The sequence below is a fragment of the Mauremys mutica genome, unplaced genomic scaffold, assembly GCF_020497125.1.
Source record: "Mauremys mutica isolate MM-2020 ecotype Southern unplaced genomic scaffold, ASM2049712v1 Super-Scaffold_100248, whole genome shotgun sequence".
In the NCBI taxonomy this organism is placed as follows: domain Eukaryota; kingdom Metazoa; phylum Chordata; order Testudines; family Geoemydidae; genus Mauremys; species Mauremys mutica.
This window is the reverse complement of record NW_025423294.1, coordinates 129764-191195: the sequence shown is the minus strand read 5'-3', so window position 1 is coordinate 191195 and position 61432 is coordinate 129764. Positions and strand designations below refer to the sequence as shown.

Here is a 61432-nt window from a genome sequence, read left to right as displayed (position 1 = left end):
CAAAGCTCTTGGCCTGCCTCATGCCTCGTCAGGAAAGCGCGGCCATGCAGCCCAAGCCTGAGTCACGTCCGCGGCCTGGCCCGCCCCGCCCCGGCTGACAGCGCGCAGAGCCACGCGAGTCAATGGCAGGTCGAGTCGGGAGCCTCGGCTCTTTCCCCTGACAGCCACACACACAGCGCTGCCTAGCACCCCGAGAGCCTCCCTCGTGTTCTCCCGCAGCAGCCGCCTGCCGGTGTGGGTGGGAAAAGGGGACCAGGAAGCACTGCAGCCTCATTCCAGGACAGGAGGCCCTCGCCACGCCCAGGCCTGCCTCTTGCCTTCAGCCCAGGCAGCCAGAGGTGCCGGGGAGCTCCCTGGCAGGCCGCCGCTTCACCTCAGCCACCTCTTGCCTCATGGCCTAGGCTCTTGGGGCTCTGCTGGTCACCGGCTCGCTTGAAGGCCCAGAGGGAAAAGAAACAAGCACACGTGTAGCAGAGGATGGTTTTGATCCATTGACCTCTGGGTTATGGGCCCAGCACGCTCCCGCTGCGCCACTCTGCTGCTTCTTCACACCCTCCCCCTTCCACCTAGCCGCCACTATCCGGATTAGTGCCTTACACGCTCTCGCGCTGGCAGGCAGATGCGCAGGCTGCTAGGCAGCTGCCCTGGTCACAGGATTTTACAGCTTCTACAGGGTAAAAAGGATCTATTTGGGGTTTGGACCCCATTGGGAGCTGGGTAGCTGAGTGCCGGAGACGGGAGCACTTCTTAAACTGTTTTCAGTTACGCTTTCAAGCTTGTGGGGGACGAGGTTCAGCCTTGGATCCGTGTCTGCAGCAGGCAAGCACCTGTGGCTCAATCGCCCCCCCCCCCCCCCGCCGTATTAGCAGACTAAAACGCAGAGTGAACGCACACGTCCTGCAAAGGAACAGGAGCCGGGATCTCAAACAAAAGTCAACATTTTATTAAGATGAGGTTCAAAGAAAAAAAAGTGTACGGTACGGAGTTTCGGCGTACAAGTTTCTGGTGCTCAGGGAACAACATACAGCTTACCCAAGGAGTGCGAAGTTCGGTTTAAAATGGGGTGGCGTAAGAAATACATAATCTGCAATAGCCCGGACTGGGGGTAAAAGGTTAACGTACAGACACTGAGTTAGGAGGGTATGTTGTCCATACGAGGGCTACGTTCGGGTGTGGAGTATAACGAGCGGTTACGACGATGAGGATGGATTGACCCGGGTTAGGTGAGTTTTAACGTTCGGTGTTTTGGAATCTTTGCCACAATCTAGTTGAAGCAGGGTCAGTATGAAGTCTGCCCTGCCATCTGTTGGTGATCTGTCGTCAAGGCCTTTTGGGGCTGATGTCATTTGCATGGTTACACCCACCCCGGATTGCATGATGGGAGTGCTTGTCCAAATGGTCATTTCAGCTGCTGCGGGATCCCCAGTCTCTTTGTTATTGGGGCAGGAGTAATCCAGTTTATTTTCCTGTTGATTTTGGATCAAGGACAGAGTAACTGTACCTGGCATTTGAGTTCTGAGAGCGTCACCCTCGTCTGAAAAGTACTCACCATTAAGGGGTATGGGTTCCTAACGGCAGTGCGTGGAGGGAGGTAGAAGTGGATGTTTGTTGGTCTCTTGCAGGTGCTGCTGATGATGTCCTTTCTGCTGTCCCTGGTGTGGAAAGACAGAGGCGGTTTTGAATCTTTTTAAATTGTTATTAGTGCTGCAGTTGCTCACCCTAAGCTTATGTCGTTAGATCTCTTTTTGGTCCTGAGAGGTAAAAGGTGTGTTGTGAGGGAGTGAGGTAGCAAACGTCAGTTGCAGAGTTGCAGAGGTGGTGCATGTGCCACAGAAGTCGTGTGCTTTCCCCGCCCCCGCCCCCATCCCCATCCCCATCCCCATCCAAGAGTCCAGTATTTGCATAAACCCACCCACTGACCTGTTACTAACAATCTCCCTCTGCTAACTGTTCCAGCAAAACTGTTCTGCCAGGTTCTCATTCCACACTATATTCCTGCAAACTTAAGCTTTTAAGTAGCATCAGATACCACCTGTTTCAGTATAACTGAAATTTTTACTTATCTGTCTATGATTTTAAGTGTATGCTATATCACATTATTTGTAATAGGATAAAAATTAATTCTATTTTTTAACTAAAGAGAGAAGAAAACCATAAATTGTGCATTTAGAGAGTTCAGAAGAATCTCAGGATGTTAAACACAAATATTTATTTTCAATCTCTTTTAAATTGCTATTCTTTGGAACCCATGTCCCTTGTCTAACGATTTTTATGTAGGTTCGGGTGAGTCCTGAAATCATGAACTGCTAAGTACCGTTCTACTGTTTTTGATTCATATGACCAGGATTACTACACTTTATTACTCTTGCCCTATTAAGAAAGAGTTTGGGAATCCCACAGCAGCCAAAATCTCCATTTGGACAAGCACCCCCATCATGCAATGCGGGGTGGGTGTGACCATGCACATCAGCAACAAAAAGTCTTTACAACACATCACCAACAGATGGCAGGGTAGAGTTCATTCTGACCCTGCTTACATCCTCCTCCAGCCAAGAATTGGTGATCCTGATAAATCACACTCCTTATACCAGCTCACTGGTATTGAATGCTGAAGTTATAGCTAGCAAAAGTAGCCACCCATCTCTGCCCTGTAGCATCCAGCTTAGCCCTTGTTAACACACATGTCAGTTGATTGTTCTCTGTCCATACCTGAAACTGAGCACCGGACAAGTAGTCTGGAAATTTCTCAGTGATGGCCCATTTCAAGGCCAAGAACTACAGCTGGTGGATGGGATACCGAGTTTCGCTATCGGACAGTCCTCAGCTGGCAAAGGCCACAGATTTACATTTGCCTTCCACTTCCTGGTAGGAGACTGCTCCTAGACCCTGCAAACTGGCATCAGCATGCAGGATAAACAGTTTGTTGGGTCAGCAGGGACTAGGACTGGCACATGAATCCGGCAAATAATGATTTCCCATAAAGCCCTGTGTAGTGAGGCGGCCTGGCTCCCGACGGCCCCTGAGAGAGAGGAACCAGAACAGCCACCCCAGTGGGCGGAGCTACCGCCACCTGTTCCCGCCCCCCGGAAGTCAAGGGGCAGGGCAGGAAGTATAAAAGCCCGGCCTCAGCCCTCAGTTGGAGCCCAGCGGCCGGAGAGGACGGACGCTCTTGAGCAGGCTCCTGCCGGACCAAGCCTGTTCTGAGCCAGGTACCCTGACATGGACGGACCGAGCCTGCCCCGAGCTAGGTACCTGGATGCGGACCGACCGAGCCTCCCTTGAGCCAGGTACCCTGAGGTGGACTGGCCGAGCCTGCCCTGAGCCCGGTACCCCGAGGAGCGGCCCGAGCGGGCCTCCTGACCCGAGTACGGCGGAGCAGCCTGACCTCGACCGCCTTCAGCATGCCGAGGAGCCCATGGTGTGGGACCCCAGCGGCAAGCAGGTACCGGAGGGGGAAATGGAGTGTAGCCCGGGGGTAGCCGACCCCTGTCCGGCTGAGGGCACTGACGTGCCCATGTCAGTGTGTTGCGGCCAGGATCCCCACTGACTGCAGCGGATCCACGCTGCTGTTAGGGCCCTGGGCTGGGACACAGTGGAGTGGGTGGGCCTGTGTCCCCCCTGCCACCCCACTCACGGGTGGCAGGGGGGACACAGGCCCACCCACCCCCTCCTACCTGCGTTCAGGCAGAGAAGCCTGCCCTTACCTGCTGTGGCTCAGAGCCTGACACAAGGGCCTGAGCCCCGGTATTGTTGTGACTGCTCAGCTCCTGGTACAAGGACCTGAGCCCTGACCTGTCCCTGTTGCTGCTCAGCCCCTGCCTGAGGGCCTGAGCCCCTTGAACTACTGTGGTTACCCCGCCCTGACTAAGGGCCTGGGCTCCCTGAACTAGTGTTGTAGCTCAGCTCCTGAGACAAGGACCTGAGCCCCTGGGACTATTGTTTGTTGCCCCACCCTGACCTAGGGCTGGGGCTTACTGACTATTGTTGCTCAGCTCCTGAGACAAGGACCTGAGCCCTGGACTGATATTACTACTCAGCTCCTGATGCAAGGACCTGAGCCCTGAACTGTTGTTGTTGCTCAGCTCCTGCTGTAAGGAGCTGAGCCTAGAACTGCTGTGTTTGGTGCCCCGCCCTGATTGAGGGCCTGGGCTTAGCTTGTTAACTTTGTTACTGCTCAGCCTGCAGGGGGATCTGAGCTCCCTGGACTCTGGTGTGTTGCCCCGCCCTGAGCTAGGGCTTGGGGCTTACTGACTTTGTAACTGCTCAGCTCCGGCTGCCAGGACCGGAGCTTAGAACTGGTTCGCTGCCCGCCCTGAATGAGGGCCGTGGCTTATTGACTTTATGGGTGCTCAGCCTGCGGAAAGGATCTGAGCCTAGACCTAGTGTCTGCTGTCCCGCCCTGACTGAGGGCTGGGGCTCATTGCATTAACCGTGTGCCTTCTGTTCCGCCCCTGCTTGAGGGGCAGAACCCCACGACCTTCAGAACCCGGAGACTGATTGGGGCCGTGTAGTGAGGTGGCCTGGCTCCCGATGGCCCCTGAGGGGGCACGGCCCCAACCTCGGACTATTACACGCTGTCACATCTCTCATCCCGCCATGTCCCCAATGGAGAGGAGAGGAGCCCCTCCCATGTCCCAGGCCAGGCACACCAGATCTTTGGGGGGAGATGTCCATGGCCCAGCCCAGGTGTGCTGGAGCTGCTGGGGAAAAAAGTTCTTTCCTCAGCTCAAGCCCGCCACTGGTGTTGCAGTGGGGGAGAGGTATCTCTCACCTGGTTTTTAGATGCTTGGATGAGAGGGAGCAGGAGGAAGATTTTTCTTCTCCTTCCATTTCAAACTTTTCACCCCCAACCCAACCACTTTCTACTCTAGTCTGATCTCTCTCTCATGTCTCCAGGGCCGTCCTTAGCCATAGGCAGCCGCCTAGGGCACCACTAGGTCTGGGGGCACGGCTCTGCTGGGAGCCTGGACAGATGGGAAGCAGTGGAGCATGTAAGAGCAGGGCTGCTGGGTCCTAGACAGAGCCGAATGCAGCACAGTCTGAGGGAGGGGATTGTCTGCTGGGGTCTCGGGGAGGGGGAGGGGGGAGGGGTTGGGGAGGGAGCTCACCTGTGAGTGTGACTCTCCCCCCGGCTGAGGTGAGGTGAGGCGAGGCAGGCTCTGCGGCTCTGGAACCAGTATCCTCTGTTGTCCCCCATAACATCCATTCTTCTCCCGCCCTGCCCCATGGAGCACCCCCTCCTTTCTCCCTCCTCCCCAGGAGCATCCCTCTCTCTCCCCTCCCTCAGGGCTGGGTTGGGTGAGGTGCTGGGGGGTAGGTGGGGGGAGGAGGCTGCCTGCTGAGGAATGAAAGTGAAAGTAACTCACTTCCTCGGCCAGGACTGGAATGTCACACGGGGCTGGGCTGGGGTTAGCCAGATGTGTGAAAAATCAGGACGAGGGTTGGGGTAGGGTGAGCAGATATCCCTATTTTATAGGGCCAGTCCCAATTTTGGGGTCTTTTTCTTATATAGGCTCCTTTTACCCCCCCCCTGCTCCCCACCCCCTGTCCTGATTTTTCACACTTGCTGTCTGGTCACCCGAGGTGGGGGTAATTGGTGCCTATATAAGACAAAGCCCCAAATATCGGGACTGGCCCTATAAAATCAGGACATCTGGATCTGGTCACCCTAGCTGGGGAGCGCCTCTCCCCCGGGCTGGCAGCTGCCAGTGATCCATCTCATCCTGGGGGGAGCTGCACAGGGCAGGATGAGCTGCTGTGGCTCCATGGGTGACCTAATCCTGAGATCAGATGCTGGGCTAACTTCACCATGGTCCGTAAGGCTGGTGGTGGTGCTCATGGGCATGTGATTGGACCTGAGGGTTTGCTGCTGCTGTTGCCACTCTGCACCCCAAGAGGTGGATTTTGGGGTCTACTGCAGCTGTTGGACCAGCAGGCTGGGGGGTGAGCCAAGCATGAAAGCAGTGTAGTGTTGCCATTTAGATTGTCATTTAACAACTTTGTTTACCAAAAATTATTGCTAACAATCCTGAATCCAATTTCAATTTTTTTTTAAATCAATATCTTAGCCAAAAACAGAAAATTAAGTTGTTGACAATTATTAATGACAGGTTTGGTTTGAGACAGGGAGTGGGCCAGTTTTCATCAGAGAAACAAAAAATGTTGACTGACTTTCCTATAGCCTGTTACTCCAGATAAGAGCCCTCCAACAACTGTAATATGCTCATCTCCTTACTAGTGTATAGAGCAGGGGTCAGCAACCTACGGCACACATGCCAAAGGTGGCAGGTGAGCTGATTTTTGGTGGTACGCAGCAGCAGGCTAAGCGGCTCAGCCCATCACTGCTCTGGTGTTCCAGCTGCTGCCCTATTGCCAGCTGGGATACCAGATGCCGGCCCCACTCAGCAGCTGCTGCTAGCCTGGGGACCACCAAGGAAGCCCAGGCTGGCAGCGGGCTGAGTAGGCCGCTGAACCACTCAACCTGCTGTCAGCCTGGGGTTCCATTCACTCAGCCAGCAGCGGGCTGATTGGGCTGGTGGCTGGCTGAGCAGGGCCGGTGGGGGGTTGAGTGGCTCAGCCTACTGCTACTCCGGGGTTCCGGCTGCCGGCCCCTTGCCAGTCAGGAGCCCAGCCGCTGGCCCCACTCTGCCTCCTGCCAGCCTGGATGAGGCTGGTATCGGGCTGAGGGGGGTTGGTGGCCTGGATCCTGGCTGGCAGGAGTTGGTGGTCAGAACCCTAGACCAGCAGCGCGCTGAGCAGGCCCTGGGATCCTTGTCTAGGGTTCCAGCTACCAGCCCTGCTCAGCCCGCTGCCAGTCTGGGGTTTCATTTACTCAGCTGGCAGTGGCCTGAGCAGGACCTCAGATAATAACAATAGTTTATTTATATAATATAGACATAGAGAGAGACCTTTTACAAACATTAAAATGTGTTACTGGCACGAGAAACCTTAAATTACAGTGAACTTGGCACACCACTTCTGAAAGGTTGCCAACCCCTGGTATAGACTGATCATATGTTGTACTAAGATTTTCCTGCTTTTTTTTTTCCTGAGTCAGTATAGCTTTTGCCAGCCCAGAAGTTGGGCAGCCAATGTTTTACATTTTCACAATGTTTTCTCCAACTTTCATAAAGTAAATACATAGTTAATATGAGTTAAAAAGGCCAGGGACACTTCCTTGTGAAGAATCTGTGCAGCAGATCATGCTAGAGCTGTGAAAATGTCAGTTTTTGATGGAACTTTAGAGGCAGTGATTTATCATGTATTTTATCATGTGAATGTACTGCTATTGCTAATGTCTTTCCAAACAAAAATAAGGCACACTAGGACTTCTGTAACATTTCTGTGCTACCTTAATCTAGATGAGATGATTCTGTGCTGACTTCATTTTGGTCACTTTGTGCTTTACCTAGCAGTAAAACTAGGGTTATATTTTCCCACTGTTTGGAAACCCAGCTTATTAAACTGATTTTGCAGCCAAAAAAGCCAGAAAGATTGCTTTTAATTAAAAACAAATCTTTGTTTCAATACCTCTTCATATAAATTTCCAATAAAATTTTGACAAATTAAAAAAATTATATTATTTGCCTCATTCTGTCAAATCAGAATTTTTTCTATAGTGCTACTTCTTTAGTGCTAGTGCATCAGCATTACAGTGTGCTTCATTAAGTTAAACTGGTTTTAATAACGTGAATGTGGCAAGTTTTCCAATACTGTATGCTTATGTTTGTGTTGCTAAGAGCAGATCAGGCACAGGGGCACCAGTTTAATAATCTCGCCTAGGGCACCATAAATCTTAAGGACGGCCCTGCATGCCTCAATTCTCTTTTTCCTGGCCTTGTTCCAGAGCCCTCACAGCCCAATTCTCTGCCCTAACGTTGAGTTCTCTGCTGCACCCTGAACCTCTCATTCCAACCCCACACCAAAGCCTGCACCCCCAGAGCCAGTGCTCTCATCCCCCTGCACTCCAACTCTCTGTCCCATGTAGCCTGATTTAGGGTATACTAATAATATTAATTTGGAAAATATGATGAAAATTTAATTTAATAGCTTACATTTTATCTAATTTAATTGAGTTTTAAAGTTACAGTTGCATTACTGCTATTCAAAAGATACATATGGCATTATATGCAACAAAGTTTTGGTTAATGTACTCACACCCTTCCTTAATAACCTGGTGGTAAGAGACACAGGACCAGCCTTGCAGTTCAGGTTTCTCAATTCTTGAGTGAAAGATGCAGTGCTTAGAAAAAGCTAGTGTTACTTTGGGTTTACTTGACTAAGTTAAACTTAAAATCAAATCCGAATAAAAACTTAGGGAAACCGAGCTTAGCCTAGTTCCTTTGAAACTGAAAGTTTAAGAACAAGTACAGCCTACTGATAGTAGATAGAGAGAGAGTGGAGGAAGTAAGTCAGAATGATAGAGTGACGTGCTCTAGCGAGGTGGGTTACCTCTTTTATAGGGCACAAGTGCTGGAAATCCTTCCTCCTATGCCCAAATTTCATTCCTTACCCACAAAACATTAGGGTATGCTTACTTCATAGACTAGTATGTTTGTGCGTGTTGATGACATGTACATATGCACATAAGTTCCCTTGTGGTGTATGTGTTAATTCTGTGGGTACAACACTGAAAAACCCCTTATGCCATTCTCCATTGTCGATTGGTCTAGGTAAAGGTCTTAGACAGGCGTGGGTGCTTCTCTCTTTAAGTAACAAGATAAAGGTCAATTTTCCTTTCTGAGTAAAAGGTCGCAATATAGATATGCTCACTTTGCCTTAGCTTAACATACAGGATATGGCCTATAGGTCCTCAGAAGTCATGTGCCCCAGCCCCCTAATCATTTTTATTGCCCTCTGCTGGACTCTCTCCAGTTTGTCCACATCCCTTCTCATGTGGGTCCCAACCCCAAAAGTACTCACATTTCACCCCAATGGCTCCGAAATGTACATAGGGTGCTGCCATGGTCAAGTCACTCTTGAGCCTGCTGGCAGAGAACAAGGTGAAAAATAGCCAGGACGTCACTCAGTCAATTCCCTCTGCTCCCAGCAGGTGGTATCGGAAAGCTCCAAGATCCCTCACTTCCCTTTCTCTCATCAGCTTCAGGCCCCAGGGTTACAAATGCACAAACCAGTTGGGAGTCTCCCCTGGGCTCAGGGTGGGGCTGCGCTCAGGGGATGAACTTGCACACTTGGGATTTTAGTGCAAAGATACAAGTTCAATTTCTCATAGAGAAATCTGAGGGCAATTTATATTTGGTTAAAAATCTTATTTAGTGAAAGGAAAGCTGCAGTGACAGCCTGGTTACTGGGGTGCAAAACATTTTCCTCCTGGGAGAAACAAGAAGTTAGAATTAGAAATTTACATCATTTGTTCCAATGTTGGCACAGGTTTAATTTTGCTTCTGTGTAGGTTTGTTTCAGGCTGTGACTGTTTTGGTTTATTGGGTTGTTTTGTTTTTTTAAGTTGGAATGGAGATTTAATTGACATTTGCTGGATTCGAATGGCTGACCTACAACACCAGTTTTGACATTGTTCTGCATATTTTATACAGATTTGGCCAGTATTCAAGGATTCAATTCCTTTATAGGAGGTTTTAGTGGTCAGGCTTATTTATTTTATGTTATTTTCTCATCCTGCTGTAGCACACCTTTTTGATAAAATGTTGAAATTATTAATTTATGGTATTTGTTAGTTTTTATTTTTAAAAACAAAGTTTTTGTTAGTGTTTGGGTTTTAAATTAAACATTGTTTTTGGTTTCAATTTTTTATTTTGGCTTTGGTTATTGATGGGATCTTTAAGAACTTTGGATTTAATTTAGATAATTTTTTCTTCAAGCTTCCCAAGACACAGACCAGGTTTTCATCTCGAGGCCAAAAGACCAATAACATCAAGACGCTTGATCACGGCCTTGGATAGGCCAAGAGACTACTCACCCTATTTACTATTTTATTTTAATAAAGGTTGTATTGCTCTAACCCCTGGCCGGGGGGAGAGGAGATGAGCCTGGCCTTTAAGTGAGAAGGAGCAGAGGCATGGGAGGCATGGCCCCCGTGAAGGGTGGGGCCAGGTGATGGGGGGCACAGCCCCTCCAATTTTTTTTGTCTAGCCCACCTCAGTCCCCCACCAAACGAGAAGAGTCTGATGCCACCCCTGGTGGTCACCGGGTGTCACTGGTGCTCCATGGGAAATATGCTCTTTGCATTACCCAGATTGGTGGGAAACACACTCTGTGCCTTACCGTGACTGGTCCGTGGGAATCACTGCTCCTAGAAGGCAGACACACGCTGTGCATTACACCACCTGGCCACTGGGTGTCACTGCTGTACCAAGGGAAACACCTTCTGTGCATTACCCTGAATGACCACGAGGTGTCACTGCTGCTCCAAGGGAAACATGCTCTGTGTGTTACCCTGATTGGCCACTGGGTGTCACTGCTGCGCCAAGGGAGACATAAGAACGGCCAGACTGGCTCAGACGCAAAGTCCATCTAGCCCAGTATCCTCCTGTCTTCTGACAGCGGCCAGTGCCAGGTGCCCCAGAGGGAATGAACAAAGCAGGGAATCATCAAGTGATCCATCCCCTGCCGCCCATTCCCAGCTTCTGGCAAACAGAGGCTACAGGCACCATCCCTGCCATAGGCGGCAGGTTTGTATAATTTTTGGTGGGGCCGAAAATGGTGGTGTCCCCCGCTCCCGCCCTGTAAGCCGATATAAAATGAAGCTACAACGCGTCAGTGCCACAAGATTACAAGGGTCAATTAAAAGTGGAAAGTCAGAAGCAGCACTTGCCTACTTCAATATACAGTATTATATTTTGTTGCACCTGTTGTGATGAAGTGGGAATGTTCTTAATATTTTCTCTGAATACTGTGTGGGTGCCTCAGTTTCCCCTGCAAGATGCCAACTGAAGGAGTTGGGGACAAAGAGATCAGGTGGCCTCCTTGTCCAGAAGAGACACAGAGGCCAGAGGAGGGATTGTCATTTTGGAGCTGGCTGGGGAAATGGGGAGAGACCCAGAACTTGGTTCTGGGCTCCCCACCCCCCAAGATGGACCTGACAGAGGGGTTCTGTTTTCTGTACCAACAAGCTCTGTTTAAACTGAGTTCCCATCATCTAATAAACCTTCTGTTTTACTGTCTGGCTGAGAGTCACATCTGACTGCGGAGTTGGGGTGCAGGGACCTCTGGTTGCCCCAGGACCTGCCTGGGCAGACTCACTGCGGAAAGCGCACGGCGTGGAAGGGCTGAATGCTCCGAGGTCAGACCCAGGAAGGTGTAAGCTTCTTGCCCTGGAGACAGTACGCTCCGAGAGAGGAGGCTCCCCCAGAGTCCTGACTAGCTTTGTATGGAGTTGTTCCAAAGCATCCCAGCATCCCCTTCCACCCCATGCACTTCCCAGAAGTCCACACAGGCACTGACACTCCCTCCTCTGGCCTTTGTCTCTTTTCCAGGCATTAGGAGGCCACCTGATCTCTTTGTTCTCCAACACCTTCAGTTGGCACCTTGCAGGAGAGTGGCCCAGGCCATCAGTTACCAGGAGTCAGGGTTGCAGCCATTCTCTGTGCAGACAGCTCACACTGTCCCTCTAGGGCTCTGCAACAATCACACCCCCTTATCCCACCATCTAGATCCTTGAGAAATGCACAGGGGAAACTGAGGCACCCACACAGTATTCAGAGAAGAACATTCCCACTTTTTAACACCTGTATACGACTAGTTATATACTTTAAAGGGGTGTAAAATAGTCAAGTATCATGCTAAACAAAATGATACTCCAAACTGACCACCAAATTTAAGTTGCACGTTTTTCCCCTCAGGTGAGGGCTCTGGGGTTGGGCTGGGGATGAGGGGTTCACAGTGCAGGAGGGTGCTCAGGGCTGGGGGGCTGGGGGTGCAGGGACTGGGGTGGGGCAGGGCTGGGGATAAGGAACTTGGGATGCAGACAGGCTGCCCCAGGGCTATGGCCAGAGAGGACTCCCGCCCCGCCCCCGTTACCGGCAGCCACAAGCTCCAGGGGAGGGACCCCTCCTCACCCCGCTCCCCACAGCACACTCACTCTGCACCACAGTCACTGCACATGCTCCTAGGGACTCTCTCAGGTCCAGAAAGCCCACTCGCCTCCCCTGTGGTGGGTACCGGGTGTCACGGAGTCCCTGGGCGATGCTCTGGAACTGCTCCCCACCAAGCCAGGCAGGACTTTGGGGAGCCTCCTCTCCCTCGGAGCAGACTGTCTGCAGGGCAAACACTCACAGAAGCCCCAGCAGCTGCTAAGGTGAGTGATGTCCGTCTCCTGGCCGGAAGTCCCCTTCGTGTCTCCTCCAGGTAGCGGGAGGAGAGGGCTGCCAAAAACAGCAGGGTCCCCTCCCCTCCTGAGGTGCTACAGCACCAGCAGCTAGCACTGCTCTTATGCTGTAGCCCTTAGGAGGCGGCGGCAGCAGCAGCAGCAAGGGAGAGAGACGCGCGCTGCGCACTCTTTATGTTCAGGCAGGGAAGCTCCAGGGCGGGGAGCGGGGGAAGCTCCAGCCCCGGCGGCGGCGGGGGGGGGGTGAGAGGCGGGGGCGGGGCGCTCCAAGCAGGGGAGAAACCTAGCTCCAAATATTGGTGGAGCAGAGCCCCTGACTGTGAATATTCCTGGGGCTAAAGCCCCAGGAGCCCATATAAGTTGGCGCCCATGGGCCCGGCTGCAGGGAGCTGGACACAGGGTACCTGAGTGGAGCAGGGCTGGGGAAAGGCAGAGGAGCTGGGGAGCTCCAGCCTGGAAAGCCCCAGGCTGTGGCCTAGCAGAAGGCAACAGGTACTGGGGGGTTGCAGAGGGCAGCCCAGCGGTAGGCAAAGGCAGCAGGTCCAAACCCTCCTTGCCAGTGATGAGTGGCTGATACTGCAGTCTGCCCCAGAGTGTGGGGCTAGATGATGACTGGCCTTATACTGAGCCGAGGTGAGAATAGTGGGTGGGAGTTCCCTGGGGAGGGGAGACCCTAAGGCTGAGGGGTTACTGCCAGAGGGCAGCACCCCAGGTAAAAGGGGCACCAGGTCCAGGGAGGGACACGGGGGGCCAGAGGACAGGCGGATCACCGGCCTGCAGAGGGTGCGCGGGAGCTGGAATGAGCTAATTCCCAGAAGTCACCAGCAGGGGGTGCCGCAGGGATGAGTCCACTCATCTACCTGGGATAACAAGGCTGGCGCATGTCAGTTTCCACTGATGAAATGACAGACTTCATATGAGCTTGCCTTGTTCAGTAGTGTGCTGGACAGGGAAAGATGCACATTTCTGGGGGAAGTCTGGGAACAGAGACTTTTCTGGGGTTTTCCTGTGCTGCACTGTAACTCCTGAGTCGCTGACTAGCAGCACTCAATACTGTGTAGCTGGGAGTGAGTTACATGCTGGAGACTGTGTGATAACTGCCCAGGAGTGGCTGCTCTCACAGTAAAACAGTGTAAAAGTCACCCCAGCCTGGGGAACTGAGGGGACACAGCTGTTCAACACTCCAGATTGCACTGTTGTTAACGTCACAGACACTCAATTTCAAAGAGGCTCCTAAAACACAGAGAAAGTAAATCCATGTCCCAGAAATCCAAGACTCCAGAGAGAGGGCAAGTCACCCTGGCACTGCTTCTTGCTGACGGAGAGGTCCAGAGACAATGAGAGAGTCCTGGAGAAGCTGGAGACAGTAACCATGGGCTGGTGGGGTTTAGTGGAGAAAGGGAACAGGAAGGGCAGGGATAGTACTGAATGCAGGATCTCAGCAGTACTAGATGTCAGGATAGCACATAGTGCAGCCCATTGGAAAACATAATCCCAACTAGACATATAAAATGATGAGGTCTACATTAGCTGTTTCCACTCAAGAGAGAGATCTTGGAGTCATGGATAGTTCTCTGAAAACATCCACTCAATGTGCAGCAGCAGTCAAAAAGCGAACGGAATGTTGGGAATCATTAAGCAAGGGATAGAAAAGACAGAAAATATCATATTGCCTGTATATAAATCTATGGTGCACCCACATCTCGAATACGGCTGTAGGAGCTGGATTTTATAATGTACTGGGAGAATTTAATGTATGATTTGATTTCATCCTGTCAGCCACCCTGTTTGAATAGCAGAAAGGAATGACAGACCAGAACAATCCTTCTGACTGATTATGGTCACCTTTTGTTTTAGGATAAGTTACACTGTCTACTATGGTTTCCTCTATGTATTACAAATTAGGCACTCTAGTTAAATCTACATGTCTTTGTTCTAAGGTTTAGTAAATAAGAGACAGGATTCTCTATTGTGTCTATGTTAAGTAGATTAGAGAAACATTGAAGGCAAGGTTTCATTTGCAATGCCTTTTTGCTCGATATAAAATACTACTGTTTGTATTCTCAGTGGGTTTGTGTGAATGAGGATGTATGCATCAGGAAAAGAGAAGGTGTAAAGGCCATTGTTATAGCCAGAGTCAAGGAAGAAGGAGTCAAGAGACTTAAAGGACATCAAAGAATCATCAAGGTGCATCCATAATGAAGGGCAGATAGATGACCCGAGGTAAAGGCTGGAACCCCTGAGGACAATTGATTAAATCAGAACAAAAGGACAGGCTGACCCTCTCAGAGGTGCACTGGAATGTTTACACCAGTTAAGAAGTAACCGATCACAAACAGATACAGCAAAATCCATAGAGTTCAACAAAGGGAAAAAAACTATAAGATCCAGGGTGCTTGGCCATGGGACTTTGGGTTCGTCATGCCACACTCCAGGGGCATTGGACCGCGATCGACAAGAGCCCAGCCCCACACTCGTGCTGAATCTAACTGGCCATTAGATTGACTCGAGCTACAACAGACCAGTAACTATGAACATCACTGGCAGGGTGGGTGGGTGGGTGTGTGTGTGTGTGTGCGCGCGTGTGCGTAAAGAATATGCCAACTGTTGTATTCTCAATAAATGCTGTGTATTTACCTTCCTCTACAAAGATCCCGTGTGCTTTGTAGGAGCATAACACTGCATGCAGATGTGGTCGCCCCATCTCAAAGACGTTTACTTGAGCAAACAGGAGATATTTGCACTGTGCGATACTGCTCCTGTGCTCTGTTCTCCACAGACGGATACAGGAGATGGAGCCCCTAGCAGGGACCAGGGAGATCTCCCTCATAGGAAGCCCAACACCCTCCCCATTGTGAGGAGCTGGATATGAAGGGAGGGGAATCTCCCCTAAACCTCACTACTGGGTGCCCCCTTCATATCTCACAGCAGCCGCTGGTCAGTCAGGTCAGGCTCCAGCACTGGGAGTCTGGTCAGTTTTCCTAGCCCCATGTAGGAGGGTTATTTTCTGTTTCACAAATTGGGGTATTTCCACCTCCTAATCTCATGGGTCTGTTCCTAGAATCTGGGCCACTCATTAAACTCCCCCCAGCAGGAATGTCACAAGCTGTCCTCCTCCCTTCCCCACCTTGTGCATTTCCTGCCCCGCTCCAAACCAGACTGTGCAAATCTTCCCATCTCCGGTGTATTTGCTGTCCCTCTCCCTCCTGCAGGAAACCACCAGCAACCCCCCGATAATCCCTACCTGAACAGGCTCCTCTGCAGCCATTTCTCTCCCCTGTCCCATGGCAGGATGGGATGAGCTGGAGTGAAACATGGACGTCATTCTGCAGCCTGGGAAGGTGAGAAGGGCAGTTGCGGGGGTTACAGAACAGGATTTAGTTAATTTCACAGGACGATTCTCCCAAGCCCTTTCCCTGCACACAGCCATCCTAGATTCTGCCATCCTGGGAAAATGCTCAATCTCTTTATTACAGTGTGGAGCTGGCCCCTCCTGCCAGGCTAAGCCCACAGAGAGATTTTCAACCTCCCTTCTCCCTCCCCCCATCCCATAACTAAGTCTCTGAACACAAGGCTAGAAAAGAGCAGAACCAAAGGAGTCACTGTGGGGGATTCCCTCTGACACTGACCCCCCGGCAGTCACACCCCAGCAGGGGGAATATGGAGTCAAGAACCAGCTTTTCCTCTGTCTGATCCTTTTCTTGATCACTGGAAAGTGGTTCTGCCCAGGGATGCTGCAATACATGTCTCTGGGTGGACTAGAGAGCTGGAAATCTCTCCCCCCCCACTCATTTCTCCCACTGCCCCTTTCAGTTTCTCCTTCCCCTGTCCTCTCTCCCTGCCCCTCTGGGTGGGAAAGTCCCATTCCTGGGGGCTTTGCTCTCCCATGGCTGGATTTGCTCCTGGCAATTGCTAATGGGAGGAGAGGCTGTTTGTGTAGAGTCACTTTCTTGCCAGTCCCCAGCACTTTCCCAGAGGACTTTCAGTTACCTGGAGTCTGTGGTAGAATTTGCATTAACAGGGCCCAGGGCTGCCCCAAGGGGCTAGTACCAGCTGGAGAAAGTCATCACCTGGGCCAGGCAGAGAAAAAAGCTTTAATTAAGGTCACATCCCAGCACAGAGCCCCGCTGGGGGAGCAGCAGCTGCTAAACCTGGTCTCCCAGATCACAATGGAGGCTGCAGCGTCTGACCCAGGAAGCTGAACGCCAATGTCCTGAGCAGAGAGGGACAGAGCGTTTGAGCAGCTTCCCTCCTTTAGCTCTCTGGGGAGAGCAGCTAATGAGAGCCCCTCCTCACAGGGAGAACTGCTGATCTCATTTGCCCCACTGTCCATCCGGAGTCACTCCTTGTCTTTCCATGCAGTGACTCTGGATTAACAATGGTCTCAATGAAACCAGATTTCAGGAAGAAGGAGTCCAGAACGCTGTGGAAGAGACCATTGTGTGGCATTTCTAGCCCCCTTCCCACCTGCCGCAACCCCCAGATCTAGTATAAGGACTGGGGGCGGGGGGGCATGAATATTCCCTGCGGGACCAGAAGTTCCTGCAGTTTTCAAGAGGGGAGAAAAGAAAAATCTGTGATTTCACCTGACAGTGTTTGGTAAGTGGATATAAAGTTATCAGGGTGAGTGGGCCTGGCTGGGGGCTGCCTGGCCGCGCTTGGAGCCAGGATTGTGGCACAAACTGATCGGGGAGCAGGATCAGGGTTAGCAGCAGCCCCCAGACACCCCCCAGAGCCCAGTGCCCAGACCCCACAGCCGGGGCCCCAGACACCCCCAGAGCCCCAGCCAGGGTCCTGCCAGATCTTCCCTGGCCCCCAGTCCCCAGAGTCCCTGGCCAGGGGCCCCAGACACCCCCAGAGCCCCCAACAGCCCCAGGGAGAGCTGGACACTGGCGAAGGGGAGAGAAAATGGGGCACAATCGGGGGGGGGGGGAACAGGGAACTTCTCAGGGGTTGGGGGAGGGGGGGTCACCCTGGGGGCTGCTCGTGGCTCTCTAGGGAGAAAGGGGGCAGGACGGGGGGGCGGGGTGTCCCCACGGGGGGGGGGGGGGCAGCGGTAAATCCGAGGGGATCTCAGCCCCCCCCTTTCTCTCCCCCCTCCTCGGGGGTCACCGGCTTCCCCCCCCCGCTGCCCCGCCCGGGCTCCCAGCTCACAATGGAGCAGCGCGCGGCGCTCACCCAGCAGCTGATCACACTCCGCCCCGCCCCCGATCTGCGCATGCCCAGAGCCGGGATACACAAAACTCTTCTCTGGCTCCGGGAGAGGCGCCAACGGCCCCGCCTCCGTTCGCAGTCCGGCTCCGCCTCCCTCACCAACGTCACTTCCTGTCCAGAGAGCGTGAGGAACTACATCTCCCAGCCTGCCCCAGGGCGCTTCCGCCCTCCCCAGCCCGGGTACGGGAGGTCCCCCGGGCCAGCCTGACCCTCCCCCCACCGCTCCTCCTTCCCCCCGGCCCCGCCCCCTCTCCCAGCCGGTGCCTCTCAGACCCGCCCCCCCCCGCCTGTTCCCGGGGAGCGGCAGAGCCCGGGGGGCTTGTGACCCCCCCCGTAATAACCGGCCCCGAACAGCCCCCGGCCCCGGCCCCTCCCGGCAGGAGCGTGTCCGCCCCACGCGTGTCCCCGCGGGCTGCAGGGCTGGAGCAGCCTCCGCGCTGCGCTCCCGGCCCGGGCCATGGCCCCGCTGCCGCACACAGGGGCGGGGGACGGGACTCGGGGGGGCAGGAAGGGGCGGCTCCTCCCCGGGCCTGGCCCCGCCCCCGGGCCCTCGCAGGGGGGTTGGGACACGCGGGGAAGCGGGACCCGCCTCAGCCCGGAGGGGGCAGGATCGGGGCCGGGTCTGCCCAGGGGAAAAGCGGGGGCGGGGCTGGTGCTGCTGAACCATCAGACCAAGGAGCCCCCGGCGGAGAATGCAGCGAGCGCGGGTCAGTTCAGCGCTGGGGGTGGGACCCAGCACGTGTCAATCACCTGCCGCTAAAGCGTCTAAATCCCCTGGGCACAGCTTGGGAGCTGCACTGGGAATCCATCCTGCAGGAAGCCCCTTCCCCCTTCTGCTAGCTTGTGTTTTGTTACAGCCCTGGAAATAATCCCGCTGCCTGCACGTGTTCCGCAGAGAACAGAGGAGCAAATTCTCTCCCTGTTCCCCCTTCCACAGCCATTAAAGGAAGAATAAAGCCCCAGCAGCACCCTGCCCCACAGAGTCCCCCCTGTAAGGAGAGAGATGTGCAGTGACCAGGGCTCCAGCTCAGGGTTGCCAGGTTTATATAACTTTTGGAGATGCCCAGAACGGATCCAAGTCCTGCCCTTCCTTCCTTGCCCCTTCCCCCCCCCCCCCCCAAGTCTCTAGGAGAGAGTTTGGGTACATCAGGTGCAGGCTCTGGGATGGGCAGGGGGTGGGGGCGGTGGCAGCCTGTGGGAGTGAGTTTGGGTGCAGGAGGGGGTGCAGGCTCTGGGAGGGAGTTTGAGTGCATGAGGTGCAGGCTCTGGGGCTGGGCAGGGGGTTGGGGTGCAGGGGAGATGGGGGGCAGACCCTGGGAGGGAGTTTGGATGTGGGCTCTGGGCTGGATCAGGGGGTTGGGGTGCAGGGGGGCAGTGGCAGGTGCTGGGAGGGAGTTTGGGTGTGGGCAGGGTGCAGGATCTGGGCTGGAGCAGGGGGTTGGGGTGTGGCACCTATCTTGGGCAGCTCCCGAAAGTGATCCACACCCCCATCTGGCAGCTACGCCTACATGGAGAAGGCCTATATGGAGGAGGGCGGGGGGATCTCCTGGGGCCACTGCCTGCAGGCACCACCCCTGCAGCTCCCATTGCTGCAGTTCCAATGGTAGAGTTGGCACTTGGGGTGGGGGCAGCATGTGAGAGACACACCCCGCAGGGATGTGCCAGATGCTTCTGGGAGTGGTGCGCCGTGCAGAGCGAGGGTGGGCAGGAATCCGCTTTAGTCCCGCTGTGCTGCCGGTAGTGGTAGCAGGAGCCCCTGGGCCCTTTCAAATCTCCCAGGGCCAGCTGATCAGGCTTTCTGACTTTCTGATGGGGAAGCAAAGGGAAGGCACATGCACCCCTCATGAGCAGTTCTGGGGAGTCTTTTTGGGGCTCCTGGAGTAGGCAGCAGAGAGGTGCAGCCTCACCACCAAGTCTGTTTCCCTGGAGGCGAGAGGGGGCTGCAGGGTGATATCCCACCTCTGGGCATCCAGGAGCCTCTGCTCCCCTCTACCATGCTGGAGCCTCCATATTTATTTATTGGCAAATAAAATTTGCAGAATTTTAAAATATTGTGCACAGAATTTTTATTTTTTTTTATGCAGAATCTCCTGAGGAGTGAAACCGACTCAGGGAACCTGCTTGGATTGTCACTGCTTGGTTAACCACTCAGCCACCACACCAATGCACAGAGAGTGCCAAGCCCTACTGCTATGTGGGGCTGGGGGCTGGGGTCGGGTCACACACATTCAGACTGTTCGCTCCCCCAGCTACAAACCGCTGCTGATTTCCCATTTAGGACATTAGCCGTTACTGACAAGGTTTGTCCGAGTTCTTTTCTTTATCTCATGCTGCTAGCTAGAAGGATCAGTACTGATTTTTTTTTTTCAAAAATACACAACCCCCTAAACCTGCTTTTAGCAATCAGAATAATTTAGTGTCCCCTTATTTTTGCCTGCCCCAGTACAAAAGAAGAGGCTTTTGTGGGTTTCCTGACTCAGAGGATGAAAATGAACGTGTGTTGGGCCGCACTGCTGTGAATCGTTGTCGAGCGGAACCCGTTGTTGGCATTGGTAGTGTAGACACAGCCTCAGACTGGGTGCTGGGGAGGGGAAGTATTGCCCCTAGAGACACCCAGGGGTGGTGTGGGATTGTCCCAGGTTACTGGGTGGGGGCTCGAGCGGATTCTGTGTTGTGTTGTTTAAAAGGATCCCCAAGATATTGAACCCTGGGCCATGTTGCTGCCGCCTCCAGCTGGCAGAAGGGTCACAGAGAGAAGCAGGGGGAGGGGAGGAGCACCAGTGAATTTATACAGTTATTCAGTGAGGCAGAGGCCTGGCAGAAGGAACTACCTGTGCAAGCCCCTGGGCAGAGAGGGGATCTGTGATGGCCTCGGCACTGGAGCTACAGCCCAGGGATGGGGCAGTAACTGGAGCGGGGAAGATCTGTGAGCTGGGAACCCCTCTCCCCGGGGATTTCCCCTGCAGGCCTGTTTCAGTGTCTCTCTTTGCTCTTTCCCTGTGTAACCCAGTGGGGCTCAAACTTTTGGAACTGGTGACCCCTTGCACAAAGCAAGGTGCCGAGTGCGACCCCCCCCCCATCAATTCAAAACACATTTTTTCATATTTAACGTTATTTTAAATGCTTAATTTATAACCCAATTCTTTAAAATGAGTTTAACTTTTCTCACCACTTTTAAATTCATCCTAGAACACACAGCGATTGAATTATTGTTATAAGCAGAAAAGGGTTTTTAAATAGTTACTGTTGAACACTGGGGGTGTGAAGACATTTGTCAATATCACTTTTCACAGCAGACTTTGCTCCATTGCCCCCCTCACTGCTGCTGCCTGCAGAGCTGGGCGGTTTGTGACCCCCACATAATAACCTCAACCCCCCCCCCACGAGGGGCTGTAACCCCCCGTCTGAGAACTCCTGGGCTGCTCCCTTCCCCCTCTGGCTGGGACACTTGACCCCTGTCCTGTTCCCAGGGGGCCCATGTGCTCCTGGAGCTGGATCGGCCACTCCAGAGGGGAGCCAGAGCCGGGGGGGTAGGGGGGGATGTCAGTGGGGCCAGCAGCGCTGGGAGCCACAGACACAGGGGGGCAGAGATGGGCTGAGGAGGGGCCGCTTGTGCAGAGTCACTTCCCTGCCCGCCCCCAGCGCTCCCCCCCGGCTCCCCCCATCCCCTGGGCCCTGCCTTAATTCAGACAGTCCCTTTCCCGCCAGATCCCCAGCACATCAGTGATTGCGATAGCAGGGGGCAGGTTTTCTCTGGGGCACTGAGCTGTGCCAGGGGGTTGGTGGCTCCTTTCTTTCCTCACCCTGGAGTAAACTCAGCTTTTTATTCCATCCCTGATGTTTCTTTGAATAACAACAGCAGCATGAAGAAAGAGGTGGGCACAACGGGTCTCAGGGGGGGAAGCAGAGAGGTGCAAGCGGTGGGCTGGGCTGGGCTGGGCTGGGCAGGGGAGGGGACAGAGAGGTGTGGGTGGTGGGCAGGACGGGTGTCACAGGAGGGGCAGAGAGGTGTGGGTGGTGGGCAGGGCAGGTCTCAGGGGAGGGGCAGAGAGGTGTGGGTGGTGAGCAGGGCAGGTCTCAGGGGAGGGGCAGAGAGGTGGGGGGGTGGGCAGGGCGGGTCTCAGGGGAAGGGCAGAGAGGTGTGGGTGGTGGGCAGGGCGGGTCTCAGGGGAGGGGCAGAGAGGTGGGGGTGGTGGGCAGGGTGGGTCTCAGGGGAGGGGCAGAGAGGTGGGGGTGGTGGGCAGAGTAGGTCTCAGGGGAGGGGCAGAGAGGTGGGGGTGGTGGGCAGACCTTGGGGCACAGGGTGTAGAGGCATGAGCATCAGGCAAGGAGGCCTCAGGGGAGGAGAGGAGCGAGCAAGAGGCGGACCAGCTCTTAGGGAGCTCATGCCCAGCCTCCCCACATGCAAGAGTCATGGGCCACCTGTTCTCTGGGTCATCACTAACCAAGCCCCTCCCCAAGCTCTGTTGATGGGAGCAGCCCTCCTGTTGACACAGCGCTATCTGCACCGGGGCTGGGTTGATAGAACTGCATTGCTTGGGGGGGGGTACATTTTTTTACACCCCTGAATAATGTAGTTACACTGACCTAGTTTTGCAGCATAGACCTGTGCAAAGAATCACACACCCACCTTAGGAGTAAATCTTCACCTGCTCCTCTGCTTTACAGAATCCAAACACGAGCAAAGCTTGTCAGGCCCCTGTGGGGGTGGGCAGACAGTCAGGTGTGGGCAGACATGTTGTTTTAGATATCAGCAGGCACCATGGCTTAGTTGGTTAAAGCACCTGTTTAATAAATAGGAGATCTTGGGTTCTACTCCCAGTGGTACCTTGTTAACTGGCTTTTGGGGCACCTGGCATTGGCTACTGTCAGAAAACAAGATTCAAAACTAGATGGACTATTGCTCTGGGCCCAGTGTGGCTTTCCTTATAGTTTAAATTACACTCACAGGCACTGATGATAGAGTTACTGAAAGTTTGTGAGTTAAGAGCTGATAGGTCAGTGGTCCAGTCCCCTCAATGATGATCCCCTCCCTCTGGGACAGGGGCAGGTCTGAGCTCTCACACCAAATACTTCATTGTGGCTGCCAGAATCTATGGGCAGCTCATTTAGTTTATGCCGAGGGTTGAGACCTACTTTGTGCCCAGTGTCTGAGAAGGAAAATCCTAAACCACCCTATGAAATAACGAAAGCAGCAGGACGTGTTATTGTCCCTGCCCCAGAGCAGACAGACCAATGGAGAAATGCCATTGAGTCCAAGGTAATACTCCACTGCGGTTTTACCATTTCCACTCGCTAAACTCCCTCCCAACCTTCTGGGTTCCTAGAGCAGGGACTGAGCCTGAGCCCAGACACGGACACTGCAACTTTCCAGACCAAGCCACATGGCCCCAATTAATCTGACACGGGCCAGCCGAGGGTGTTTCATTGCACTGGAGACGTAGCCTAACGTTATATCTACACTGTGATTAACATACCCAGGGCACCTGTCCCAAAGCCCGGCTCAGCTGACTCAGGCTTATGGGGCTTGGGCTGCAAGACTATAAAATTACAGTGCAAACATATGGGCTCGAGCCCAACCTCTGAGACCCCACGAGGGGTGAGGGTTTCTGAACCCAGGCTTCAAATATCTGCACCATAGTTTTTAGGCCCTCAGCTTTAGCTCCATGAGCCCAAGTCAGATGACCCAGGCCAGCCATGCTGCCATCTTTATCCCAGGAGAGATGGACTCTAAGGGTACGTCTCCATTGCAGTGTAAGCCCAGGGGTGGCACGCTGTGCTCAGAGCAGCACCTGGAAGCCCCATATTCACCACTCTCATATAATGATGACATGGTTTGTACAAAGTCTGCCTGGTGAGGTATCATTTCAAAAGTCTTGATCTGTTGAACATTAATATCGTGTTGGATTGTGTGTGCTCGCATTGGTTGGGAAGTTATGAAGTTTTGCTCTGTGTGTGTTACTGAGATATGTTATGATGTTGGGAAATGCCCCCCACCAGCCTTTCGGGTGTGACAATGGAAGAGCCAGACTCGCTGCTGGCCCATTGAAGGGATCCACACTCCCAAGGACTATCCCAGGAACCGTGTACAATGCAGGCTTCTCCGAGATAGCACAGAGACAATGGACACTGCTTGACTCACATCGTAGCAAAGGAGCTTCCTAGCAAGTTGGAAGAAACTATGAAAGGGGGATAGAGACATTATGAATTGGTCTCTCTCCCCCACACCTCAATACCTGTAAACACATCTGGAGGACAAACACTGAACTGAGATAAATCAGAAGAGAATAATAATAATACGTTCAAATCAAAGTCCCCAAACAGACTAGTATGGGTGTTTCAGCAGAAAATTTTCAGTCTGGGGAATTTTGTTTTCTCAGTCAGACCTTGCCAAGGGAAGCAGGGAGAAAATGTTTGAGTTGCCTCCTTCAGAACAGCTTGGCCTAGACACTAGCTCTGGTTCACTGTTTTGGCCTTGCTCAGGTTGAGGATATTTTAATAATTTGGGGAGGTCTCAGGGTGTTTGGGGGAGATGTTGAGGATGTTCCCTTTTGAGATTAAAACTAAGAAATACAGCACAAGAGAATTTTTTTTTTTAGAAATCTGGGATTTAGACATTTTCTTTACAACAAGGGACTTCTGAGTTTCTGAGAAGGTTTTTGTTTGCAAGAAGCACCATTGTTTGATCTGTCATTGAACCAAAGGGGGAGATGGTTGTCTATAAAGGATAGATGAAGACTAAATGCATCCGATGAGAATGGGTGTCAAACCCATGCATACAAAGCACAATGGATTAGCAGTCCACCACCTGAACCACTCAGCCACCTCATCAGAACTATAAAGAAAAGGACAGGAGGAGAAATCTAAGGCAAGCAGAGATAGGGACAATAAGGAGTTTTTAAATACTAAGCAGAAGCAGAGGCTGAATGAGCTCCCCCGTCACATCTAGTGAGGAGCTGGGGGAAAGACTTCAGGAACAGACCGTGTTTGCACAGACACACCTACTCTGCCTAGATATGCAGCATGATGGGGCCACTTTCCCAAAATGACCAGTTTTGGCTGGTGGTGGGTTACAAATCACTTTAGGATTGAGTGGAATGAAATGTTATTATCCTTCCTGCATGAGTGAAGGGCAGCAGAACATACCTAGTCAGTCCTGATGGAGGGGTAGGTGGGTGAGGAATAGCTTTTATTGGACTGCATAGAAGTGATTCCCCAAACATTTCACACTGTGCCCTCTTATCCAGTTGCGGGAGGGCAAAACCAGAGCTTGAGGGATTCAGCCCTGGGTGGTGGGGCTCAGACTTTTGGCTTCAGCCCCAGGCCCCAACAAGTCTAATGCCAGCCCTGGCGACCCCATTAAAACAGGGTTATGACCCACTTTGGGGTCCTGACTCACAGTTTGGGAACCACTGATCTATGCTGATGGGAGAGAGTTTTCCTGTGGGTGTAGTTAATCCACTTCCCCAAGAGGTGGCAGCTATATCAGTGGGAGAAGCTATATCGGTGGGTGCGCAAGCTGTGGTGTTTGCCACATTTAAGGAGTTTAATCAAATACCATTTTTAAAACCACCTGTGGTCTGGGAATGGCAAAGGAGCTCGATGAAGCAGGGTCTGTCCTTCAACGTGCTGGAGATCATGAGTCCATACTTTTGCCGTCATGAGAGTATAGTTTAGTGGTAGAGTGCTTGATTGCAGATCAAGTAGTCCTTGATTCAAGCCCCAGTGTTTTCTTATAACCTTCTATCTTTTTTCAAAAAAAAGGAAAACATTTTCCTTTCCATTCTCCATTATGTTCAGGAGCTCCACTATACGGGGGTGCTTGGTATGAATGTAAACACTCAACATTTCACTGTCCAAATGCATAAAAACTTAGCGAAGCTGTCCATCCGCTGAAATCACTTCCAATCCTCTAAGTGTCAATTTATGTTTTCATCAATTAAACAAAGGGATCATATGAATGTACATTTGCAGATCCCTCTTCTCCAGGAGCTGTGCTGTGCAGAAGAACAAGAACCACATCCAGCTGCAGTTCAGGAGTCTGATGACCAAAGAGCCAGTAAATGTTCTGAAGGCTGGAGAAAAATGCCTTCTAGTGAGCTATTGAACGAGCTCAACCTGTTTAGCTTATCAAAAGAAGATTGAAAGGTGACTTCACTGAAGCATTGACGGGCCTTAATGGAGAGAAAAGATTGGGTATGAAAGGGCTCTTGAATCTAGCAGAGAAAGGCATAACAAGACCCAATGGCTGGAAGGTGAAAAAAGACAAATTCATATTACAAATAAGACACAAATATTCAACAGCGAGGATGATTCACCGCAGGAACAAGCTACCAAGGAAAGTGGTGGATTCTCCATCTCCTGATGTAATGTAATGAAGACTAGATGCCTTTCTGGAATGTGTTTGCCCCAAAAGTAGCTATTGTGTCATACAGGAGGCCTGTGATATGCAGGGGGTCAGATTAGATGCTCTAATGGTCTCTTCTGGCCATAAAGTTGACTAATTTCTGAAAAACTGAATGTAGCATTGGGAGCAGCGTCTGATGTTTTCCTGTCTAGCCGGCTTGCTTCCTAGAACGAATGCTCCTTGAGTGGGGTGATCCACAGGGAGTAGCTCAAACCTCCAAAGTGCCTGGCCAGGGGCAGGACATTAGCACAGCAAGGGAGGGGTGTGGCAGTGACATCACAAAGGCCTTTTGCAGGACCTCAGACTATTGGTCAAAGGTGGTGGGGAGGTGGTGACCTCACAGAGAGATGCTGACACCAGCCAGGCAGGACAGGGGCGAGGGGCCAGGGAAACCTCAGAGACCCCTGTGGCTTTGCTTCAGCAAGTCTCTTTCTCCAGGTCTCTCTTTGAGGACTGAGGGAGTATTCGGGTTCATGGATGTGAGCGCCAGGAGGAACCTTTTTCGAGTTTTCTCCTTCCCTTTGCCTGATTTTACTAGAGACCAGCCGTCCCTGTTTAGAAGGTAAGAGCCTCCTCGAGGTTTGAAACCTGTTCAGTCTGATCCATCTGGTGACAGTTGAATTATAGGCATGGAAAACACGAACTTAAGGTGGCAGAATTTTATTCCGCGCTTGGGATTTTGTCCCTTAGAATCACTGGGGTTATTAGGGTTTGTCCTTTTTGTTTCACCTTTTCCTCCATCCATCCCTTCCTCCTTTCTCTTTGTCTCTTGCTTCTTTTGTCCTTTCACCTGTTCCCCTCCCAACACCAGGAGCGGTGTGTGTGTGTGTGTGTTGCGGGGGAGTGCTCTGCAGCTCCCACTCAGGGAAGTCCACCCAAAAATGTGGGGCTGAAATAGTGCTCGGGCAGTGATCCCCACCAGTGACCTGGACCATCCTTTGGGCTCTCTGGTGAGAACCCTCAGCCTCCCGTCCTGTCTCTACCCTGATTGGCTGAGCAGGGGGTTATTGACAGGGAGGAGACTCAGGTCCTTGTTGTTCTCTTTTAAGACCAAGGAAATAAGTCATAACCTGTTATATGTTTGACAAATTTTGCTGCTTCGCTGCATTAATGGTCTCTGATCAGTTCATGATTCTCTCTAACATTGCAGTTCTCCTCAAATACTTGCTGAATAATTACTGTGCACTGTTGTTGGTCTGGAGCTCATCCGAGAGCACTTTATTCAGGTCATTCAATGTGTGAAATTCAAGATCTGATGGTTAGTTTGAAAATCAGGGCTCTTGGGTCCTATTCCCAACTCTGCCACTGACTGGCTGTGTGACCTAAGACAAGTCAATTCTCCTTTCTCAGCCTTAGCTTCTCCCTCTTTCAAGTAGGGATAATAATGATCTGCTCCTACCTACCTCACGGTGCGTGGAGGATGGGGATCCATTGGAGAGTGTCACTACGAGTATCAGAGGGGCCGTGTTAGTCTGGATCTGTAAAAGCAGCAAAGAGTCCTATGGCACCTTATAGGCTAACAGACACATTGGAGCATGAGCTACTGCACATGGCTAAGCAAAGAGAACAAACCCCCAATCCCCCCTGTGCTTTGGGAGCCAGGTTTGCGGTGGGAATTCTGTAGTTCAGATGACTTCAAGCCTGGGCATTGTGATTCTTTACCAGTTTCTCTGGCATTGAGGCACTTTTGTGCTCACAGCTGTGATAGCTGAGTGGTTAAGGCGTTGGAGTCTAGTTCAGGGTCCAGCTCAACTTCCTCCCCGCGCCACTGGCCCCCAGTCCCCTTCCGCCACCAGGTCAACCCGGGCACTAGGGCAGGAACGGGGTGAGGCAGCAAGTCAAGCTGAGCAAGGCAGGCAAAAGCGAGTCTTGTCTTCATGGGCCGCTCCCAATGACGTCCTTTTTGTGTGCAACTGCTGCAAAAACCTGCCGGAAAGAGAAGCAACAGGCCAAAATACTGCCCTACAGCTGCCAAAGTAGCTCAGTTGGGAGAGTGTTAGATTGAAGATCTAAAGGTTGCTGGTTCAATCCCAGTCTTTGGCAGGCCCTTTCATCCCTCTTTGTACAGTGGGGTCTTGTATTCTGGGAGCACAGCGGTGCCTGCACTCAAGATGACTCCCTGAGCTTGGGCTCTGCAATAAGGAAAAAAAACTGTGTGCTGCTGGCCTCACCTTTAACAATGAGGGACAGGAGCTGTCTCTCCTACATGACTTATTGGTTTACCCAATATGGCGGGAAGAGAGTGAGGCAGGGTGGCCCTCAGGAATGGTGCCAGAGGGCTGCTGGGCAGTGACAGGCAGGAATAGGGGATGAAAACTCCTCTGTGGAGCAGAGTGAGGGCAGTGCCCTGGAAGGGGCATCTGTAAAAGTGGCCATGTGGAAAGTGGCAGGGATTTGGGGGCCCAGGAGGAGATGCTTGATGTTCAGTGCCTTGGAGCAGCTGGACTTGGACAGGGTGGGTGTTCAGGAAATACACATTAACAACTCTAGAGCAGCTTGATGGTGATTGGTGGAAGGGCCCATCTCTCTGGTCCTCCAGGCCAGTGAAGAATGATGGGGTTGGAGTCTTGCTCTTCACATTCATGGTGCGAGTACAGAAGGTGCTGGAGCGCCAACCAGGGAGAGCATTACTGGTGCGCTTTGTGCTCCATGGCACTGGTTCTGGCTATATTAGTGTGTATGGTCCCCAATTAAGGCTTAAAAGGAAAGTTCTATGAAGGAACTGACACCCTTCCTCTGGACCGCACGGTGTTGGGGGGGTGGGGATTTCAATTGTTGCAGCCAGCCTGAGGACTGCTGGTCCTGTTTTCCTGACGGTCAGAGGAAACTATTCTATGATGAGCACTACCTGGCGAAGGTCTGTAGTGAGGTTGGCTTAGAGAACGTGTTTCTCCACAGTGGAACCAGTGGAGGGCGGGTGGTAGCCTCCTATTCCTCTGACCCGAGCTCACACCAGCTGCAGAAGGGATACACCTTTCTGCGGGGACAGGCCAGGAGTCGCATTGACCAGTTTTCCGTGAAGGAGAGCACGTCGACAGCCCAGTGCAGGGTGGTGCCAATGGACAGTTCGGATCACGCAGCTCTCACCATGTGCTCAAAGTGGGCAATTAGCTGACCCACAGCAGGGGATATTGGAAGCTGAACATCCAGAGCTTGCAAGATAAAGGAGCAGGGGGTGAGGCCTGGCGGTGTTGGCAGAACGTTAAAGCATCAGAGGGTTCTATGGTAACCAGGGGGATTCGTGGGAGTCGGTGAGGGAGGAGTTGGCGGCTTTGTTTGGCGGTCGGGCAAACACCACAACATTAAAGAAACCAGTGGTTCCGAGTCCTGCAGCGTCGCCTGTGGGATTTCCACAAGAGCATCCAGGCAGGGGAGCCAGTCAGCGTGTGACTGTACGACCGGATCAAGCGACAGCTGCCCGAGTTCCAGGAGATGAGGCTGCAGCTGGCCAATATGAGTGGAAGCACCGAGTGAAGGGAGGAGCAGCCTCCCCTGACATTTTTGCAGCCTGCAGGGAACGGAGACAAAGCAGGGGCATGTGGGGTCTCAGGGCAGGACCCACGGATCCAGTAGTGGAGGACCACAGTCGCTGGAGGAGGAGAGAGAGTCCTGCGAGAGGAAGCCGCTGGTGGGAAGCAATAGGTGCAGAGTGCAAACCAGCCAGCTGAGAGTCACAGGGGTCTAGAAAATGAAATGGCAGCAGGTCCCATGGTGTAATGGGCAGCACTCAGGACTCTGAATCCTGGAATCTGAGTTCAAATGTCAGTGGGACCTTGTGGAGATATGTTGCTTTGCTACAAATCCCTGGAGCTCAATGTGTTTGGCTACCTTCTCTCAGGGTGAAGTAGAGTGAGTTTTTTCCCTCACGCTGGGTGACTGATCCCCACTGCAGATAGGTCTTTGGTCTGGCTGGTTCAATGGGCTGGCGGCTATAGGCTGGGGTCCTAGAACTTAACAGTCTGGCTAGAGAGTCCTGTGGTTTGACCATATGGTTGTTTCTCGCTGCTTCACCTGATGCCCACAACTTTGGTCCCTGCAGCTGCCACACTCTTCCTCTTGCCCACATGGCATTTAAAGGAAGCAGGGCCAGGGCCAGGCTTCACAGTCAGGGCTAGGCAGGGGGGAGGAAGAGTCCCAGGCTGGAGCCCAGCACACCTCTCCTCCTCTGGGCACCTGGAACAGAGGCGGCTGGTGCTGACAGCTCCAAGGGAAGGCTTAAAAGCCACAGAGCAACCAAGAGCAGAGCAAGAGGAGGGGAGAACCATGCCTATGCGTGGCCAGCAGACAGCCACAGAGACACCCGGCCAACCTGCTCCCTGCCATGCCAAACCCCCACTGAAGGCCACTCACAGACCAGCATTCGTTCTGCAGCCAGCATCACAAGGTGGTTGGAAAGCAGGGCCAGCCCCCGAGTGGCTGTTCCCACTCAATGGGCTCCTTTTGGCGGTGGGACAGGAGACATTTCCCCCAAGAGGCTTTTTCCCAGCTGCTGAGAAGCACAGAAGTACCCGGTCTTTGCTCTTGCGGTGAAAGGGGTTAATACGTTTAGGCGGCCTGGCTAGCTCAGCTGGCAGCACCTCTGGCTCTTACTCTTAAGGTTGAAGTTACAATTCCCTGTTTGGGTGCTTGGGGCTCCTCTTCAACAATACAACACACAGTCTGCCTAAGCCCCCACCCAGTAACCTGGGGAAACTAGCCTGGCCACTGGGTGCCTCTAAGAGGCGATACTTTACCCACTCACATGCACTGAGTGTAGAAAAGAAACTTTAAGAAATAGAAGGAAAATCACCTTGTATTAACTTGGGAAAACACCACAATGAGGATTCATAACACAACACTATGAGCAAAACACCCCCCCACAGTGCGCTGGGCAGTGGTCTTTTGCCTCGGACTCCTAAATCCAGACACCAGAAGCTCTGTGGATGTGCCCCTCCCTTCACTGCACCTCTCCCAGAGCTGCTGGCCTGAGTCAGTGAAAACCCAGAGTTCACCTCTCACCTCCCGGGGGAAAAGCCCCTTTCTCCCTCCGCTGTCTGGCCACATTGCCGGCCGCTTGCCGTTCCCCCCTGTCACCGCTCTGCTGGCCACCCTCTCTCCTCTGGGATGTCTTGTGGTCCCACCAGGATCGGGGCAGGCTCCCTAAAAGTAGCAGCCACCAGAGCCCAAACAGTAGCCCCATCACTGCTACTCGACTCCACGCCTCTGCCCCACCCCTTCTCCCCAAGGCCCCGCTCCTGCGCTGCCTCCTCCCCCCAGACCCCTCCTCCCGCTCGCTGCTCTCCGTCCCCTCCCCACCCTCACTCGCCCTTACCGTCATTACAAAGGGGCAAGGCAGAGCCCTCCCATGTTTAAAAGTCCTGGGGTGTTGTTCCCCCCTGTTCAGGCACCCCTGGGGCCCTGCACTTCACACAGGTCTCCCTGATTTCAGCTGTTAGCGCAGACTGGGCAGTTTGTTGCATGAGAGACACTGTCCCAAAGCAGGACTAATGCTTAGCGCTGGTTCTCAGTGATTTCAGATCTGTTGGTCTGCAGCAAGACTCTCCATTGAGTCTTAACCAGCTCTGTTATTACACAGGGAAGAACAAAAGGGTGAAATGCGGCCTGGAAGCCTTAAGAAGAATCCACCTCACCAAGTACCAACACTTGTTGCTACCTGCTCTCAACCCCACTGAGAATGTTTTGGGGTCACTCCTTGGCTTTATCAACCTAGGGAAGTGGGAGAATAGCAATTAACAGGTGCTCCAGTAGCACAATGGGTTAGTGCACAGTACTTATAGAGCAGTGCTGAGAGGAGCTATGCTGAGGTTGTGAGTTCAAGCCTCACCTGGAACACTAGTTTTCATTAACCAAGTGGCATCACCCCCTCATTTGGCCCTGTGGAATGTAGAATTCCAGCCCAGGGACACTAAGGAGTCAAAAATGCCCCCTTCACTTATTACCTCCTCTCTAGAGCACAGGTCATTTTGAGGATTGGTTGGGAAATGAGCCTTTGCTGACAAGGTTTGTCTCTGTTCATATTTCACCTTCACGTGTTATGTTGAGGGATCTTTAGTATATTTTTGGTAGGTTAATAACTATCTCCTCAACTTTATTTACTCAACTTAAAAATTGGTGTCACTTGATTTTTGCATCTCCCTGTGAAAATACAACTGACACGTGTGGCTTTCTACAGGGGGTCATGATGTTATAGTTGGAGAATTCAGTCTCTGTACTTCTAGGCGGGGGGGTTGCTTTTTTACAGCTGCCTACGGCCAGGCCTGGCTATTAGCTGCACCCACGGTCCTTGCCAGGGGCCCCTGCTGAACCCTGGGCGGCTGCACTGCCGTGCTGGGATGACTCTGCACGGGGAGAAGATGCTGTGGAGCAATGTAGAGCAGGTGCAGGAAGGAGATGGGGTCACTATTCACATTCTGAACTGCACTATTTTCCAAATTTGGGAATAGATTCATAGACTTAAGGTCAGAAGGGACCATTATGATAATCTAGTCTGACCTTCTGCACAATGCAGGCCACAGAATCTCACCCACAAACTCCTGTAACAAACCCCTGACCTATGTCTGAGTTATTGAAGGCCTCAAATCGTGGCTTAAAGACCTCAAGGTGCAGGGAATCCTCCAGCAAGTGACACATGCCCCATGCTGCAGAGGAAGTCGAATGTCCGATAACAATTCTAAGGGGAAGGTGAATGCAGAGCAATGACACTGGAGATGCCCAGACCTCCAATGGGGGCAGCGTGGACATTAATTAATGGGAAGATCATTTGTAAAATTAGTCGTCACTGACAAGCTTTGTCTCTGTTCCTATTTCACGCTGTGGTGTTAGTTAGAGGAATCAGTGCAGATTTTTACTATATTAATTAAACACTTAATTTTATTTAACCAAGCCAAAAACTTAGTGTCACTTATTTTTTCACTGTCCTAGGAAGAATGAATTGAATTTTGTGACTTTCTGGAAAGTGCAGCGAGATTAAATGTGGGAAATTCAGTCTCTGTGTTTGTGAGCTGATGTTTTCCTCTCACAGGTCAGTGCCTGCATTGAAATACCCAGAGGGATCTAAGGGCTGGTGTACGCTGGGCACTGAACTGGCAAAGCGATGTCTCCCAGGGTGTGACCCCCCACACAAACTCATAGAGTTAAGGTGACCTAATCCCGGGTTAGTTAGTGCTAAAGAAAAGGAAGAATTGTTCAGTTCATGCAGCTATTAGAGGGATGGGAAAATCCCTCCAGTCACTGTCTACTCCAAAGTGCTATAGCAGTGCCACAGCAGCATTTTAAGTGTAGACAGAGTGAAACTAGATTTATCTCCAGTTCGCACTGTGGATGCTCAGGCACTAAGACTGCAATAATAACAACAGCACAGTGCTTGCGTAGTTGGCAGGATTCGAACCTGCGCAGGGAGACCCCAATGGATTTCTAGTCCATCGCCTTAACCACTCGGCCACAACTACTTGACATGCACCCATTTCACTGCATGATGATTTTGTTCTCACTGAATTGTCACTTCAAATTGTTTGCTCAGACCAGCTTCCCCAGCACACTCACGGCTGCGCATCAGTGTAAGTGTGTCCTTGGCTGAACAGCGAGAATTCCTGCCCATTTCCCTTCCGGCTGGAGCAGGATGAGAGTGTGTTTGTGTGAACGACATTGCTGTAGATTGTTGTTCATTCCCCACTCTGACAATTCAGACAGTCCCTTTCCCATTCAAATCTCCAGCACATCTTTCCAATAGCAGGGGGCAGGATTTCTCTGGGGCACTGAGGGCTGGTGCGTGAACTCAGCCTTGCATTCCACCCTTGATGTTTCATGGACTAACAACAGCAGCGGAAAGAAAGAGCCGAGCCAACATCTCCCTGGCAGGGATGCAGGTGCCATGTCCCCTCTGTCTGACCATTGCCATTGCAGGAGAGAAGGGGTCACTGGAATTGAATGCCCTGGCTCAGACAAGAGACACAGGAAGATTTTGCTGTTCATGGATCTGTGCAAAGGAAATTTTGTCTCTGTGTGAAACTGAGGTCAGAAATGAAACGTCCACATGGTGGCCCAATGCTCTATGGAATGTGGGTGAAGGTCTCGGGCTGAGAAATGATTTAACGGGTATGATTAAAATCTATGGCTAAAAGGCAGCCACTGTTGTTAGTACTTGTACCTGTGTAGGGACACCCCAGTGGGTGTCAAGTCCATTGTCTTCACCAGGGGCAGTCGATTATTTTATCAAGGTACAAATTTCTTGGTCAAGGTCTAGACTCCAGAGAAAACAATACACTGCTGATAGGAAGAAGTACATCAAAAGATTTTGCAGCCGGGATAAGGAACAATTCAGGCTGTCACTGAACTGAAGATCAGTTTTTGACAGGGAGAGGGACGCCACCTCTTAAAGGTGTTTGTCTGGCTGGCAGTCCTGGTTCCCAGGTCTCGCCTGTGGGGCGCCAGCAGTTTTAGGACCAGGTCACTCCCTTGGCCCCACCTGCTGTGCCCAGGCGCTCCCCCCCCAGGGGCCCCGTCAGTGCAGCAGAGCTGAGCAGCATCTGCCTGCTCGCTCCAGTGGCTGCCGGCCCCTCTTCATGGCAGGGCAGAGTGGGTCTGTGCCTCCGCGCGCTGCCCCTGCCTTTTCACCCCTGTGGCCAATGGGACGCTGTGGGGGTGATGCCTGGGGGTAGCAGCATGCGGAGGACCCCCAGCCTGCCCCGCCTTGGAGCCCCAGGTAAGCGCCACACTCCTGACCCCCTTCCTGAGCCTGCACCCCCATCCCCTCCCCACATACTCCCACCCCCAAACTCTCTCCCAGAGCCTGCAACCCCACCCCTCCTCCTGTTCCCGCTACCCCCGCCCCAGCCCAGAGCCTGCACCCTGCACCCAAACTCCATCCCAGAGACCAGCCTCTCACCCCTTCTGCACCCAAACTCCCCCCAGAGCTTGCACCCCAATCCCCAGCCCAGGGCCTGCACCCCAGACCTCCTCCCCCCACCCAAACTCCCTCCCAGGGAGGGTGGAGTTCTGGGGGGCGGGTTCTGGGCAGTATGAGTGACATTATTGGCCCACTGGGAGGACTGGAGGACTGGCCCTGGCCCTAACGTAAATTGTGGTTGAGACCCTGCTTTAAGGGATTGGAGCAATGCTGGAGAGACTGACGGGCAGGGAGCTGGGGAGCTGTGTGTGCCCCAAGGAGAGTTGCTGTTGTGCTCTGGTGACACAGAGCGGGGGTGGGGAGTTTGTAAGCTGTGGTGTTTGTATAGAGAGAAAGTTCACTAACCCCCCAGGTTAAAAACTGTTCCTGCTCTGGGCTATACAGGACACTCTCTGTTGTGAGTATAGCTCAGTGGGTGAATGTTTCGCTGCAGGGTAATGGGTTCCTAGTTCCAATCCAAGTGATTCCCTTTAAAAACTTTTTTGAATGAAAATCGATTTCCAGACCCATCTCCAGTATGTTCAGGAGTTCGCTGAATGGGGGCAGGGGGCTTGAAATGAGTTTAAACACTCAGCATTTTCCTGTGCAAATGAATAAAGACCTAGCAGAGCTGTCCAGCAGCTGAAATCAGTTCCAGTCCTCGGCATCTCTAAGAGGGACACTCGGTAGCTGAGGCGTGTGGGACACCTCTGTGGTGATGACAGGTGAAAAAATGCTGGATTCAATGAAAGCTGAGCCCATAGGAGGGGAAGGTGAACGGCAGCACCACACAGGGTCATAACACTCAGACACGGGGCTTCACTGTCACTGCCCCTGTGTTTTCCATCATTTCTATCCTAAGGAACACACCCTCCCCCTCTCCCCCCCCACTGTCACACACAACCTTCTCCCCTTGAGCCCCATCCCACCCCTCCCCCTCTCCCCCACACACGCCATGGGACACAGCCTCTCGGTGACTCACCCAGATGGGGGCTTGTCTCTGCATCTCCCCAACAGGGGAGCAGAGAGCCGAAAGGGCCACAGGAGACCAATGGAGCTAGGCAGGGATAGAAAAGACTTCCCTTCCCTTCCCAAGAGTCCCGTTAACCTCACCCATGGGACATTCCAGCACCGGGTGGGCTCAAAGCACCAACCTTCCCCTCAGCAACGGAAGGGGGAACCAGGTCTATCACATGGAAGGAGGCTCCCCACCTCTGCTGCTGCCATCCTGCAGCCTTTAATATGGATTTGTTTTAGCTAATGCAACCCCCCCCCACTCCGCTAATACATCCATGAAACATGGAGACAAATTACTGAAAACAGTGGTGCAATGGGTTAGTGCCCAGTACTTACAGAGCAGTGCTGAGTGGAGTCATGCTGAGGTTGTGAGTTCAAACCTCACCTACAGCACTAGTTTCCTTTAAGCAAATGGCTTCTGCCAATCATTTTGTCCTGCAGAAAATACAATTCCAGCTCAGAAGACACCGAGGTCCCCTTGCTTTACAGAGAGCAGGGCAGATTCTACAGATCTACCAGGCTCTGCTCTCCACCAGCCGCCTGTGTCAGGAGGGGTCAGGCAGAGCCCAGAGCACTGCCCCCGACTCCCCCTCAGTCTTTGCTCCCCAAACCACCTGTGGGCTCACCCTCTTCGCTGTGAGACTCAAACCCTGCCTGGCTTTCTGTATGTTGGGGTTTTTTTGTTGTCTGTCATGTTGATGTGTATGTGGGTCCTGTGTGATTTTGGTGGATGCCTTGCATAGTTTTGTGTGTGTGCGTGGGTGTGTGTATGACTTTTGCATGCAGATTGGTTTTTTGCTTAGTATTCTTTTGGAATGTGGTTTTTGTGCTTTCTTGTTGTGGGATTTTGCTGTACTTTTTGGTGTGGATTTGTTCTTTCTATGTTTTGTGTGGTTTTCCCTTATGTGTATATGGCTCTGTGTGCTGTGTGGGTTTGGTTTTTGTTTATGTCTGTGTCGGTCTGTGCAGTGTGTGATTTTCTAATTCTATCTCTGTGTGTTTGTCTCTCTGTTTGTATCTTCATGTGTAAATTCATTGGAACTTTTCAAAATCTCCACAGCTTTGCCAATTATCACCAGGAATTTTTCTCCATTAACAAATTCTCACTTGTTCTCTACCAGTTGGTGACCATTGCCCCAGGGGCATGTCAGTCTCAGGGTCCTGATTTCCCATTGACCCTTCCCCCTTCTATTGGGACTGGGAACTAGCCAACCAAAACCCCCACTAAGTTTTAGTAAAGGGCCAACAGTCCCCTTACAGAAACTGGCCCGGTGAGGGAGGGAGAGCTCAGTGGTTTGAGTATTGGCCTGCTAAACCCAGGTGTGTGAGCTCAGTCCTTGAGAGGGCCATTTAGGGATCTGGGATAAAAATCTGTCTGTGGATTGGCCCTGCTTTGAGCAGGAGGTTGGACTTAGATGACCTCCTGAGATCTCTTCCCACCCTGGTACTCTAGGATAGGGTCACCAATGTTCAGAGAAACTAGCACAAGCTGGTCCCATGGTGTAAGGGTTGGCATGCTGAAATCTGAGTTCAAATCTGAGTGGGACCTTGTGGTAAATCCCTGGAGATCCAAGTGCTTTCCTATCTCCAGCTGTCTAAGAATGAGTTGTTTACCTTGTGCTGAGTGACTCATCCCCACTGGAGCCAGGTCTTTGGTTGGAATGGGGTCTAGAAGTGGCTGTGGTTTGACTGGGTGTTTGGGATTTCTGATGCCCACAAGTTTGGCCCTTGTGCTTTCTACCACATTTTCCTCTTGCCCACATGGCACTTGAAGAAAGGAGTGTCAGGGCCAGGTTTCATAGTCAGGGAAAGGCAGGAGGGAGGCAGAGTCCCAGGCTGGAGCCCAGCACCTCTCCTCCTCTGGGCACCTGGAGCAGAGGCGGCTGGTGCTGACATCTCCAAGGGAAGCTTAAAAGCCACAGAGCAACCAAGGGTAGGGCAAGAGGAGGGGAGAACCATGCCTATGCATGGCCAGCAGACAGCCACAGAGACACCGAGCCAGGCTGCTCCCTGCTCCCTGCCATGCCAAACACCCACTGAAAACCACCCACAACCAGCTGCTGATGCTCTGTGGCCAACATCAAAAGACGGTAGGAAAGCAGGGCCAGCCCCCCCTGGTGGGGCCTCTTACCGTTCCCACTCAAGGTGGTCACTTTGGCAGTGGGGCAGGAGATTTTACCCCAAGAGGCTTTTCCCCAGCTGGCGAGAAGCAGAGAAACACCCAGGCTCCCAAGGTGCTATTTAGCAAGTACCCTCCAGCACAGGGACAGGGGCACAATTGGAAAAGAGAAACTGCTCTACACTCTAGCCCGGGCAGCCGCCCATTTTCTTTGGCAAGTCAGGAAGGGCAAAGGCAAGACTGGAAGCACCTGGGGCTCATGCCCCAGCCTTTGTGACACCCAAACCCCAACTCCTTCCCGGGGCTCTAGCTGAAGCCAGAGGATTGGCCTGAGCAGCCAAGAAGAGGTTCCAGCCCTGAAGGGAGCAGGACGTTCAGCACAAAGGTAAAATTGCACAACCACAAAGGGACTCGACCCCTCAATCACGTGATCCGAAGTCAGACACCTTATCCATTAGGCCATGTGGTCACAGGAACAAAACTTTTCCAAGTACTTATTTGGAAAAGGCAGATACTGTGTTTCTCAGGTCCTCTACTGACTGGGGCCGAGCAGGGCCAGCTTTAGGAAGTGCGGGGCCCAATTTGAACAGTTTCGATGGGGCCCCGGTAGGGATGACTTTAAAAAAAAAAAAAAACAACCCACACGTGTTTAAAAATAAAATAAAATAAAAAATACGTGGGGCTTGTACTCACTGGGCGGTGCTCCGAGTCTTGGGCGGCACTTCAGTGGTGGGTCCTTCACTCGATCCAGGTCTTCAGCGGTACTGAAGGACCCGCCGCCGAAGTGCTGCTGAAGACCCGAAGTGCCGTCAGATGAGTAAAAATTAAAAAAGGTGCCTCTAGCCTGGGAAGGGCTTCTCACTGTGCGCGGGGCCCTCTTAGGGGCGGGGCCCGATTCGGGGAAATTGGTGGAATAGGCCGAGACTCTCTGGGCACAAAAAGTCGAGTTCCCAGCAAGATGTGAGACAATTCTCTGGAGCCAGGTACAGGACTTTGGCAGGGAGGATCAGGCATGAGGGATTGTGGTGCAACGGACAGACCAGCTATCTAGGTAATAAAAAAAAAAAAGGTAATAATTGGAGATATACCAATCTCCTACAACTGGAAGGGACCTTGAAAGGTCATCAAGTCGAGCCCCCTGCCTTCACTAGCAGGACCAATTTTTGCCCCAGATCCCTAAGTGGCCCCCTTCAAGGATTGAACTCACAACCCTGGGTTTAGCAAGCCAATGCTCAAACCACTGAGCTATCCCTCCCCCTAGCTGTTTAGATTTGGTCTCACTGAGGAGAAGGAGGAATCCTGCTGATAGACAGTGGCTGTGGAGAAAAAGTAGGATGTCCAGGCTGCTCTGGTCTCCTTCTTCCAGCTCCTCATCTGGCAGAGCTGCTCCACCGGCCTGGACAAGTCCTCTGCATGCACAGCAAATAGCCCAAGAGCCATTTCTGCCCAAACCTGTGCTGGGGGGTGAGCGTCTGTCTTCCCTGTCCCATCTGCGCTAGAGCAGACCACTAGATTGAGAGATACAGTTAACAACGATTAAGGCTAAGATTATATAAAGGGGGTCACAGAATCTGTGACTTTCAGAGACCTCAGTGACATTTTCCACCTCAGCCCTGGGGCAGCAAGACTGGAGCTGTCGGATGGTGGGGGCCCCACAGCTATCAGCCACCAGTGGCATAAGGGGCTCCCACAGGCCCATGGCACCACGGATGGACCCCACAGCTCCCAGCTACTGTGAGCAGCCGGATGCCCCCAGAACTCCCAGCTGTTGTGGGTGGATCCCAGAGCTCCCAGGTACCACATGTGACAGGGGGACCCTGGAGCTCCCAGTGGGGTGACTGGGTTATAAGTCCGGTCAGCGGTGTTGCGGGGCTCAGGCAGGCTGGTCCCTACGTGTCCTAGGGCACCGCACTGTGCCCTGGAAGAGGCCAGTAGGTCCCCCCTGCTGCGCCGCTGACCAGGAGCCACCCGAGGTAAGTCTGCACCCCAACCCCCTGCCCCAGCCCTGAACCCCCCCAAACCCAGAGCCCCCTCTTGCACCCCAGAGCCCTCACCCCCGTGCCCCAGCCCAGAGCTTCCTCCCACACCTGGAACCCCTCATCCCTGCCCCCACCCCAGAGCCATCACCCCGTCCTGGACCCCGACCCCCTGCCTCAACCCACAGCCCCCTCCTGCACTCTGAATCCCTCGGCCCCACCCTGCAGCCTGGAGCCCCCTCCTCCACCCCAAACCCCTCATCTCCCCACAGCTCCCACAGGCAGACCCTGGAGCTCCCAGCAGCCATGGGTGGCCGGGGAGCCCCCACAGCCCCACCCCACCGCGTATGGATCCTGCAGCTGCTACGAGTGGACCCCAGAGCTCCCAGATGCTGCGGATGGACCCAGGATTTCCCAACAGGCCTTGATGGCGGGAGGACCCTGCAGCCCCACGTCATTGCTCACAGACCCTGCAGCGCCGAAGCCCCGGGAGCTCCCGGCCGCCCCAGGCAGGAGAGGAGCCCCCAGCGCTCAGACACCGCAGGCAGAGCCCGGAGCTCCCAGTCACCGGGGGGGGGGGGGGGTGAGGAGACGCTGCAGCCCCCGGCCATTGCAGGTGGCCCCGCAGCTCCCAGCCGCCGCGGGCGGGCGGACGCCAGAGCCCCCAGCTGCCATCGGGACCCCCCGTCCGCCACGGGCAGGAACCGTCACCCCGCGACCGGCAGGAAACAGCCGCGCCCGGAAGCGCCTTGCGCCCTGTGACCCCCCCGGTGCTGCGGCTTCTCGCGGGCGGCGCTGAGCTCTGAGCGCACAAGGCCCTGGCGGCTCCGCCCCGCATCGCTGTCAGACAACGTCACCAATGGGAGATGAGCTGTCAGAAACATCAGTTGGGGAGGGCCCAATGGGAGACCGGCTTTCAGAGACCCGCCCCGCACGAGGGCCAATGGGAGATCAGCTGTCAGAAAACACTTGAACTTCCAGCAAGCAATGATTCCAGTTTCCTTCCTCACTGTCCCCATCCCAGCCCTGCTGCCACAGAGCCTTGCCTGTGTCCCTGTTCCCATTCTCCTCCTTGGCAAAGCATAGGACATATGGTGACACATTTCCTGATAGGGCCAGGCATCAAGGTGGAAGGTGCTGATATTCCATTTGTCCCACTGCCCCGTGCGTAGTGCAGTGCCCTGCACCTTCTCTCGTATGGGCGTGCCACACCTGTTCCAATTAGCGTTCCAGACTTCCCACTATAGTGGGCCCGGGAAGGTTGGGTCCAGGTTGTCTAGTACAGGGGGGAGGGGCTTACTCCATTACTTCTAGGTTATTTCCATAGGGAACGTAACACAAGTATACTTAGCAATACACCAGCCGCTGTAATAATCCACAGCAACACCGAGAGACCTGACCACTGCCGCATGGTCCAACATCCCGGCCACCACCGAAACACCTCCTCTCCTCCTTTGACGGGGTCAAACTCTTAACATGTCCAGTTGCTGGCAGTTGCAACACGCTGCCGCTGCAGGTTTTCGTGCTTTTGTCCATAGCATAAGTCCATTGAATGTCCACAGAGAAATGGGTTATTGTCCCTCACCCCAGGGGCCAGACATGGGGTCCCACTCACCGCAATGCTCTCCACGAGGGCTGCTTCGGAGACCTGGGGCTCCAGAGAGTCCAGCTCCTGCTGCTGTGCCAAGCAGCACAGACGTGGGACAACATGGAGGAAGCCGAGCTGTTGGGCCCTGTCCTCCACCAACGAGGAGTGGAGGGGGGGGGGAGAGAGAGAGAGAGAGAGAGAGACGGTTAGGTGGGGACCTCCCCAACCCACCTACACCAGCGCCACGGCTCAGGAACCCCATGGAGTTGGACAGGGAAAACCGCCCCGCTTCCCGAAACCAGTGTCGCCCTGAACAGACTGGGGTTGTAACTGGGACAGTGTCTGCGGGGAGCAGACACCTTGGCCTGCGTGAGACAAACAATCCCTGCTGCCACTGGGGGGATGCAGTGTAGAGAAATGGCTCAATGTCCCCCATCCTCAACAAGGAACCCCATGGCATAGAGGGCCCCACCCTGCCCCTCCCAGAGACACCCTCAGAGCCATCAGCCTCAGGGCCCCGTGGCCATCAGCCCCCCCCAACATCATCAGGGAAGGCTGGAACTCCCCCGACTCTGCCCAGCAACCCCTGCCACAGGGTGTGGCTGTGTCACCCCCACTGGTGTTAGTGGGGCTCCCGTGGCTCAGTCCTGGCACCTTGGTGACCCAATGGGCACAGGGTGTTCCTAGTCCCCCACTGCCCCCGTCCTTCCCCCTGTCCCCAGGGTCTCCCCTCACCTGCACAGAGGGAGCCTTCAGCCTCAGGACTGTCAGATCCCACAGAGGAGCTGCTGGCCCCTCAGGAGTAGGCGGAGCTGCTGGTTCCTGTGCCGGAGCCGCCCAGCTCCTGCTCTGGGCTGGCTGGAGGCTCCTCGGTGGCCAGGCTGGTGGATGGCTTCTGCTGGGCCCTGGGGCTGGGCTGCTGCCTCCTCTGCTTCCTGGAAAGGAAGCCGCAGAGCCATCTTGCCTGGCTCCCGCCCTCTCCTGGGTCCCTACATAGCATCACTCGGGGCCACCTCCATTTGGGACCAGAAGGTGCCTCTGGGCCTGCTAAGGGAACTGGTGGCTTTCTCTTCCTCCAGAAGGTCAGAGAGCTCGTCCGCTTTGCCTGCCCACTGGTCTCTTCCCCGCCCGCGGGGACAGAGGGGCCACTCTCCTCCTGAGCAAGACGGACGCTGCTCCCTACTGGCTCCAGAGCCACCTGCCCAGGCTTCCTCCTCAGCATCCGCTTCAGCCACTCCATCCTGGAACTGAATGGGGAACAGCCATGAGTCTGGGCTCAAGGCAGCCTCTCATTAACGGGCCTGCCTGCTCCCCTGCACACGTCCCCTCTGCTGAGGCAATTCCTCCTCACCACACACCCCACCCCAGGGCAGGGGGGCTGCCGTCCACACGCACTGGAAGCAGCTCACAGCACAGGCTGCTCCCAATGTTCCCAGAGCAATGGGGCTCTCCGTTAGTTTGGACAAGCAGCTCCCTCCACCCCAGTAGGCCCCGCTCCCTCCCAGGCCAGAGAAAGAGCAGAACCCGGACAGTCCTCAATGAAAGTTCGTTCACAAGGTGCCAATCCTAGGAGGGAGGAGTCGCCCTCAGTTCCCACTGATTTCACTGCTTGCGGTTGTGGGTGTTCAGCACCTGGCAGGTTCTGCCCTCCCCAAAGACTCTCGACGTTGGGAACAATCTCCTGCAAGGGAAGCGCTGGGAGCCCTATTGCTGGGGCATTCCCACCACCCTGGCGATGGCTCTGGAGACCTCCACTCACTTGCTCTAGATGGGATGGAGCTGGATGGCAGATGCTCTCTTCCTCGATCTCCTGCACCCAGGTGGGCTGGAAAGGGTGCTGCACAATGCCCTGCCAGCTGGGTAGGGGGCAGACGCCAGGAGATCAAAAGTAGCTGTGAAAACAAGACAATGTTTTATTGCCAAGGGATGGATAAACTCAGCCTAGTAACTGGGGGTTCACAACACTGACCTATGGCCAGCAGGACACCCCCCATCTCCAGGTCTCCTAGTACCTCACGCACATTCCTGAAGCGTGACGGCCCAAGGGCTCTAGGGCATTTCTTTGGAGGTGTCTCCGCTGTCGTCATCTTCCCTGTTGTCATGTTCCATTCTATATGATTTTATAAAAATATGCTAATGAGTGTGAATATAAAGTGACTGGACTATGCTTCATGCAAAAGGTCTCTTGTAAGGTATCATTACAAAGTTTATAATCTACTGAGTGTGGTCATCCTATTTGTATAAATGTATCACTTTTCTATCTGTATCTGGGTGGAAGAGAACAAATGGGGCAGCCATCATGAGAAATCCACTAGCTACCACCTGAGCTGGAACAAAGGCTGTACCAGGGGAAAGGAGCGTGAGGAGGGCTCCAGGGAGGCACGGCAAGGCCCAGCCCAGCCCAGCCCAGCCCAGCGGCTCCCTTCAGCCCGTTCCTGGCTGAGCGGCTCCCTCCGGCCTGGTTTCGCCAGCCCCGGCCTGGCCCCAGCTAAGCGTCCCAGGCCTAGCCTGGTCCCAGCCTGGCCACGGCTGTTTTGACCATATATGGCCTGTGACGTTTTGGGTGTAATATAATATCTCATTGGAAGGCGACAGGGCCAGAAAGAGTTAATTAACTCACAGACTGACTTAACCCTTTAAAGACTGGTTAGGAAGATATGTAAAAATCCACTGACTTTCCTTTTGAAAGCTCCAGTGTGGATAGCTTTGAAAAGGTCTCAGATGGAGTAAGAGCTGTTAAGAAACTTGAGCAGCTCTATAACCAAGTGGCTGTGTTTGGCCAGCAGGTTGGGAAGACAATGGGGTTGGAACAGGAATGTCTCCATTCTGATCCTTTAAGTGAGCAGTCTGTGCTTCTGTGTTGATGCAAATTATTTGGCTGGCAGGGAGAGGAAAGACTTGCTAATAGCTGTTAGCAAAGAGAGTCCACCCCATCAGCCAGTGAATTCTGTTAAGCAAGAAAAATCAGGGTTTGATTCTTCAGAACAAGGAGGAAAGAGAGAACTTAAGTTTGTAAAGGGAAGCCACAGGTTAACCCTAAAAGGCCCAAACCCCAATGGTATTGAGCCAAAGGTGTGGCATGATGACAAAAATGATTGTAGGTGGACACCTGCAATGAATTTGTTGTTATTGCTAATGGTAATTTTTGTAACTGTGTTGTTATTGCCAAGAACTGTAAAAATGTTCCATCTAGGGTGACCAGATGTCCCCATTTTATAGGGACAGTCCTGATATTTGGGGCTTTTTCTTATATAGGCTCCTATTACCCCCCACCACTGTCCCGATTTTTCAGTTGTTATCTGGTCATCCTAGTTCCATCCCTCCCTTTCAGAGGTCCCTGTGATCTAACCTGTCACAGCTTCTGCGCCTTCTATTTGTTTCCATCACGCTAGGCATCTGGCTTTCAAGTCTTGCCTACAGGAGGCAGCCAGTCTGTTCTTGCTTGGAATTTCTGGAGCTCCAGCCTTTATAGGCAGAGGCTGGCTGGTGTATCACACAATCTCTTTATTACTCGCTTGAGATTGGTCACCTGTTACTTGTGGCTCTGAGTGTCCATATAAGGAAAAATCCCACAAGGTTTGACCATCTACGGCCATCAGGTACCAGTGATGTAAAAGTGCCATCACCACAGCAGTGACCATAATGCCAGGTGTTTTGACCATCTATGGCCTGCGATGTTATGGGCATAATATAATATCTTATTCAGCCAATCACTCAGACAAACAAGTTGTTTATATTTGCAGGAGATAATGCTGCCCGCTTCTTGTTTACATTCCTCTGCATGAGATGTCACAATTGTTTCTTTAGCAATGGAGTGTGATGTCACAGACTGTGTCCATCATCATGTAATGACTGACTGCACCCATCACTTTTAAACCACTTTGTTTGCACCCATGCCCTTAATCCTGTCCTAAAATTACCTTCTCATGTTCTCTTCTTGCTGCGGGGTACTGTACATGTGAGGCAGGGCAGGTTGGGAGAAGAAATATTCTTTATCTGAAGAAGTGATCTGTGTGAGGAAAACATTTGAAAACTTGTTTACTGAGTAATGTGAGTTCTTCACTCTACTTGATGGCATTTCTCTGTTTGTAACATGAACTTGTGAACACCACATCCAATCAATTCCAAAATTCCAGCAATATTCTAGGCATCAGTGAGCAGAACCGTATTGGTTTTGGTGAAAATTGGAATGGGAAATAGACCAGTAGTGCTTAAGTTAGGTTTGGCGCCTTACTCCTATTGAAATCGGTGGGTGTTATGCACCTAACCTGCTGGTGGGATTTTCAAAAGCATCTTTAAGCATCTGTTTGCATCTTAAGCACTTAAATACCTTTGAAAATCTGGTCCTTCATCTCTGTCTCAGTTCCACATCTATAAATGGAGGTTAATACTTCTTTATGCTACTGTTTACCTATCTTGTCTATTTCTTTAGCTTGTAATTGAGGCACAGGACAATCTCTTACTATGTTTTTGTAATGGGACCCTGAATTTTGGTTGGGACAGCTAAACACTACTGTAAAACAAAAAATGATCAGCCCCCTAATATAAAGGCCCACCAATGATCTATTTTTCAGGGCAAGTCACAGGCCCAGCTGTGTCAGAGGAAAGTCTGAGAAACCCCATAGAAAAACAACTATGGATTAACCTGCCCATAGGAGAAGTTTCTTCCTGACCCCCATCAGTTAGTGGTAGGCTTATATCCTGAAGCATGAAGATTTATATCACTTCTACGTTTTGTATACCAGCGAAGTTAAGATGATATTGTCCATATAAATGTCTAATCCTTTTCTGAATCAGCAGCGCCTGACCCAGGAAACTCAACCCCAATATCCTGAGGAGAGAGAGACACAATCAGACAGACACTGAGGGCTCCCCCCGCCCTTTATCAACAAGTGAAACCCCCTCCCCACAGGGACATGGCCTGATTTGATTCGCCCCCATGTTAATCCAGCCCAGAGCCTGCCCCCCCCCGCCTGGGGAAAGTGAGTGAGGGTGGGGGGGAGCGACAGAGGAGGGGGGATGGGGTGAGCAAGGCGGGGCCGCGGGGAAGGGGGGAGGTGGATCCTGGGCTGCTCTGAAGTTCAGACGGTGACCGGGTGGGTGACGAGGCTGCAGCCCCTGAACTGCGACAACTCACAGGCTGGGGCCGCCCCTGGGTCCCCGCGCACCCGGGATGGGACATCGCCTGGCCCCGCGGCCCCAGGCTGCCGCGTGTGGGGCTGCTCCCAGGCAGCTCAGCCCCCCCCTCCCGGCCCCTTTCACTCCGCGCTGCCTCTGCCCCCTCTCCTGGTGCCTGGAACTGGGGGTCTGAGCCCCCGGCCCCCCCGTGCGGAGCCGCCACTCACCGTCCCGCCCCAGCGCCCCTCGGAGCGGCCCCGCCCCCCGCGCCCGCCGGCTGCCCTCGAGCCGCGTCCCCCGATCCGGGACCCCCCAGCAGCGCCGGGGCGGGTCCCACTGGTCCCCCCGCGGGGACTGAGCCGCGCTGCCCCTGGCCGCGAGCGGGATTCGAATCCCAACGGCCGCAGCGCGCGCCCGGGGGGGCGGGGAGGGAACCGGGGCCTCCCCCCTCGCGCCGAGTCTCTGTCCCGCGCTCTCTCCGCCAATCAGGGAGCGGGGAGGGGCGCGGCGAAGTGACGAGTTACGGCCCCTCCTCCAATAGAGGCCGCGCGTGAGACAGAGAGAGAGAGAACTACGCTTCCCAGTGTGCACCGGGAGGGGGCGCGTTGTCTGAGCAACCTGTCCGTCACTTCCGCTCTGAGACGAGCCAGGAACTACAACTCCCAGCCTGCCCCGGGGCGCCTCCATCCTCTCCAGCCCAGGTGAGGGCGGGTCCCTGGGTCAACCTGACACCTCCCCCCCAACGCAACTCCTCACCCCCGCCCCGCCCCGCCCCCCTCCGGCTCCTGACGCATACGCGCGTGTCCCGGGGTCTTGGCCCTGCCCCTCCCGCAGCGCCCCCAGCGCTTCCCCCCCCCCCCCGCCTGCTTCTCCCTTGGCCTCGTCTCTCCCCACTGGGCGGGGGGGTCTGTTGGATGGAGCCATATGGATATAGGGGGGAGGGGCAGGGCTTGGGTTAGGGTTCTCCCCCCAGCTCTGGGAGGGGAGTGGGAGATAGGGGGTAGAATGGGGGAGGGGCGGGGCTGGGCTGGGAGCCAGGACTCCTGGGTTCTCCCCCCAGCTCTGGGAGGGGAGGGGAGGGGAGGGGAGGGGCAGGGCTGGGAGCCAGGACTCCTGGGTTCTCCGGCCAGCTCGGGGAGGGGCAGGGCTCGGAGCCAGGACTCCTGGGTTCTCCCCCAGCTCTGGGAGGGGAATGGGGTGAGTAGAGTGGGGGAGGGGTTGGGGGTGCCTGCTGCCCTCGCGGCGACCAGCAGAGCGCCCCCTGCAGCTTGCCCCCAACCACGCGCTGGGTGTGCTGGTGCCTGGAGCCGCCCCTGGTTCCAGCCCCTCTGCCCAGGCAGCTCCCCCAGCCATTCTCTCTCTCTCTCTCTCTCTCTCTCTCTCTCTCTCTCACACGCACACGCACACACACGTGTCCCATCCCAGCTCTCCTCAGCCCAGAGGGGAGCCCCCCGCCTGAGTGGGGAACCAGAACCCCCCGAAATTACCCTGGGACCAGCATGATCTGCCCCCGCCCTGCCCAGTTCTGCATGTATTCGAAGTGAGTCAGTTTCCCTGTCCAAATGTGTGTCCCGCCCTGTGTTTCTTCTCCTCCCCAGTTCCCTCCAAACCACCCCCTTTCCGCTGCACCCCGGGCTGGGTCTCTGCCAATCCCCCTTCTCCCCTCCTGCCCCCAATATCTCCCTGCCCCTACAGGTCTATAGGGCTGGATCCTTCCCTCCCCGCTTCTCCCCTCATTTCCTGCATCTGGGGGTTTATGGAGATGGGTCTCTCCTCTGCCATCCCCTCTCCTACCTCCCCATATCCCGCTGCCTCTAGGGGTCTATGGGGCTGGGTCTCTCCTCCCTCCATCCCCTCCCCTGCCCCCAATATCCTGCACAGCATATCCTGGGAGTGACTCAGATGCCCTGGACCAACATTTCACAAACCTCCACCCCACATGTCTCTTCTCTCCCCCAGCTCCCTCCACCCCACCCCATTTCCCCTGAACCCCAGGCTGGGTCTCTGCCAACCCCCTCTCCTCCTGACCCCAATATCTCCCTGCCCCTAAGGGTCTATGGGGCTGGGTCTCTCCCTCTCCCCATCCCCTCATCCCTTCCCCCAATATCTCCCGACCCCAGTCTGTCTATGGGGCTGGGTCTCTCCCTGAAGCCCCGCCCCCAGCGCGGGGCTCACAGACAATCCCCGCCCAGCGGCTGTGACGTGAGGTGACGTGCTCAGTCCCCGCAGGCAACTCATTCACAGGGGACCAAAACGACAGGAGGTGTCACGTGTCCATGGGCGGGGCTATGCAGATGAGCAGTGTCTGGCGGCAGGACGCAGAGCAGCGAGAGGAACCGAAGGAGCCCGGCGTAGAGAATTCTCTGCGTGTGGACAGAATCCGGTGTGGGGAGTTCGTGCGGTGGGTGCCTCCACCGGAGTCACTTCGGGGCAGTGATTGTTACTGAGCTACATAGTGACCAAAGGCGTGTGACTGGGGTGTGGTGCCTGGCGGGGAGCAGCTCCTGGTGATAACGAAAAAGGTGGGAGCAGCAGATCCTGTCCTAGCAGGGGCCTATGTGGGATTTCTTTGCAACCATGAGTGGGCTTGTTGCGGGGGCAACTAGACACCCCCCCCCCCTTGATTCTGGTGGGCGGGGCTTCTATTGTCTGCCTTAGGGAGGGCGGGGTCCATAATGGAACAGCCCACGGTTGGGGGTGGGGGAGTTGAATCATGTTTCTGAAGTGGGAGAGCAACTTCCCCGGCTCCCACTCACTCTCCACTAGGGGCCTGGGCTGGGATCTCTAGGGAGGGAAGCACAGAAAAAAACAGTCTCCCCAATGAAAGCCAGGAGTCCTGGCTCCCAGTCCCCCTGCTTTAGACCCCACTCCCCTCCCAGGGCTGGAGATAGAACCCAGGAATTCTGACCACCAAACCCGCCACCCGCTCTGACCACCAGATGTCACACTCCCCTTTTAGATCCGAGGCCTGTAGTGTGCGAGTGGAGCTGGCTGCCAGTGGGGGCTGAGCACCTATTTTTTCTCTGTTGGTTCTGCAGCCCCGTAGCTCCCATGGTGTCGCTGACTTGGCTCCTTTCGCACTCTAGAGAGAGGAGCAGAACCAGGGCTATGGCTGATCTATGGGGCACCAGGTGAGTGGCAGACGGTTCAGGTGCTGAGAATTTGCCTGACCCCTCAGGGACACAGTGTGAGGTGGTGTCCCAGGCATCTCTATGAAAGGAGCAGAACAGGATTTACTTGGGGTGGGAAGTGTCTCAGGGAGCTGTACAGAGGTGTTGCCCGGGTTCGAGACTGGCTAAAACACAGGCCTCGCTGTGATCAGGATTTGAATCTGCGCAGGGGAACCCTGTTGGATTTCAACTCCAACGCCTTAACCACTCGGCCATCACAGCTGTGAGCACACAACTGCCCCAATGCCAGAGAAACTGGTAAAGAATCACAATGCCCAGGCGTGAAGTCATCTGAACTACAGGATTCCCACCGCAAACCTGGCTCCCAAAGCACAGGGGGGATTGGGGGTTTGTTCTCTTTGCTTAGCCATGTGCAGTCGCACAGAGAGCGCGTTTAAAAGTAGACATCTCAGCTCAAGCTCAATATCGGGCTCTGGGAGCCCTCAAGGTTGGGAGGGAGTTTAGCAAGCAAAAAAGGTAAAATGGCAGTGGAGTATTACCCTGGACTCAATGGCATTTCTCCATTGGTCTGTCTGCTTTGGGGCAGGGACAATAACACGTCCTGCTGCATTCGTTATTTCAAAGGGCAGTTTAGGATTTTCATTCTCACACACGGTGCACAAAGCAGGACTCAACCCTCGGTGCAAACTAAATGAGCTGCTCACAGATTCTGGCAGCCACAGCGAGCATTTGGTGTGAGAGCCCAGACCTGCCCCTGTCCCAGAGGGAGGGGGGTCATCTGTGACAGGCTGGACCACTGACTTATCAGCTCTTAACTCCCAAACTTTCAGTAACTCTATCATCAGAGCCTGTGAGTGTAATTTAAACCATAAAAACAGCTATACTGGGCTGGACCAAAGGCCCACCCAACACTGTATTTTGTTCTCTGACAGTAGCTAATACCAGGAACCCCAAGAGTTACTCAACAAGGTACTACTGGGAGTTGAACCCAGGATCTCCTGTTTATAAGGCAGGTGCTTTAAGCCAACTAAGCCATGGTGCCTGCTTATAACTAAGACACAGTGTCTGCCCACAGCTGACTCCCTGCCAGCCCTACTGGGGCCTGATACGCTTTGCATGTGTTTGGATACTGCAAAGCAGAGGAGCAGCTGAAGTTTTCCTTGCAAGCTGTGTGTGTGTGTGAATCTTTGGCCAGGTCTGCACTAATTCTTTCAGCAGAATTATATTGCTCAGGTGTGTGAAAAACAGACAACGCACCCTCGTTCGGCAGCTTGTGGCTGGTGCACACACTGCAATGCCACGTCTGGCGACAAAACTGCCCTGTTTTGGTGACAAAATAAAAACACCTCGACGAGAGGTTTTTGCAGCAAACTTCAAGCGATAAATTGTCAGTGTAAATGCTGCTGCTCATTATATCACCATGCCTGCTGTGAACTCACCTGCCCTGTATTTCTACTACAGAGGCTGGGCCCCTCCCCTTTCAGTGTCCCCCTGCTCCAAAGGAAAGTTCTGACAGCTGAGCCGCTATCTGCACTGGGATTAGGTTGATAGAACTGCATTGCTAGCCTAAGTAATGTAATTACACCAACCTAATTTTCTAGTGTAGACCTGTCCAAAGAATCACACACCCACCTTGGGAGCAAAACTTCACCTGCTCCTCTGCTTTACAGAATCCAATCACGAGCAACACTTGTCAGGGCCCAGTGGGGACTGGCACAGAGTCAGGTGTGTGCAGACACGATACTGTAAGTAACAGCAGGCACCATGGCTTAGCTGGTTTAAAACATGTGTTTTGTAAACAGGAGATCCTGGGTTCAACTCCCAGTGCTGTGTTGGGGAGTGGCTTTTAGGGCACCTGGTATTGGCTACTGTCAGAAGACAAAAATCAGAGCTACATAGACTCCTATGCTGCACCTTCCTCCTGCCCTTACGGTCATTACAAAGTGGCAAGGCAGAGCCCTCCCATGTTTAAAAGTCCTGGGGTGTTGTTCCCCCCTGTTCAGGCACCCCTGGGGCCCTGCACTTCACACAGCTCTCCCTGATTTCAGCTGTTAGTGATGGAGCCTCACTGCTAGCGCAGACTGGGCAGTTTGTTGCATGAGAGACACTGTCCCAAAGCAGGACGAACGCTTAGAGCTGGTTATCAGTGATTTGAGATCTGTTGGTCTGCAGCAAGACTCTCCATTGAGTCTTAACCAGCTCTGTTATTACACAGGGAAGAACAAAAGGGTCAAATGGTGCCTGGAAGCCTTAAGAAGGATCCACCCCACCGAGTACAACACTTGTCGCTACCTGCTCTCAAGCTCCACAGAGACTGTTTTGAGGTCACTCCTCACCTTTATCAGCCTAGGGAACTGGGAGAAGAGCAATCAACAGGTGCTCCAGTGGCGCAATTGGTTAGCGCACAGTACTTATAGGGCAGTGCTGAGAGGAGCAGTGCTGAGGTTGTGAGTTCAAGCCTCACCTGGAGCCCTGGTTTTCATTAGCCAAGTGGTGTCACCCCCTCATTTGGCCGGTGGAATGTAGAACTCCAGCCCAGGGACACTGAGGAGGGGCAGAGTCAGAAATGCCCCCTTCACTTATTACCTCCTCTCCAGAGCTCAGGTCAGAAGCTACAATCCTTTCTCCCCCCCAGCCCCTGTGCCAGGATCCCTCAAGCAGAGCCTGGAGTCCTGCCCCTGGCGTCTGTACTATTGACAAAGACTAAATGACAGGGACAAAACACTAAAATCCCGCCTGGTGCGGGGAGCCAGGTTTGCTCTTCAAATTCTGTCGTTGGTACATTTCCAGGCCTGGGAATGTCCCCCAACAGCATTTAATGGGAAGCTGCCTGCAGAACAGTTACACTGCGCAGAGCTCCTGTGGAGGAGGGGTGGGAATTAGTAACATTTTGAGGATCGTTTGGGAAATGAGCCTTTGCTGACAAGATTTGTCTCTGTTCATATTTCACCTTCAGGTGTTATGTTGAGGGATCTTTAGTATATTTTTGGGAGGTTAATAACTATCTCCTCAACTTTATTTACTCGACTTAAAAATTGGTGTCACTTGATTTTTGCATCTCCCTGTGAAAATACAACTGACACGTGTGGCTTTCTACAGGGGGTCATGATGTTAAAGTTAAGGAATTCAGGCTCTGTACTTCTGGGGGGGGGGTTGCTTTTTTACAGCTGCCTCACGGCCAGGCACACTGGGCTGTTAGCTGCACCCACTGTCCTTGCCAGGGGCCCCTGCTGAACCCTGGGCGGCTGCACTGCCGTGCTGGGGTGACTCTGCAGGTGGAGAAGCTGCTGTGGAGCAGGTGCAGGAAGGAGATGGGGTCACTATTCACATTCTGACCTGCACAATTTTCCAAATTTGGGAATGTCTGAGAACAATTCTAAGCTGAAGGTGAATGCAGAGCAGTGACACTGGAGATGCCCAGACCTCCAATGGGGGCAGCGTGAAAATTAATAATGGGAAGATCATTTGTGAAATTAGTCGTCACTGACAAGCTTTGTCTCTGTTCCTATTTCACGCTGTGGTGTTAGTTAGAGGAATCAGTGCAGATTTTTACCATATTAATTAAACACTTAATTTTATTTAACCAAGCCAAAAACTTGGTGTCACTTATTTTTTCTCTGGCCTAGCAAGAATGAATTGAATTTCGTGATTTTCTGGAAAGTGCAGAGAGATTGAATGTGGGGAATTCAGTCTCTGTGTTTGTGAGCTGATGTTTTCCTCTCACAGGTCAGTGCCTGCACTGAAATACCAAGAGGGATCTAAGGGCTGGTGTACGCTGGGCACTGAACTGGCAGAGTGACATCTCTCAGGGTGTGAACCCCCCCCCCCAAACCCATAGAGTTAAGGTGACCTAAGCCCGGGTTAGTTAGTGCTAAAGAAAAGGAAGAATTGTTCTGTCCATGTAGCTATTACAGAGATGGGAAAACCCCTCCAGTCACTGTCTACTCCAAAGTGCTATAGCAGTGCCACAGCAGCGTTTTAAGTGTAGACAGAGTGAAAGTAGATCTGGCTCCAGTTTGCACTGTGGATGCTCAGGCACTAAGACTACAGTAATAATAACAACAGCACAGTGCTTGCGTAGCTAGCAGGATTTGAACCTGCGCGGACAGACCCCAATGGATTTCTAGTCTGTTGCCTTAACCACTTGGCCACAACTACTCAATACACAGATGTTTCACTACATGATGATTCTGTTCTCACTGAATTGTCACTTCAAATTGCTCAGACCAGCTTCCCCAGCACACTCATGACTGCGCATCAGTGTAAGTGTGTCCTGGGCTGAACAGCGAGAATTCCTGCCCATTTCCCTTCCAGCTGGAGCAGGATGAGAGTGTGTCTGTGTGAATGACATTGCTGTAGATTGTTGTTCATTCCCCACTCTGACAATTCAGACAGTCCCTTTCCTAGTCAAATCTCCAGCACATCATTCCAATAGCAGGCGGCAGGATTTCTCTGGGGCACTGAAATTTTTTCAGGGGGCTGGTGCATGAACTCAGCCTTGCATTACACCCTTGATGTTTCATGGACTAACAACAGCAGCAGAAAGAAAGAGCCGAGCCAATACCTCCCTGGCAGGGATGGAGGTGCCACGTTCCCTCTGTCTGACCGTCGCCATTGCAGGAGAGAAGGGTTCACTGGAATTGAATGCCCTGGCTCAGACCAGAGACACAGGAAGATTTTGCTTTTCATGGATCTGTGCAAAGCAAATTTTGTCTTTGTGTGAAACTGAGGTCGGAAATTAAACGTCCACATGGTGGCCCAATGCTCTAGGGAATGTGGGTGAAGGACTCGGGCTGAGAAATGATTTAACAGGGGGTTGTTTCAATTTATTGCCCTGATTAAAATCTAAGGCTAAAAGGCAGCCACTGTTGTTAGTACTTGTACCTGTGTAGGGACACCCCAGTGGGTGTCAAGTCCATTGTCTTCACCAGGGGCAGTCGATTATTTTAGCAAAGTACAAATTTCTTGGTCAAGGTCTAGACTCCAGAGAAAACAATACACTGCTGATAGGAAGAAGTACAAAAAAAGATTTTGCAGCCACCGTGGGCATAACTATGATGTGTCGTGTTTCACTCTTTATATCTGGCGCCACCTCCTTTCCCTTTAGCCTTGTAGTTGACCAAGGGCAAAGCTGAACATCTCCTCAGATACCAGGGAGTGTTTATGTCCATTCCTGCGAGCTACACAGGGGTTTGATGTTGCTGTTTCAGTCCTCTGGCTCTGCCGGGATAAGGAACAATTCAGGCTGTCACTGAACTGAAGGAGGAAGATCAGTTTTTGACAGGGAGAGGGACGCCTCCTCTTAAAGGTGTTTGTCTGGCTGGCAGTCCTGGTTCCCAGGTCTCACCCGTGGGGCTCCAGCAGTTTTGGGACCAGGTCACTCCCTTGGCCCCACCTGCCGCCCCCAGGCGTTCCCCCCCAGGGACCCCGTCAGTGCAGTGGAGCTGAGCAGCATCTGCCTGCTTGCTCCAGTGGCTGCCGGCCCCTCCCCATGGCAGGGCAGGGTGGATCTGTGCCTCCGCACGCTGCCTCTGCCTGATCACCCCTGTGGCCAATGGGACGCTGTGGGGGTGATGCCTGGGGGCAGCAGCACACGGACGCCCCCCAGCCCGCCCCGCCTTGGAGCCCCAGGTAAGCGCCACACTCCTGACTCCCTCCCAGAGCCTGCACCCCCCTCCACACACGCCTGCCCCCAACTCCCTCCCACAGCCTGTGCCCTCTCCCTACACACACCCCCTCCCACCTGCCCCAATCTCCCGCCCAGAGCCTGCACCCCCACCCCTCCTCCTGTTCCCCCCACCCCCTGCCCCAGCCCAGAGCCTGCACCCAGCACCCAAACTCCCAGAGCCGTAACAAGGAATTTTTGTGCCCGAGGCAAGGGCCGGCTCCAGGCTCTTTGGCGGCAGGTCCCTGAGTCCCTGTTGGAGGGAAGGACCTGCCGCCCAATTGCCGCCGCTGCTTCATTCATCCTTCAGCGGCAATTGGGCAGCGGGTCCCTGAGTCCCTCTCGGAGAGAAGGACCCACTGCTGAAATGCTGCCGAAGAAGCAGCAGCGGTAGAGCTGCCGCCGAAGTGCTGCTGATCGGGGTAGAGCTGCGCCCCTCCACTTTGCGCACCCGAGGCAAGTGCCTCACTCGCCTCACCCTTGTTACAGCGCTGCAAACTCCATCCCAGAGCCTGCACCCCAGAACCCCTCCCCCACCCAAACTCCCTCCCAGAGACCAGCCTCTCACCCCTTCTGCACCCAACTCCCCCCAGACCCTGCACCCCAATCCCCAGCCCAGGGCCTGCACCCCAGACCTCCTCCCCCCATGATTTCTGCATGTGTTTGTGTATGTGTGGTTTTCTGTAAGGGTTTTGTGTGTGGGGGGGTGTCATTACAGCTGTGGGTGTTGTGTTTGTGGCTGTGCAAGTGTGTGTGTTCATGTGGCTGGATTTGTGCATGTGTTTGCATCTGTTAGCAGTTGTGTTGATGTTAGCTGGATTTGTGCGGGTGTTTGTGTATATTAGCAAGTGTGTATGTGTGTGGCTGGATTCATGCATGTGTTTGGGCATGTTTGCAAGTGTGTGTGTGTGTGTGTGCTCTGCTGCCCTCTTTCGGCGCAACAACTGTTTCTCTGTATGTCACAGCCCCCGTACCATCGACCCCAGTGGTGAATTCCCCATCTTACAAGGGCTGGCTGGCCTGACCCTTCTCCCCTCTGCGGAGTGTGGCGGGGGCTGCAGCTCACCCCCTGTGGGGCAGGAGTGCCAAGGTGCGGGGCACTGGGCTCCGATGCACCTGGAGAGCAGCTCAGGTGAGGTGGGGCAGGGCCTGTGGTGTCCGTTCTGCGTTGCCTGGTGCTGGGCCATTGCACAATCCCCAGCCACGCCGCACAGCGCGCCCCGAGAGGGGGCAGGGGGCCAAGCAGATGATCCAGCACGAGGGGGAGAGAATGTGTGGTTGGGGGAGGAAAAGCCTTGGGCTGCACTGGGGAAGTGCAGAGCAGGGGTGACACCCCAAAAACCTGCAGCAAAGGGATGGACAGGTGGGGTGGGTGGATAGAAGAGGCAGCGAGACTAAAATCTAAAAGGGGAGTTTGGGGTCTAGTGGTCAGAGCGGGGGAGGGGCGGAAGCTGGTGGTCAGAATTCCTGGGTTCTATCTCCAGCCCTGGGAGGGGAGTGGGAGCCAGTGGTTAGGGTGTGTGTCAGGGGGAGAGCCAGGACTCCTGGGTTCTCTCTCTGGCTCTGACTCTCTCTTGTGCAATCCCTCGGCAGTAACCCAACTCACCAGCATGTGGGAGCGAGGGGCTGGGGCTGGAGTGACACGGCCTAGAGTCCTGTGCTGCCCCTTTGTTACCCAACCGAGGCAGGGTGGGGGATGGCCTGGGAGACCCGCTAAGAAAGGCGCTTTTGGTGGATCTGTGTGTGGGTCACGCTGCCCCCTGCTGGATAGACCCCTCTAGGTCAGAACCAGTCTCAGCCCGGGTCAGACCCTGGGAGCCCAGCCCCCTCTGTCACCATGGCCATGTCTATTGGTTTCCTGGAAAGGTCCATTCTCATGGGTAGCTGTCCAGTGGCAGTGAGTTCCACAGGCCTCGGTACACGCTGTGTGGGGCAGGAGGTCCTTGTGTTGGGAGCAGTGGGAGCGAACTGTGTGCGGTTGTGTATCTGAGCACAATTGCGAATATTCTGGGGTGTGTGTGTGATTGTGAGTGTGGCTGGGGGTGTGATTGTTTCTCTCTTTGGGGGTTGGGCTAGCATGTCCCTCTCGGTGTGTTGTGTGTGAGTGTTCTTGGGATTGTGTGAGTCCCTTTGTGCATCAATGTGTGTGTCACTTGCTGCAGGATACAAAATCCTGCAAAGCTACCACACACACACACACACACAGAGTGGGGCTCAGCCCCACCAGCAGGGGGCAGCAGGGACACACACGTCTCTCCTGCGCCAGCTTGGACAATTTCCCATCACGACCCGGCACAGCGCTGGTGCCCCCACATGGTGGTGGGCAGTGACTGGGCAGAGTGGGGGGCAGATGTGCTGGATTCAGAAGGAAGCACTTTGAGAAAATCAGTCAAGGCCCTTAGCAGAGCTGAGACACAGACCCAGCGACACCTGCACCACCCTGGGAGGGGAGTGGGGTCGAGTGGTCAGAGCAGGGAGGCGGCTGGGCACCAGGACCCCTGGGTTCTACCCCTGGTCCTGGGAGGGAGGGAGGGGGGGGGGGTCTAGAGCAGGGGAACTGGGAGCCAGGACTCCTGGGTTCCATAGGGGAGACTGTTTTTCCCTGTGCTCCCCTCCCTAGAGATCCCAGCCCAGCCCCCTAGTGGAAAGAGTGGGGGAAGTTGCTCTCCCACTTTAGAAACATGATTCAACCTCCCCTCCACCATGGGCTGTGACATCATGGATCCCTCCCTCCCCCAGGCAGACAGTAGAAGCCCCGCCCCAGCAGAGAACGGGGGGGCTAGTTGCACCCACAACAATCCTACTTATGGTTGCAAAGAAACCCCCACATCCCCACAAACCACTGCTAGGACAGGATCTGCTGCTCCCACTGCTTTATTTTTCACCATGAGCTGCTCCCCTCCAGGCACCACAACCCATTCACACGCCTTTGGTCAATACGTAGCTCAGTGGCAATCACTACCCCGAAGTGACTCCGGTGCAGGCACCCACCGCACGAACTCCCCACACCGGATTCTGTCCACACGCAGAGAATTCTCTCCGCCGGGCTCCTTCGGGTTCCTCTCGCTGCTCTCCGTCCTGCCGCCAGACGCTGTTCATCTGCATAACCCCGCCCATGGACACGTGACACCTTCTGTCATTTTGATCTCATGAATGAGTTGCCTGCGGGGAGTGAGCACGTCACCTCACGTCACAGCCGCCGGGCGGGGATTGTCTGTGAGCCCCGTGCTGGGGGCGGGGCTTCAGGGAGAGACCCAGCCCCATAGACAGCCTGGGGCAGGGAGAGACCTGCAGGGGCAGGGGATCTTGGGGTCAGGAGGGGAGAAGGGGGGTTGGCAGAGACCCAGCCTGGGGTGCAGGAGAAATGGGGTGGGGTGGAGGGAGACATGTCGGGTGGGGGTGGGGGTTGGGTGTGTGAAATGTTGGTCCAGGGAAACTGAGTCACTCCCAGGACATTGTGTGCAGGGGGGAGCACAGGGGCAGGGATAGAGCCCCAGCCCCACAGAGCCCCAGAGGGATATTGGGGCAGGGGAGGGAGGAGAGACCCAGCCCCATAGACCCCTAGAGGCAGCGGGATATGGGGGGGTAGGAGAGGGGATCGCAGAGAAGACTCTCATCTCCAGAGGCAGGAAATGAGGGAGGGAGGGAGGGATCCAGCCCTATAGACCTGTAGGGGCAGGGAGATATTGGGGACAGGAGGGGAGAAGGGGGGTTGGCAGAGACCCAGCCTGGGTGCAGGGAAATGGGCTGGTTTGGAGGGAACTGGGGAGGAGAAGACACACAGGACAGGACACATGTTGGGACAGAGAAACTGACTCGCTCCGAATACATGCGGAGCAGGGCAGGGCGGAGGCAGATCATGCTGGTCCCAGGGTAATTTTGGGGGGTTCTGATGCCCCACTCAGCCGGGGGGGGGCTCCCCTCTGGGCTGAGGAGCCCTGGGGTGGGGCGGGTGCAGGGGCTGGGTGTGTGTGTCAGGCTGGGGGAGCTGCCTGGGCAGAGGGGCTGGAACTGGGGGGGCTGCAGCAGCCCCTGGCTTGACGTGGTTTCCATCACACCCAGGGGTTACAGTTGGTTGGGTGGCTCAGCCCCCCCCACTATACAGATTGTTCTGGCACCACTGGCCTAGGCTCAGCGTCTAGTGCTCAGGGCCTGCCTGGCTCTCCTAGAGCAGGGCGAGCGCCCAGCTCTCCTGGGGCAGGGCTGGCGAGAGCTCTGGACAGATACTAACAGCGCCGGGGAGCCTGGACGAATATTAGTTGGGCAGAGGAGCCTGGGGCAGTTTTATCAGAGAGCAGAAATGAATCCCGAACACAGCACTGGAGCTGCAGTGCTCAGCGCGTGGGCCTGGGTCTCCTGCACAGTCTCCCTGCCCCACCCCTCGTGGCATAACAAGTTCCCTGCAGAGAAGCAGAGGTGCGGGAACGAGGGCTGCGGCAGGTGCTGCAGCACCCCCATGTCTCACTGTGCAAAGCTCCAGGTGCTGTGGGAACAAAGCCAGCATTATTGTGTGATTCCAGAGAACCCCGGAGCTGTGCTGCCCCTGTGTAGTGTGAGCGGGAATTGCACGTTTTCACAATGCTTGTGAACACCAGGGCCCGTGCAACCATTTAGGCAAACTAGGTGGCCACCTAAAAGCCCCCTCAGGTGAGGAGGTGGAGTGGAGGTGAGCTGGGTGGGGGGGTGCGCGGGGAGGGCTGCCTGCAGTAACGGGGGAAGGGGGCGCACAGGGGAACCACTCCCCACCCCAGCTCACCTCCGCTCTGCCTCCTCCGCAGAGCACACAGCCCAGCTCTAAGTCTCCTCCAATCGGCGTCGCAAGCCTGGAGGGGGAGGAGAATTAGAGCAACCTCCAGCCTGCTCAGTGGAGGAGGCAGAGCCGAGGTGAGCTGGGGCTGGCTCCCCAGGCAGGCTTAGCTGCCACAGGATGGGATGGGGGGAAGAGGGGTTAGCTGTCACGGTGTGGGGTGTAGCTGCTGCTGGGGGGCTCCCCAGGTGGGGGGCTGAGTTAGCTGCCGTGGGGGGGCAGGGTTAGTTGGGTGGGAGGGTGCAAGGTGGAAGTTTCACCTAGGGCACAAAACTTCCTTGCACCCGCCCTGGGGCTTTCCACACCCTGACAGGCTGATTAGACACCTGCAGCCAATCAAGGCAGAGCTAATCAGGGCACCTGGATGTAAAAAGAAGCTCATTTCAGTTTGTGGTGTGCATGTGAGGAGCTGGGAGCAAGAGGCACAAGGAGCTGAGAGGGAGAGGGAGAGGGTGTAGCTGCTGGAGGACTGAGGAGTACAAGCGTTATCAGACACCAGGAGGAAGGTCCTGTGGTGAGGATAAAGAAGGTGTTTGGAGGAGGCCATGGGGAAGTAGCCCAGGGAGGTGTAGCTGTCATGCAGCTGTTACAGGAGGCACTATAGACAGCTGTGATCCACAGGGCCCTGGGCTGGAACCCGGAGTAGAGGATGGGCCCGGGTTCCCCCCAAACCTCCCAACTCCTGATCAGACACAGGAGGAGTTGACCCAGACTGTGGGTTCCACCAGAGGGGAAGATCACTGAGGTGAGCAAATCTGCCAATAAGCGCAGGACCCACCAAGGTAGAGGAGGAACTTTGTTGCAGCCTCTAATTGCAGCATTTTTAAACGATCTGCATGCTGCTTGCGGGCTCCTAACACTTGTGACAGCAGCTCCTTTTAATTTCCATCCAACCATCTGTACTTATGCCGATAGGTTGACTTTAGGTCTTTAACTTTGATTGGTAGCTGAGAAGATGGTATATCGGACAGAAACCCGTTCGACAAACCTCTTCATTTCCTTGTTATTTCCTGACTTCTTTATTCATCACCTTTTCCTTATTTCCCTACAGATTGACTAGATCTGGGTGCTAGCAGGGGGACCTGACGGGCTGCTTATTTTCTGATTTCTTTCGGAAGCATTGAACTTGCCAGGGCACAGTCAGATTCTGGATGCTCATGTAAATGTAACACCTCGTGCTCAGCTTTAGTTCTGTTTCTCAG

General features: G+C 53.9%; 1 long non-coding RNA gene and 5 other non-coding genes across 6 annotated transcripts; 3 read left to right on the top strand and 3 right to left on the bottom strand.

Annotated features, from left to right (window-relative positions):
• The first annotated feature begins 27895 nt into the window (after positions 1-27895).
• On the top strand, positions 27896-27968 carry TRNAF-GAA. Its single transcript has one exon. It is a non-coding gene; the product is annotated as a tRNA-Phe (tRNA).
• Positions 27969-31663: 3695 nt separating this feature from the next.
• TRNAI-UAU lies at positions 31664-31757 on the top strand. The gene is made up of 2 exons: positions 31664-31701; positions 31722-31757. It is a non-coding gene; the product is annotated as a tRNA-Ile (tRNA).
• A 1534-nt stretch (positions 31758-33291) lies between these two features.
• TRNAS-AGA lies at positions 33292-33373 on the bottom strand. Its single transcript has one exon. It is a non-coding gene; the product is annotated as a tRNA-Ser (tRNA).
• A 10110-nt stretch (positions 33374-43483) lies between these two features.
• Positions 43484-46901, bottom strand: LOC123360315. The gene is made up of 4 exons (XR_006575998.1): positions 46855-46901; positions 46155-46340; positions 45430-45518; positions 43484-43619 (listed from the first exon to the last, which is right to left on the bottom strand). It is a non-coding gene; the product is annotated as an uncharacterized LOC123360315 (long non-coding RNA).
• Positions 46902-49937: 3036 nt separating this feature from the next.
• TRNAS-UGA lies at positions 49938-50019 on the bottom strand. Its single transcript has one exon. It is a non-coding gene; the product is annotated as a tRNA-Ser (tRNA).
• A 2117-nt stretch (positions 50020-52136) lies between these two features.
• Positions 52137-52230, top strand: TRNAI-UAU. The gene is made up of 2 exons: positions 52137-52174; positions 52195-52230. It is a non-coding gene; the product is annotated as a tRNA-Ile (tRNA).
• The last annotated feature ends 9202 nt before the right edge of the window (positions 52231-61432 follow it).